Source organism: Chenopodium album, chromosome 3 (assembly GCF_948465745.1).
Source record: "Chenopodium album chromosome 3, dcCheAlbu1.1, whole genome shotgun sequence".
Lineage (NCBI taxonomy): Eukaryota > Viridiplantae > Streptophyta > Magnoliopsida > Caryophyllales > Amaranthaceae > Chenopodium > Chenopodium album.
In genome coordinates, this window is record NC_137836.1 from 44782439 (window position 1) to 44854527 (window position 72089).

Here is a 72089-nt window from a genome sequence, read left to right on the forward strand (position 1 = left end):
GGCAGTTGAATGACCAGGTCCTATCGCTGTCTACGGTTTATGGAGAGTCGTAGAGGTGCCGATCTTTCTTTTTCTTGTTTTGTTTTAACCTATTTAACTCATGTGCTTAGATATTAATTTTCATTGCAGCTGTGGCTCCACAAGTACTTTCCGGGATTAGCCCCTCGACAACGTCGCTGAGCGGTCCATGATTTCCCTATCGGAGCCAGCTGGCATGACCGAGGCGAGTCACGAGTGGAGTTCGTCTCAACGCTGCGCGGGCTGCTGCGCCGAGGCACCTCTTCCGTTGGTATAAGAATTGATTTTGCAGCATGTTATTCTCTACCTTGATGTTATTTTTCGGCATTCATTGCAACTTTTTATGGCTTTCAGGTTGCTGTTGAGATCCATTATCGGCCTTGGGCTTGGATGACTGAATCCCGAGGCCTTGCAGCTTTCGGCGTACCGTACTGTTTTTGTTGGTACTACACGCTTTGCTTGGTATCTTGGGGAATGCGTTGTTTGTCAGCATAGCGATGACCACTTTGTGGTGCCTTTGCCTCCATCGGAGTTGATGCTAGAATTACGTTTGCTTGGGGCGTTAATAAACAGGGGGGAGCGCTACAGTTTTCGTTGGCAGGAGCTTGTGCGTATGGAGGGAGATTATTCACTGGACTTGCTTCCTTCTTTAGCTCCTCCTCCCCGTCTTCCCGAGGTATGATTTCTTTTGAGAATTTTGTTGTTAGTCTCTGTTTAAATCGTCGAATAACCTGATTATTCGATCGTATTTTCAGATGGCTTCTCGTCATAGGGGGAAGATTGAGGTCCCGCCTCAATCTTCCGTTACCCAAGGCCGATTGGTATTACCGAGGATCATATCGCTGACGCACCAGAGGGTTTTAGATAGGCACAAGAGTCTCTGCCTGATGTGTTTGAGCCTGTAAACTTTTTGACACGTTATCCATCTTTTTGAATACTTGCTTGTTACTGATTTTTATTTGTTCTCAGCCTACGCACTCGGACTTGATGGGATTTATGTAGTTGGTTGACGCTTTGAAGTACTGCATCATCAACCTTTGACGTGGTGCGAGTTGTCGGGGCGACTCTGGCGATGTTCTCGAGGTATATTCACCTTTTTTTCCCATATTTACCATTTGTTCTATCTTGCAATATTGACATCTATTCATTTTTTGTCTTTTAGGAGCGACAGAGGTCTCGCTCGCGCTCGAGGCACAGAGACTCGGACGAGGGGGAGCCTAGTCGCGGTACACGATCTCTTGAGGTTCTTCGGCATTCTTAGTCTCAACGGCAGCCTCGGCCTTCGCAGGAGGCTCAGTGGCAGCAACCTCAGTCTTCTTAGCCATTCCAGCACTTTCACGGTCAGTGGCAGCGGCCTTCATCTTCCCAGCCTTCACAACCTGAGTTCAGGCAAGTCATTACTCCTGTGGACAAGGGTTTATATTCAGTTCCATTGTCTGGGGCGCTGCCTCCACCGGTACAGGGCTTATTTTCAGTTCCATTGCTGGGACGATGCCTCCACCAACGCTTCCTATCTCTTGGAGTCAGCCTACGTCGTTTCCCAGTTGGTCAGGTCTTGCTTGAGTTTGTCTGCTACTGGAGCTATAGGGACTAGTAGGGATACTACTCCTCGTACCCGGATGATCGAGGGACTCTTTGGTACGCCGTTCCTGTATTCGCAGGCTAGAGATGACACTGATCCTAACTCTTCTAGTGTTGTAGATTTTTGACCGAAGGTTTTTATTATGTACTTTGATTGATGACACTTGACACTGTTTATGCATCATGACTCACTTTGTATATTTTATTCATAGTTTATACATTTATTAGTGTGTATTAGTGTGTGCTTGAGACTCATTGTGTGTGATTGTGTATTTATTAATGACCCGAAAAAAAAATCGTAAGTGGAGGGTACCGACCTTCCCCAAAAGAAAAAGAAAATGAAAAATGGGACAAATTTTGCAATTTCCCCAAAAGAAAAAGAAATAAAAAAGAAAATAGGACAAGTTTTACAACTTCCCAAAAAAAAAGGGACAAATTTTGCAATTTCCCCAAACGAACAAGAAATAAAAATGAAAATGGGACAAGTTTTACAACTTCCCTAAAATAAAAAGAAAAATAAAATTAAAAAATAAAATATTAAAAAATAAAAAAATAAAATAAATGGCGAATTTTATTAGGAATGAAACTCTCGAAAAACAAGATTAAAAGGTGAACGGTGAAGACAAAACAATAAAAATTCGGATAAAAATAGGTAAAGGATAAAAATATGAAAACACGTGGGCACTGCAACACGGCAGTATATACCATGTCACGGGAAAACATGCCGTGTTGTGGCACAAATTCTTGTGACACGGTGGAATTTTCCGTGTCACGGTGCGCGCATAGAAAGATAGATTTTGAGTGTTTCCAAGCGTTTTGGCTATAAAATAGGACCAGTTTATTTGTGATATGCATAATTACGAAACAAAAAATAATTAGAATTTCTTATTTCAATAATAATGTCTCATAATTTTGATAATACATTGCGTGACTAGTCATATTCTTTGACCAATGCGGACAAAAGAGAGCTGGAATTGTTTCATGTCAGAGGCTTATTAGCCTTAAGGCATGTAGCAATTGAACATGATTTTCTTAGGGCAGCTTTAGATTATTGAAGTCCAGAAACGCATTGTTTCAAATTTGATTATGATGAAATATGTCCCCTGCCGAAGGAATTCGGTGCCATCTTTGGTTTTCCTGCTAGAAATCTCATTGCAATGCCTACCCTACGTGAGTATTATTACAAAGACTTTGAACGCCATCTGAATCTGACAGATCCAGATTTAAATAAAATTGTGTGTGGTAAGGAAGTACATCTAGAAAAACTTGCAAATTTGTATTTCAATCGTCCTGTCTTCGAGCCTTATCATTTATACCGTAAAAGGGCTTATATTTTTTTGCATGTTTAGCAAGCTTTTATTTGCAAACGGTAGGGTAGGACATGCTTGTTTAGCGTCTGTGCTTGAACATGTTGAATCTATGAGATCTCCTATGCCTACTTGCCTTAGAGAAACTTTGCGTGGCCCTGACGAAGCAAAAGCTGACCTGAAAGCCATCAGGAAGGGCTCTCTAGTACTATTGTAGGTAAAAACGCGCCTTGATTAGCTCCCGTGACACATAGCAGGTACCATGTCACGGTATATGGTTGCCGTTACACGGTGCATTCTGCCGTGACACGGTGGTTTTTTTTTTTGTTTTTTTTTTGCAGATTTGGTTGATGGAGCGGTTAGAACTCTTTGAAGTTCCCGACGATATTGAACAATATGGTCCCAACGATCTAGTCCGTAGGAAGAAGAATTACTCTGTAAACATGTCGTATGATGATTGGAAGGTGTTCTGTGCAAAGACAGAAATTTCCAATCGGTGGGTGGTGCCTTGGTGGAGACTTACTAGGATGATCGGCACGAATGATACTCCGTATTGACGCGTTCTTTGTATTTCAAAGTTGACTTTTTATTGTCCTTCTCGATTGATGCGACAATATGGACTTGAACAAGTAGTTCCACGCTATAACGATAGTCCTCATGAAGTATCGTTGCATGAAAGTAATGTTAACAAGTACGAGATTTATTGGATTGGAAGGCCTTTGCGGACCGTTTCTGCGAGTAACCAAGCTTCTCCTCCTTTATCTAGTGCATACAAGGCATGGTTCAATCCTAGGAGTAGATGGGATCGAGTCGGATCACGCAACTTTGATGTGAAGGGACATCTTGGAAGTAAGAATGTGCCTCCTAAAGATCATCTAGGTCAGAGAACACAAGGGATTGAGTTTAAGACTCCTATAATGCCTAAAAAGAAGAATTATGTGAAAGGAAAGGGTAAGGAAAAGATTGTTTATAGAGAGAAGCAACCTAAGAATTATAAGAAAGGTGAAAGTGGTGAAAGTTCAACTAGAGGTGTGATGGTTCGGGCTACAAAAGACACATTAATGGTGAAGGCCGACCTAGTTGAAAAAGAGAAGGAGGTTCCTAAAGTGAAGAAGGGTTAGATCGATATTGCTTTGCTTATATGATTTAAATTTTTAATTTTTAAATAAGGCGCATGATGCCAATAATTGTAGTCACATTTATTTCAATAATAATAGCATATTTATTTTCGCCTTAAATAAAAATTACAATGGCTTTTTTTTATATTATCCAAGTCAAGAAGTCGGACGTAATGGAAGAATAATAACAATCGTCAAATAAAATATCCGTAAAAAAAATAAATAACAGAATTTGCAAAGTCCAGAGTTTACCGCGCGTTGGAAAAATCTGCCGCATCACGCTGTTAAATATCGTGACACAGGGAATGTTTGCTGTACTTTTTGAGCTAGAAATTCCATCGTGCCACAGTGAAAATTGTCGTGACTCGGTAAAAATCCCCACGGCACGGTGGATGCTAACGTGGCACGTCACCCTTTTTCATTTTTTTTTGTTTTTTTTGCCGTGCCACGGGGTATTCTGTCGTGCCACAGTGGCTACTGCCGAGGCAAGACTGACTCTGACGTGGCGCGGTAGTTGCTACTGTAGGATTTTTTTGATTTTAGCTCCATTTTGCTGTCGTGTGCGTTACACTTGGTCGACGGAGGAAGGATTTTATTTTTTTTTTAACGGGCCGGGCCCCCTTGAGGGGTTGCCTACGTATCCTTAAAAAAAAGGAATCGGGCCAAACGTAGCTCTATCGGGTCCTGAACCCATGCAACTAGGCATAAAATTTCTTGAGTTGATCCAAGTTGGTTAAATTGTGAAAACTGTTGCCATCCATGTCTACCAATTCTGCCGTTTCTCCAGACAAAATGGATTTAACAATGTATGGACCCGACTAGTTTGGTCTAAATTTTCCCCTTGGATCTAACACATTTTTGAGATGTGCCTTAAGCACCAAATCACCTTCCTTGATGTTCCTAGCCTTGACTTTTTTATTGAAATGTCATGCCATACGCTGTTGGTAGGTTTGGACATGTTGCAAAGCTGCCAAGAAGTTTTCGTCAAGTAAGACTAGTTCATCATATCTTGCTCTAATCCAGTCGACTTCATCTAGTTGGCTTTCCAACGCGATTCGGAGAGAAGGGATTTCGAGCTCTATTTGTTGTACAGCTTCAACTCCATAGACCAAAGAGAAAGGGGTAGCCCCGTCGATGTAGGAATAGAGGTTCGATAACCCAAAAGGGCGAAATGTAGCTTACTTGGCCAATCTTTGTAATTTTCCATCATATTTTCGATGATACTTTTTACATTCTTGTTGGCCAATTAAACCACACCATTTGTTTGTAGCCTATAGGGTGATGATCTGTGATGCTTGTTATGCTATTTCTTTAATAATTCTGCGCACTCGGCTTGGAAATGCGTTCAATTATCACTGATCATCTCATGAGGCACCCCATAGCGGCATATGATATTTTTCTTTATGAATTGAGCTACATGCTTTGTTGTTAGCTTAGCATATGAGGTAGCTTCGACCCATACGGTGATGTAGTCAATTGCTACAAGGATAAACTCATGTCCCCCTTGTCCTGGTGGCGTTTTCTTTCCAATGATGTCGATACCCCAAGTAGAGAAAGGCCATCGAGAAGTATATGTGTAGAGAAGCAAAGGTGGAACGTGCTGCAAATTTGCGTAGACTTGACACTTCATACATTTCTTGACGTATTCGTGACAGTTTGTCTTTTGGACTTACATTTAGCATTCATATGCATTTCACATATTCCGGCGTGAATGTTTTTCATGGTTTTGCGTGTTTCAGTCTTCGCTATTGTACACACCCAATTGTGTCTCCCAAAAACCAAACCCGGTGATGAATGCATTTCACGTCGAATCATAATCGAATGAAGTGAAAGTGTGGAAAGTTTAGTGTTGCGGTTAGTTTTATTAAAATTCTCTTCTTTCTCTCTGTTTTTCGAAAACCTATTTTATAAAAATAGCCAATCTAGTTTAGTTTGGTCCATAGCAAGGGTCCAACAATAGTGTAGTTGGATCGGGCTCAAAAAGAGCTTTCCAACGATATATTATAGGACCAATTCCGATGCATAATGAGGAAGTTATGACCAAATTACTAAGCTGGGCCCCGTTTGATTCTTATATGCGGCCCAATGATCTAGAGGAGGGCTTATTATTAATTATCATTCGTAATGCAATTAGGATTGATTATAATCTTCTAGAATCTTCTAGAAGGTTCTTTTGAATCCTAATGTGATTAGCATTGATAATTGAGTTTTATGAGTTTTATTTAGAATAAAAGAAGTGTTTTAAATGAAATTACGATTTTACCTCTCGTACGGACTTTTACGCTTAATTTTTTCAAAAATAGAAAACGTGTGGAAAATTGCCTGTAGTGTCGCACAACATGCTGTCGCGCGGCGACAAGCCTGTCGCACGGCGATAGACCTTGTCGCGCGGCGATAGAGGCATTTGCGGCGCCAGCGTCGTGTTTTATTCTTCTTGAAACTCCGATTTTTTTTTTATCATATTCTGGCTTATTTTCGTTATAAATAGCCTTCTTAAACCTTCGTTTTTACCTACCAACTCTCATCAAGAAATTCTTGATACTCTCTCTCTCTCTCTTTTTCTAAACCAACTTAAACAAAATTCCGCATTCACAAGATCTAGACACACCTAGCCCAATTCTAAATTGCCTTCGCCCTAGACGTGAAAGGTTTGGTATTTCTGAGGGTTTGGTCCCAAATCTCTATTTCAATTATTTAATTTAATTGTTTGTTTTATTATTTTCCATGAAGTTACTAATGTGTGTATTTTGTTATTAGAAAGAGGTACGAGGAATCCAAGTAAGTGCTTTAATTGTTTTATTGTGATTATGATATAGAAATCATGCTTAGATTGTTATTTTGATTCTTAGTATCATGTTAGGATGCTTTTTTTAGTATGATGTTTAGGGTAAGGAATATAATATCAATTATGATTTCTATGATGCTTCCTATTTTCTTTCCTAATATCATGTTAGTATCATGTTAGGGCTAAAGCTTTGATTTTTATTGTTTAGTGACATGTTAGGGTTTGTTATTGATTTTGTTAGTATCATGCCTAGGATCTTGCTATTATTATGATTTATTTTTAACATGATCGTTATTTTGATTATAATTGTTATAATTTATTTTATTATTGTGTTGCTTGATTATTTTTATTTTTATTGCTTGATCACGCCTTTTATGCATGTTTAAAGGGAATTGGTACTTGTAATCAAGCTTAATAAGATAATTAATAATCTTGTTAGGCTAATTTGATTATAATTCAAGTGATCGCCAATAATATTTTTTTTTTGCATTAATATTCAACTAACATAGATTAAACAAGTTTAGGGCTAAACCTATTGGTTGCATGTTAGTCAGAAAGCGCACATGAATACGAGAAGAATAAAGTAGAGGCCTATTATTAGAGCAGGTTCAGTGTCTTTTAGATTGAATTTGTACCTTCATCCCCGAACTTCCAGTCTTGGTTCCACACCTTTTGGAGTTAACGATCTCCTAGATCATTAAGGGGTGTAATCTTCACCCTGTTAACGGTTTACAAGTTCCTAAAACTTGTTGGCGACTCTTTTGCTCTAGCTTCCTTCCCTTTGGACGCCACCATGCTAAAGTGTATGATCACAGTGGGGTTCAAGTTTGGGGTAATGCTTGAAATATTCCCTACAGTTTTTGGCGACTCCACTAGGGAGGATTTCTATTTTAATTCCTGAAATTTATTTCAGCAATGATTTAGAATGAGCGGATGAGACTCGAAAAGTTCTAAGTATTTCATGTGCTTAATTTTGGTTAACATTATTGCCATATGCATAAAAAAAGGTTCTCATTGGAAAGACAATCTCTAATAAGTAAAAAATATAGGATTTTTACACGTAGGAAATTTGAGGAATATCTTTCACAACTAGGATCGAAAAAATGCTGCGAAAAACTAGAAAATTTAAGAATACTGAAAGCTGCTGAGGCCTGTAGGAACTAGCATATAGAGCCTGTCGCTGAAGATATGGCTCTGTCGCCGAGCGACAATTCTGTCGCCAGGCGACATGGCTATATCGCGGCTAATGTCCCTGTTGGATGACGCTGCGTTCTTCCAATGCCGAGCAAGAAATATGAGTTCTTATTTCGACCAGTTCTAGCACTGTTGGCTCGATTCTACTTCATGATTGAGTTTTTTTCACTTTTCGGAAAACCATATGTGTTTTACATGTGGACATAACCCTCTGGGAATTCACGCTCCATCTACCTGATTGAACGCTCTGAGCAACAAAAGGTACATCCGAGAATGTTGAATTCACCAAACCATGGAAGTGAGTTTAACACGCGGGGTCCCATCCACTCGCGCCAACCCTTCCAAAGGTAAGGCTTCCGCGCGGTGCATCTAGACTCATAACCATGGACCCTTTTTGACTAACCCATATCCCGAACTTTAGAGAACTAGAGCCATGGTAAGGTTGCAAACTCATTACATCATATTGTGCCTACTTGACTATTTGTGCATTATTTGTCGTGCATACTCTATGTGTTTTCCTAACCATTTGTTTGACTTGTGTTAAAGCCTTAAATAAACTAATTAATGACTAAAAGGACTTTGCCTAATTAAGTAATTAAAATTTAATAAATTAATCAGAACTGACTTAGTACGACTTTAGGCCTGTCCCGTAATGTAAAAATACAGGAAGCAGTCCCAGATTAATGCTCCAGCAATGGCGCAAAAATTTGGGCTGCATCGCCAAACGTTATTGTGCAACGTCGAGCGACAACTTTGTCGTCTGGCGCTGCACTACAGTGTGCGGCGACAGTTCAGGATTTTGCTCGAGTCACCACAACAAGTCTAATTAAACAGGTTATTAATCAGTTCGATTATTTTGTTAATGACAGTAACCTTGTTTAGTCCATAATTGAGTCTAAGCACTTAGTCCCATGGTCTTACATAAGAGTCAAAGCATGTTACCTACACTCACAAATAAAGCACACACTAATAATATGTATGTACACTTTGACCATGTCTAGAGAGTCTTGTATGCGCGTGTTTTCCGTCATTTTTTTAGGGGGGTAAGTCGGATATTAATCCTCCAATTAAACCACTTGCTTGAACCATATACTTGATTCCCAAAAATATACACCCTATTTTTTCTTTTTTCTTTTTATTTATAAATTCGTAAAGTCAAAGTCGATTTGAGTCAAGTCATTAAAATAAAACATTGTTTAATTTACAGCGTGTGGTCAAGAAAGGAAGGGGCGTTTGATCAGAGACAACCTTTTCGTTCAAGTATAACTTTTTCAAAAGCCAATCGGTAGGAAAAGGAAAGCTAAGAAGATAATGGCAAGTCAAGAAGAAGTCAATGAGCTCAAGAAACAAATGGCTGGTGTTAATGAGTTGCTAGACCTTAACCCTCCAAATCAATTACCTTATGAAGCAACAACAAATGGAGCTCATGCAAGAGAGCTTGAGCAAAATATCTAATGATTACAGGTTCCAGGGCATAAGCTCGCAAGGGATCTCGGTGGACAAGGAGCTTCTTCCGCAGAAGTTCAATGCCAACGACATCCCAAAGTTTAAGGCAATTGATAACCCTTATTTTCATTTAAGAGCCTTTGAGACTATAATGAATATTAAGGGTATTGATAGAAAAGTATTTCATTCTTTATTTTCCTTATCCCTTGAAACCATTTTCCAACAATGGTTCTTTTCCCTTGACAAGGAGAAAACCTATACTTGGGAGTCTATTGTAAACGCTTTCATTGATAGATATAAATGCAATATTCAAGTTGAAACTGATCATAGAGAACTTGAAATATTTAAATAGAAAGAGAATGAAGGTTTCACTTCTTTATTTAATAAATGGAGAGAAACTTCTACTAGGATGATTGAAGTACAAAGTTAAAAGGAATCTGTGAGGATGTTCATTAAGAACCTCTAAGAAAAGTACTCCAAACATCTTAAGTACCAGAACAACTTGCATACTTTCAAGGCCGTCTATGATATTGGAATTAGCATTGAAGACGACTTTTCTAAACAAAAAGCTGCTAATAATAACAACCCCAACAGTGGCTGGAAAGGTAAGAAGAATGACAATCCTTCTTCTTCCAAAACCGCCCACTCAAATAATGTTAGCACCTTTAATTTGAGTGAAGTACTTGATATGAACAACCAAGGACAAAAGAAACCATTTAGGAGGAACTTTACTCCTATTGGTATGAGTTATGACACCGCATTCGACCGACTGAATGCAAAAGATCTTATAACTTCTATTTGACCATTCGGGGACCCACCTGTTGAAAAGAGAACAGCTAACTGGAACCCCAATGCACATTGCAAATATCACCAAGGTAGGGGCCATCTCACAGAGAACTGTTGGAAGCTTAAGGAAGCTATCCACACTACTAGAAATAGGCTTAATACCGACGGATAGGTTCCGACGGACTTATTTTTCCGTTGCAAATTTCAAAAATTACGACGGAATATATTTCGTCGGAATTTATCGACGGATTTATGATGTTACGACGAATAATCCGTCGTATTATTTACGACGGAACTATCCTTTTTCCGACGGAATTTTTCGTCGAAAATAATTTTGCGACGGAAAATTCCGTCGGAAAAAAGAATTACGACGGAAATTATTTCCGTCGGAAATAATATGTTTTTTTTTTTAATTAGGCACTTTCAATTTTAACCTAAAAACAAAGGGGGGGGGAATTTTTGGAGTCGTTGCACAGAAGAAAGAGAAGGAGAGAGAAAGAGAGAGGCAAAGAGAAAAAGGGGACTGTGGACCGCCGCACGTATCTGCCGCCGCCGGTGACCCAAACCTCAGCCCTCCGTCCCCGCCGTCGGTGACCCAAACGGAGCTGACATTGTAAGAGAGAAAGAGGACGAGTAGGAGAAAGAAAAAGAGGTCGAGAAGGAGAAAGAAAAAGCGGACGAGAAGGTGAAAGAGGGCGGCTGAAGGGGCGACTTGTATCCGTCGTCGAGCCTCCGGCGCCACCTTACCAGGTTAGTGTACACCTTTTTTTTTGGTTTTTTTTTTTTTTTTTTTTTTTTTTTTCATTCGAATCTGACTGTTTTTGCTTTGACCACCACAACCGCATCCTCCGACCTCCGGCCTCCTCCCTTCCCTCGCCGTGGCTGGTTGTTGTTGCCGGCGCCGCGCCAAGGTCAGTTTCCCCCACTTTTTTTTTTTATTTTTTTATTTGTTAAATAATAAACCCTTATTTATTTAATTTATTTTTTTAAATATTTTGTAGGATTTGTACAATTTGATTGTTTAATTGTCAAAAAGAAGTGCAGATCTAAAGGTTAGTCACATTACAAACTCTAATATTTTGTATGTATGTTACTTTGGTTTGGTTTTGTTTAACATAACTTAGTTAAGTTAAGTGTTTTCTAATATAATGTGTTTTAGTTTAGTTTAGTTTACTTTTTTTTTTTGTAAGTATGTTAGTTTAGTTTAGTTTACTTTTTTGTAAGTATGTTAGTTTAGTTAAGTTTTTTTTTTTTTTTTTTTTTTTTTTTTTTTTTTTTTTTTTAATATAATTTGGTTTAATTTAGTTTAGTTTTACTAAAGTATATTAGATTAGTTTAAAATTATGAAACTTTAGTTTAGTTTATTTTAATATAATGTGGTTTAATTTAGTTTAGTTTTACTAAAGTATATTAGATTAGTTTAATATTATGAAACTTTAGGTACGTTTTGTTCGTTTTGTTTAATATGATGTATGTTAGATTACTTTAGTTCATTATAATCTAGTTTAGTTTTGTTTTATTTAATATAATGTTTCTTACTTAAGTTTAATTTTATGATACTATATTTAATATTATGATATGTTAGTTTAGTTTGGTTTGATTTGTTTATATTAATGTTATGGTTTTATGATATGTTTGTTTATGTTAAGTTTAATTATGATATATTTGTATAATTTTTTGTATGTTAGTTTAGTTTTAATATTTTTAAATAAATCATTTGCATAATCATATGCCTAGATACCTGTTCAAGGCATACACATTAGGAGTATGTCTTGAATAGTCCCCGGTTGGGACTGTCCTTGTACGTTTAATCTCACTTAGGTGGTGAATGTATTCCTTTTTTTTAATTCTAAGGAAGATCCTTGCTTGTCATTTCTCTACAATGTTCTCTAGGTACATATATAGGTGTTACTAATAGCCTATATCGTGTACTTGGAGAACTGTAGGGAAATGCTGCCGGATTTTCCATAGAATTGAAATCCTGGCATACATTCACTAGTGAGATTGAACGTCCAAGAATGGGTTAGGTTGGAGTGATAAGGACCCTTGGAAATCGTTTCTCTTCTCATTTGCATTTCCATAACACTTTGATCTGTTATGAATATATATTGTGCTTTGTGACTAATGTGATTAATGGCATATGTGTTAGTTGTGTAGAACTTGTAATCATGAAACGAAAAGAACGTAGCTGGATGTACGAAAGAAAGGTTGGGAATTCTATTAATCCTGAGTTCTTGAAGGGGGTAGATGAATTCCTTAAATATGTGGAAGATCATCCCGAGAGTAGCAACTAGAATGAAGTTAGGTGTCCATGTTTTAAATGAAAAAACAAACGTCTTTGGGATCCGGATACGGTTAAACTTCATTTGTATCGCAGCGGTTTTTTACCTAATTACTATGAGTGGATGTGTCATGGGGAAGGGTTTCCAGGAACTCGTAGAAGGCAGTCAAATGAATATCGTGAAATGGTTTTGGATGCCTTTGGTCAGTCTCAAGATCAAGGCCATTCCGAAGAGGCACCTGTTTCATTAGAGGAGGAGCCTAATGCACAAGCCAAGCCATTTTTTGATTTGTTAAGGGCTTCTAAACAACCGTTATATGAAGGGAGTTCATTGTCTGTGTTAGAGATGGCTTCTAGAATCACTAGTCTAAAGTGTAAGTATAATTTGCCGCACAGATGTGTTGATGGATTTGCTTCTTTGGTTAATGAAGCGATTCCTAACAACAACCACATGGCCGAGACATTCAATGAGGTCAAGAAAATTGTTAAGTGGTTAGAGCTGCCCCATGAAAAGATTCATGCATGACCGAAAGGATGTATGTTGTTTTGGAAAGATGATGCTCAATTATCTACATGTAGGGTGTGTGGCAGCGACCGATACAAGAAGACTTCTAAAGGTAGCTTAATGCCTTTGAATGTTCTATTTTATTTCCTTATCATACCTAGGTTGCAAAGGCTTTTTGCAACTAAAAACATTTCTGAGGAAATGACATGGCATGCTAAAAATCCTCGAGTTCAAGGCACAATGGCACACCCTAGCGATAGTGAAGCGTGGAAACACCTAGATAGTTGCTTTCCTGAGTTTGCCTCTGAACCTCGTAATGTTCGACTTGGCCTATGTACGGATGGATTTGCTCCACATGGTCAGTTTGGGGGAAAATATTCTTGTTGGCCTGTCATTTTGACCCCTTATAACTTGCCTCCGTCAATGTGTATGAAAAGACAGTTCATGTTTCTTTCGTTACTCGTTCCTTGTCCTAAAAACCCTAAGGGCAACTTGGATGTTTACATGCAACCGCTCATACACGAGTTGAAACAGTTGTAGGAAGTTGGGGCAAATACTTATGATATTTCGAGAAAACAAAATTTCAATCTTCGAGCAGCCATCCTATGGACCGTTAGTGACTTCCCGGCTTATGGTATGTTATCTGGTTGGACCACAGCCGGTAAAAAGGCTTGTCCATATTGCATGGAGAAAATCAAAGCATTTTGGCTCGAAAATGGTGGTAAGGTTTCTTGGTTTGATTGCCATCGTCAATTCCTTCCGACAAATCATCCTTTTCGAAATAGTAAAAATGCATTTTGTAAAAACAAGGTCGAAAAAGGTTCACCACCTCACATCATGTCAGGAGAGGAACTTTGGGAATGTGTGAAAAACCTCCCGAAAGCAACAGATGGCCCCGAGGCACTGAAACGTCTCAAGAATGCAAAAAAAGGGTGGTTCAAGCAAAGCACTCTATGGGACCTTCCATATTGGAAACATCTGCTTGTTCGTCACAACTTAGATGTCATGCGAGTTGAAAAAAACTTTTTTGATCAGTTGATTCACACTATAATGGACGTGAAAAAGCTATCTCGTGACACGCCATCAGCTCGGAATGACATTGTAAATACTGTAAACGGCCCCAGCTACATCTTCAAGAGGATGATAGAGGAAAAGAATTCATGCCAAAGGCTCCATTTGCTCTTGACAAGGCTCAGAGAAAGGTTTTGTGTGAGTGGGTCAAACAGCTGCGGTTTCCTGACGGTTACGCTTCCAATTTGAGCCGATGCGTTGATTTGCAATCAGGTAAGTTACATGGAATGAAAAGCCATGATTGTCACGTGTTCATGGAGAGGTTGTTGCCCACTGCTTTGAGAGAATTTCTCCCTACCCATATATGGAATGCAATTACAGAGATAAGCCAATTCTTTCGCGATTTATGTTGCTACACAATTACAGTTAGCGACATGGAGCGATTGGAAAAAAACATAGCTGAGATCCTGTGCAAGCTTGAGAAGGTTTTCCCCCCATCTTTCTTCAACTCCATGGAGCATTTACCAATTCATTTTCCATATGAGGGCAAGTTATGTGGACCTGTTCAATATCGGTGGATATATCCTTTCGAAAGGTAAATCAAAGGCCCTTTCTCAACTCTTACTTTCATCTCTTTCATTGCTTTTCGTTACTTATACTTCTACGGCTATATAAAAATAATTACAGGTTCCTCAATCACCTGAAACGAAAAATTGGTAATAAGGCTCGTGTTGAAGGTTCCATATGCAACGCTTATCTCACTGAAGAGATATCAAACTTCTACTCCAATTACTTTCAGCCCTCAGTTGACACAAAAACACGAGATCTAGGTCGAAATGTGAATGCTGATGTTGAATCCCCGGCTGACAACGATGAAATCCCAGAGCTGTTCACGGTGGATAAGGGTCGTGTGTCAAATTTGGGTAAAACTCGGTATTTAGATGACAAGGAACTCGAACGTGCTCATTTGTTCGTTTTAAGAAATACCGGCATTCTTGGCGAATACGAAAGGTATATATGTTTAGGATAAACTTTTGAAAATCCACTAAATTTAATATAATTGATGCAATGATTAACCATGTGTCATTAATCTATTAGGCAGTTTGAGGACCACATTCTTAGTACTCGAACTTATTTGCGTCGAGAAGATGTCATGGAGAAATGCGAAAGTGAATGCCTTGATTGGTTTCATCACAAGGTGATAATACTTTTCGAACATTGCTTATCGATTAACTTGTGATAATACAATATATTTCATTTCAATTAGTGTGACATCTGTATTTGTAACGGTTATAGGTGAGAGAACAGAAACCAAGTTCCGATGTGTTGCGAGCATTGTCTATGAGGCCTTTCAAGCGTGTTCGAACTTAGAACCAGATATTTGTCGGTGGCTTTAATTTCCACACAAAGTCCTATGGCAAACACAAATCTACGATGAATTACGGGGTGTGTGTCTCAAGTGAGGACGGTGGAGAGTACTTTGGCATTTTAAACGACATAATTGAACTTGTCTACACCGGTCCCAAAAAAGAGCACAAGACTATTTTGTTTAGTTGTAGTTGGATGGATTGTGGTAAAGGAATGAACATTCATGAACAATACAAGCTTGTCGAAGTAAATCATACTAAGAAGTATCCCAAGTATGATCCATTTGTCTTATCTTACCAAGTGTCTCAAGTGTATTATGCATCTTACCCTAGCCTTAAACGTGATCGGGTTCAATGGTGGGCTGTATTTAGAACTCAAGCAAGGTCGGTGATTGATGCTCCGGTGGATTTAGAGTTTTTGCAGGGTCCTTCACCACAAGTACATGCAACGCTTTGTCCACCAAATGACATTCCAGACTATGAACTTGATAGTGATGATGATGATGACAATGGCTTTATTATCTCAAGCGATGAAGAAGAAGAAGAAAGCATTGGCTCCAGTGATAGTGACGAAGAAGAGGACATCGATGTATTTTTAGATGACACTAGTGATAGTAATAATGATAGTGATAATGACAGTGGTAGTAGTGATAAGAGTAATGAAGAGGAGAATATGTAGTTACTCCTTTAACTATTGTCTTCGAATGTTTAGTTTTTAATGACTACTCGGACTTGTAATATTGAATTACATTTTTGGTCTCATTTTATTATTTTAATGTCTTATGGATCTAATTTATGAATTTACAATGTGCGATCATGGTACTAACAACTTTTTCAGGTGGTCATCATGGGAGGAGGAAATAAAGGAGAAATGTCCAAGAGGAGAAAGACTAAGGGGAAATCTCAGGTTGTACGTGTTGACGAGGATGAGTCAATGGAGGAAGAGGAGGAACATGATTTGGGGGCCTCTCAAGAAATCGTCAATCGGAGACAGATTCCTAGGCATGTACAAGGGCAACAGGAGCAACAGGAACAGGAGCTACATGACCCGCATCCTAATGACTTGCTAGAGTTGGACCCTTCCACACTTTGGTGCGTATGTATTTGTATAATGAAATATCCTTAAATTCGTATTTACTTTGATAAAGTGAATTTGTATTACTTTAACCATATTTTGTTCACTTTTTGTTGATTATTTACTTACATGAATGTCTATCCTTTATTATAGGTTTGATGATATCTCGGTGAAGAATGTGCTCTCCGACTCGCTAAGCGGCTACTATGTTGAGCCTTGGAGGAATTATAGAGAGGTTGATGAAAATTCGAGAGAGCACTTTTGGAACTTGTTCAGCGTATGATACCTTTAACCTAACATAATACATGTTTTATAAAGTATATTGATGGAGTTGAATTTTGTAATAAAGACATTTTCTTGATTTGCAGAAAAAATTCAAGTGGGCACCTGAGTTAAACAACCAAGTGAAGGACACTTTCGAAGAAAAGTTTGCAATTCGCCTACGTGACACGTTCTACAACATCACACACAAGCTGAATGGTCGCAGACCAAGATGGCTTAATAAGGATGTCCACGAACGCATGATGCAAATTGTTGCCACCGATCCAGATTATAAGAAGCGGTTGGAACAAAACAAGAAGAACCGAAGAGGCGGATCCATGGAAAATGTCGTTGAACCGACCCACTTTCAAGGTTCAATGTCATCTGTACAACATGCTAAAAGGATGGTAAGGTTCCTACAATATGTCCAGTAACAATTAAGTCATTTGTCTATTAATGAATTTTGGTGGGCTAACATGTTTTCATTGATTTTCTGCATGTATATATAAAGGCTGCAAAAAACCAAGGCCAATTACCAAATGCCCATGATCTTTTCTTGAAGACACACTTCAAGGAAGTGCCTGGAAAAGGCCAAGTGGCTGCCAACAACAAAGCAAAAAGGATTACGGTAAACACTTATTATACGAGTTGGTATATGGCAAATTAGCAAAGTAGAAGTCATTATATACTTATTTGGATGATTTTGGATGAGTTAGGGTCGAAAATTGACTTATGTGCTTATTTTTCTTGGAACCAGATACTTAAAAGCCTAAAATTATGTGATATTGGAATGTTAGAAGAAAGAAACCTTCCATTTGCTTGAAAACATAGAAATTAGGCATGGTTTTAGCCATATATGCCAAATTTGGATGATTTTGGATGAGTTAGGGTCGATATTTGACATATGTGCTTATTTCTCTTAATTTTTGTCCTTAGGCACCTATACGTATGTGATATTGGAATGTTAGAAGAAAGAAACCTTCCATTTGATTGAAAACATAGAAAATAGGCATGGTTTTAGCCATATAGGCCAAATTTGGATGATTTTGGATGAGTTAGGGCTGAAAATTGACTTATGTGATTATTTTTCTTTATTTCTATCCTTAGAAACCTAAAAGTATGTGATATTGGAATGTTAGAAGAAAGAAACCTTCCATTTGCTTGAAAACAAAGAAATTAGGCATGGTTTTAGCCATATAGGCCAAATTTGGATGATTTTGGATGAGTTAGGGTTGAAAATTGACTTATGTGCTTATTTCTCTTAATTTCTATCCTTAGGCACCTATAAGTATGTGATATTGGAATGTTAGAAGAAAGAAACCTTCCATTTGATTGAAAACATAGAAAATAGGCATGATTTTAGCCATATAGGCCAAATTTGGATGATTTTGGATGAGTTAGGGTTGAAAATTGACTTATGTGCTTATTTATCTTAATTTCTATCCTTAGGAACCTATAATTATGTGATATTGGAATGTTAGAAGAAAGAAACCTTCCATTTGATTGAAAACGTAGAAAATAGGAATGGTTTTAGCCATATAGGCCAAATTTGGATGATTTTGGATGAGTTAGGGTCGATATTTGACATATGTGCTTATTTCTCTTTATTTCTACCCTTAGGAACCTATAAGTATGTGATATTGGAATGTTAGAAGAAAGAAACCTTCGATCCGATTGAAAACATAGAAAATGGGCATGGTTTTAGCCATATAGGCAAAATTTGGATGATTTTGGATGAGTTAAGGTTGAAAATCGACTTATGTGCTTATTTAACTTTATTTCTATCCTTAGAAACCTAAAAGTATGTGACATAAGAATGTTAGAATAAATAAAGCTTCCATTTGCTTGAAAACATAGAAATTAGGCATGGTTTTAGCCATATAGGCCAAATTTGGATGATTTTTGATGAGTTAGGGTCGATATTTGACTTATGTGCTTATTTCTCTTAATTTCTATCCTTAGGTACCTATAAGTATGTGATATTGGAATGTTAGAAGAAAGAAACCTTCCATTTGATTGAAAACGTAGAAAATAGGCATGGTTTTAGCCATATAGGCCAAATTTGGATGATTTTGGATGAGTTAGGGTGAAAATTGACTTATGTGCTTATTTATCTTAATTTATATCCTTAGGAACCTATAAGTATGTGATATTGGAATGTTAGAAGAAAGAAACCTTCCATTTGCTTGAAAACATAGAAAATAGGCATGGTTTTAGCCATATAGGCCAAATTTGGATGATTTTGGATGAGTTAGGGTTGAAAATTGACTTATGTGCTTATTTTTCTTTATTTTTATCCTTAGAAACCTAAAATTATGTGATATTGGAATGTTAGAAAAAAGAAACCTTCCATTTGCTTAAAAACATAGAAATTAGGCATGGTTTTAGCCATATAGGCCAAATTTGGATATTTTGGATGAGTTTGGGTCGATATTTTACTTATGTGCTTATTTATCTTAATTTCTATCCTTAGGCACCTATAAGTATGTGATATTGGAATGTTAGAAGAAAGAAACCTTCCATTTAATTGAAAATGTAGAAAATAGACATGGTTTTAGCCATATAGGCCAAATTTGGATTATTTTGGATGAGTTAGGGTTGAAAATTGACTTATGTGCTTATTTCTCTAAATTTGTATCCTTAGGCACCTATAAGTATGTGATATTGGAATGTTAGAAGAAAGAAACCTTCCATTTGCTTGAAAACATAGAAAATAGGCATGGTTTTAGCCATATAGGCCAAATTTGGATGATTTTGGATGAGTTAGGGTTGAAAATTGACTTATGTGCTTATTTTTCTTTATTTTTATCCTTATAAACCTAAAATTATGTGATATTGGAATGTTAGAAAAAAGAAACCTTCCATTTGCTTAAAAACATAGAAATTAGGCATGGTTTTAGCCATATAGGCCAAATTTGGATGATTTTGGATGAGTTTGGGTCGATATTTGACTTATGTGCTTATTTATCTTAATTTCTATCCTTAGTCACCTATATGTATGTGATATTGGAATGTTAGAAGAAAGAAACCTTCCATTTGATTGAAATCGTAGAAAATAGGCATGGTTTTAGCCATATAGGCCAAATTTGGATGATATTGGATGAGTTAGGGTTGAAAATTGACTTATGTTCTTATTTCTCTTAATTTGTATCCTCAGGCACCTATAAATATGTGATATTGGAATATTAGAAGAAAGAACCCTTCCATTTGCTTGAAAACATAAAAAATAGGCATGGTTTTAGCCATATAGGCCAAATTTGGATGATTTTGGATGAGTTAGGGTTGAAAATTGACTTATGGGCTTATTTTTCTTTATTTTTATCCTTATAAACCTAAAATGATGTGATATTGGAATGTTAGAAAAAAGAAACCTTCCATTTCTTGAAAACATAGAAATTAGGCATGGTTTTAGCCATATAGGCCAAATTTTGATGATTTTGGATGAGTTAAGGTCGATATTTGACTTATGTGCTTATTTCTATTAATTTCTATCCTTAGGCACCTATAAGTATGTGATATTGGAATGTTAGAAGAAAGAAACCTTCCATTTGATTGAAAACGTAGAAAATAGGCATGATTTTAGCCATATAGGCCAAATTTGGATGATTTTGGATGAGTTAGGGTGAAAATTGACTTATGTGCTTATTTATCTTAATTTATATCCTTAGGAACCTATAAGTATGTGATATTGGAATGTTAGAAGAAAGAAACCTTCCATTTGATTGAAAATGTAGAAAATAGACATGGTTTTAGCCATATAGGCCAAATTTGGATTATTTTGGATGAGTTAGGGTTGAAAATTGACTTATGTGCTTGTTTCTCTAAATTTGTATCCTTAGGCACCTATAAGTATGTGATATTGGAATGTTAGAAGAAAGAAACCTTCCATTTGCTTGAAAACATAGAAAATAGGCATGGTTTTAGCCATATAGGCCAAATTTAGATGATTTTGGATGAGTTAGGGTTGAAAATTGACTTATGTGCTTATTTTTCTTTATTTTTATCCTTATAAACCTAAAATTATGTGATATTGGAATGTTAGAAAAAAGAAACCTTCCATTTGCTTAAAAACATAGAAATTAGGCATGGTTTTAGCCATATAGGCCAAATTTGGATGATTTTGGATGAGTTTGGGTCGATATTTGACTTATGTGCTTGTTTCTCTTAATTTCTATCCTTAGTCACCTATATGTATGTGATATTGGAATGTTAGAAGAAAGAAACCTTCCATTTGATTGAAATCGTAGAAAATAGGCATGGTTTTAGCCATATAGGCCAAATTTGGATGATATTGGATGAGTTAGGGTTGAAAATTGACTTATGTTCTTATTTCTCTTAATTTGTATCCTCAGACACCTATAAATATGTGATATTGGAATATTAGAAGAAAGAAACCTTCCATTTGCTTGAAAACATAGAAAATAGGCATGGTTTTAGCCATATAGGCCAAATTTGGATGATTTTGGATGAGTTAGGGTTGAAAATTTACTTATGGGCTTATTTTTCTTTATTTTTATCCTTATAAACCTAAAATGATGTGATATTGGAATGTTAGAAAAAAGAAACCTTCCATTTCTTGAAAACATAGAAATTAGGCATGGTTTTAGCCATATAGGCCAAATTTTGATGATTTTGGATGAGTTAAGGTCGATATTTAACTTATGTGCTTATTTCTTTTAATTTCTATCCTTAGGCACCTATAAGTATGTGATATTGGAATGTTAGAAGAAAGAAACCTTCCTTTTGATTGAAACCGAAGAAAATAGGCATTGTTTTAGCCATATAGGCCAAATTTGGATGATTTTGGATGAGTTAGGGTCGATATTTGACATATGTGCTTATTTCTCTTTATTTATATCCTTAGGAACCTATAAGTATGTGATATTGGAATGTTAGAAGAAAGAAACCTTCCATTTGATTGAAAACATAGAAAATAGGCATGGTTTTAGCCATATAGGCCAAATTTGGATGATTTTGGATGAGTTAGGGTTGAAAATTGACTTATGGGCTTATTTTTCTTTATTTTTATCCTTATAAACCTAAAATGATGTGATATTGGAATATTAGAAAAAAGAAACCTTCCATTTCTTGAAAACATAGAAATTAGGCATGGTTTTAGCCATATAGGCCAAATTTTGATGATTTTGGATGAGTTAAGGTCGATATTTGACTTATGTGCTTATTTCTATTAATTTCTATCCTTAGGCACCTATAAATATGTGATATTGGAATGTTAGAAGAAAGAAACCTTCCATTTGATTGAAAACGTAGAAAATAGGCATGGTTTTAGCCATATAGGCCAAATTTGGATGATTTTGGATGAGTTAGGGTGAAAATTGACTTATGTGCTTATTTCTCTTAATTTATATCCTTAGGAACCTATAAGTATGTGATATTGGAATGTTAGAAGAAAGAAACCTTCCATTTGCTTGAAAACATAGAAAATAGGCATGGTTTTAGCCATATAGGCCAAATTTGGATGATTTTGGATGAGTTAGGGTTGAAAATTGACTTATGTGCTTATTTTTCTTTATTTTTATCCTTAGAAACCTAAAATTATGTGATATTGGAATTTTAGAAAAAAGAAACCTTCCATTTGCTTAAAAACATAGAAATTAGGCATGGTTTTAGCCATATAGGCCAAATTTGGATATTTTGGATGAGTTTGGGTCGATATTTTACTTATGTGCTTATTTATCTTAATTTCTATCCTTAGGCACCTATAAGTATGTGATATTGGAATGTTAGAAGAAAGAAACCTTCCATTTGATTGAAAATGTAGAAAATAGACATGGTTTTAGCCATATAGGCCAAATTTGGATTATTTTGGATGAGTTAGGGTTGAAAATTGACTTATGTGCTTATTTCTCTAAATTTGTATCCTTAGGAACCTATAAGTATGTGATATTGGAATGTTAGAAGAAAGAAACCTTCCATTTGCTTGAAAACATAGAAATATAGGCATGGTTTTAGCCATATAGGCCAAATTTAGATGATTTTGGATGAGTTAGGGTTGAAAATTGACTTATGTGCTTATTTTTCTTTATTTTTATCCTTATAAACCTAAAATTATGTGATATTGGAATGTTAGAAAAAAGAAACCTTCCATTTGCTTAAAAACATTGAAATTAGGCATGGTTTTAGCCATATAGGCCAAATTTGGATGATTTTGGATGAGTTTGGGTCGATATTTGACTTATGTGCTTATTTCTCTTAATTTCTATCCTTAGTCACCTATATGTATGTGATATTGGAATGTTAGAAGAAAGAAACCTTCCATTTGATTGAAATCGTAGAAAATAGGCATGGTTTTAGCCATATAGGCAAAATTTGGATGATATTGGATGAGTTAGGGTTGAAAATTGACTTATGGGCTTATTTTTCTTTATTTTTATCCTTATAAACCTAAAATGATGTGATATTGGAATGTTAGAAAAAAGAAACCTTCCATTTCTTGAAAACATAGAAATTAGGCATGGTTTTAGCCATATAGGCCAAATTTTGATGATTTTGGATGAGTTAAGGTCGATATTTGACTTATGTGCTTATTTCTATTAATTTCTATCCTTAGGCACCTATAAGTATGTGATATTGGAATGTTAGAAGAAAGAAACCTTCCTTTTGATTGAAACCGAAGAAAATAGGCATTGTTTTAGCCATATAGGCCAAATTTGGATGATTTTGGATGAGTTAGGGTCGATATTTGACATATGTGCTTATTTCTCTTTATTTATATCCTTAGGAACCTATAAGTATGTGATATTGGAATGTTAGAAGAAAGAAACCTTCCATTTGATTGAAAACATAGAAAATAGGCATGGTTTTAGCCATATAGGCCAAATTTGGATGATTTTGGATGAGTTAGGGTCGATATTTGACTGATGTGCTTATTTCTCTTAATTTCTATTCTTAAGAACCTATAAGTATGTGATATTGGAATGTTAGAAGAAAGAACGAGTCCATTTGCTTGAAAACATAGAAAATAGGCATGGTTTTAGCCATATAGGCCAAATTTGGATGATTTTGGATGAGTTAGGGTCGATATTTGACATATGTGCTTATTTCTCTTTATTTATAACCTTAGGCACTTATAAGTATGTGATATTGGAATGTTAGAAGAAAGAAACCTTCCATTTGATTGAAAACATAGAAAATAGACATGGTTTTAGCCATATAAGCCAAATTTGGATGATTTTGGATGAGTTAGGGTTGAAAATTACTTATGTGCTTATTTTTCTTTATTTCTATCCTTAGAAACCGAAAAGTATGTGATATTGGAATGTTAGAAAAAAGAAACCTTCCATTTGCTTGAAAACATAGAAATTAGGCATGGTTTTAGCCATATAGGCCAAATTTGGATGATTTTGGATGAGTTAGGGTTGATATTTGACATATGTGCTTATTTCTCTTTATTTCTATCCTTAGGCACCTATAAGTTTGTGATATTGGAATGTTAGAAGAAAGAAACCTTCCATTTGATTGAAAACATAGAAAATAGGCATGGTTTTAGCCATATAGGCCAAATTTGGATGATTTTGGATGAGTTAGGGTCGATATTTGACATATGTGCTTATTTCTCTTTATTTATATCCTTAAGCACTTAAAAGAAATTGATATTGGAATGTTAGAAGAAAGAACGAGTCCATTTGCTCGAAAACATAGAAAATAGGCATGGTTTTAGCCATATAGGCCAAATTTGGATGTTTTTGGATGAGTTAGGGTTGAAAATTGACTTATGTGCTTATTTCTCTTAATTTCTATCCTTAGGCACCTATAAGTATGTGATATTGGAATTTTAGAAGAAAGAAACCTTCCATTTGATTGAAAACATAGAAAATAAGCATGGTTTTAGCCATATAGGCCAAATTTGGATGATTTTGGATGAGTTAGGGTTTAAAATTGACTTATGTGCTTATTTTTTTTTATTTCTATCTTTAGGCACTTAAAAGAAATTTATATTGGAATGTTAGAAGAAAGAACGAGTCCATTTGCTTGAAAACATAGAAAATAGGCATGGTTTTAGCCATATAGGCCAAATTTGGATGATTTTGGATGAGTTAGGGTTGAAAATTGACTTATGTGCTTATTTTTCTTTATTTCTATCCTTAGGCACTTAAAAGCATTTGATATTGGAATTTTAGAAGAAAGAACGAGTCCATTTGCTTGAAAACATAGAAAATTGGCATGGTTTTAGCCATATAGGCCAAATTTGGATGATTTTGGATGAGTTAGGGTCGAAAATTGACTTATGTGCTTATTTCTGTTTATTTCTATCTTTAGGCACCTAAAAGTATGTGATATTGGAATGTTAGGAGAAAGAAACTTTACCTTATATTGTTGGTTGTTTTTTAACAATATTTTTTATTATCTTCAATATTTTGTAGGAGACCTACCAGAAGAATCTCGAAGAAACAAGGAGTCAGGGGATTCAGAAGAGTCCCAATGAGTTGTACTGGGAGACGGTGGGTGGGCGCAATAAGAAGGGGCGTGTGAAGGGACTTGGCCAAAGTGCAGAGCTCTACTATGGCAAACAGATAGGTCGAGGTTCTCGTTCTTCACAGCAATACACGCCGTCTGTCATTTCTCAAATGCAAGACCAGATGAAACACAGGGTGCAAGATCTCCAAACTCAAATGGAAGCCGAGATGGAAAGGCAAATTGACTCCCGAATGGCTGAAATGGAGAGGAGATACAAGGAGAGTATGGATGAGATGATGAGTCGTCTCACCAACAACGACTCATGTTCCACCATTCATCCTCAGCATCGAGACCCAAGGGACGACCCGGGTAGTGGTGGAGCAGGCCAGGGTTTCCAGGCGATTGCGTAGCTTAGCTTTAGTCTAGCATAGAATCACTCTCACCTAGCTTTTGTTTGGTATAGATACCAAAATGTGGACTATCTTTTGTACTAGGACATAATTATTATATATATATGTAAATAAATATAATTTCGTAGGTTAGTAATTAATTTTTTTAAAACAACAATTTCAGGTTTTCAAATGCTTTTTTTCTATGTCGATTAATCATAAAAAAAATTCAGGTTTGGAAATGCATATTTTTGCAGGAATTTCTTATGGGCTGGAACTAAAAATTACGACGGAAAAAGCGTCGCAAAGTAAAAATAACGACGGAAAAATGTGTCGCAAAAAACAATTTACGACGGAAATACGCGTCGCAAATTACTATTTACGACGGAAAATTCCGTCGTAAATTGTTATTTGCGACGCTTTTTCCGTCGTAAATATTTTTTTGCGACGCTTTTTTCCGTCGTAAATATTACTTTGCGAGGCTTTCTTCCGTCGTAAATATATAATTTGCGACGGATCTATTTCCGTCGGAAACTTGCGACGGATCATCAATTAAGGCCAAAGACAAGTCCGACGACATTATTTCCGTCGTAAATTCCGTCGGAAGAAAGGTTTACGACGGAAATTCCGTCGTAATATGGCCATTTTCCTACAAAGGGTTTTTCGACGACCTATTACGACGGAATTCCGTCGGAACCCATCTTTGCGACGGATATGGCGTATGTTGCGACGAACTTTTCCGTCGCAATTTTGGTGTTTTCTTGTAGTGTCAAGACTTGATTGACAGCAATAAACTTCCATTGCCCCCCGCAAGCAAGAAGCCAAGCATTAACAATGCACCTCTCTCTGATTCTTTGGCTATCTCTGATGAGGAAGACCATGTTGATCAATCATCCCTCATCAAACCTATTGAAGAAATTCATGCTATCGAAGAAGAGGAGGAAACCTTTTTTGATGCCATGGATGATTTCCCTTCTGAACAAGAACCTGTAACTAAGGAAGGAGTATTGATTCTCATACAATCAATGTGGGAGGGAATAGACTCATTACGCAAAGCTATTGAATTAGCAAAGAATCAAAAGAAAAGAGCTTCAAAATAAGTGTGTTAAAGTTCCACCTATGGGGAAGAAACCATTCCCTCTCCAAGTAATTGACACACCCAAAAAGAGTAATAAACTCTACACACAAATTGGGACCTCCCACGCCAATATGTTCAAAATTCTCTCCGAGAGTGGTAAAGTCAAGCCTCTCGAACCGAGACCATTTGAATTATTGAAGAGGAGATATAGGTTCTGCTGTCCATACCATCAATCAAGGGGTCATACAATTGAAAATTGTTTTAAATTCAAAGATTAAATTCAGAAGATGATTGATAACAAGAAGCCAATTCAAATCCCACAAGAACAAGATATTAGCATCAATGGGGTTTGCGACAACGATGACGAAGACGTTTATCTTAAGGATATGGAAGAACCTCCACTTTCAGTCGTATATCCTGTAAGCGATTTTCGGGATGAAGAAGATTCACCCATAGACGTCCTCACAAGGCTTGGGAGAATGCGACCTCCCATCTCTACACAACCTATTCCTACTGTGTAACAAGTTCCCATACCAATTATAGAGGACAATGATAGTGTCAAACAATTCAAGAAAACCAAGGTCGAAATGAATGTATGGAAACTTCTAGCTACATCCCGAGAACATAGGTTGGCGGTAATGAACGCCTTGGATAAGATAGGGATAGACTCCGAAACCACTCCTGAGGGGTTGGTTAACTTCCTTACGAGTGATCTCCCAGTCCTGTGAACTTGATCACCTTTTCTGACAAGGATTTACCTCCGGAAGGTGACAAACATTACAAGGCTCTAAATCTCACAGTATTCTGCAAGAGGATGAATGTCACAATGACTCTTGTAGATAACGGATCGGCAATTATCAATGTCTGTCCACTTAGAACTGCGAGAATGCTAGGAATAAGGGATGAAGACTTAAGCCCGTCAACGCAAAGAATAAGAGCCTACCACAATACTTGTCTTCAAGCTCTTGGAAAAATCACTATGAATGTAACGACGGGAGAAATAGAACATGCCACTACCTTCCAAGTGGTAGATATTAAGGCTTCCTTCAACCTATTGTTGGGACGCCCTTGGCTATGACCTTAAGACTGTCCCTTCATCAACAAGTAAAGGCTATAGTTGGAGGGATTCCTATTACAATCGATGCTTCACCTATGAGGATTAAAGCCGTCGAAAATCCGATCATTAATGTGGAGCATGACGGGAATGATGAAGATTTGTGGGGCTTTAATGAAGAGGTCTCCTTAATCGAGGAGGATGAAAGGACCCCTCTTTGTCACGACCCCCACTCTAATATGACGGTAAATGCTATCCTCAAGAGACAAGGACACTTTCCCGGAATGACTCTAGGAAAGAAAAAGGAGATAGCAAAACAAATGGAATTACCTGGCCTCCCTAAGTTAGATACTTTCGGAATTGGTTTCGACCCGACTTGGGAAGATCTTAAGCGAGCCCAGGAAAGATCTAAGGCGCGTATGGACTCTCACACCCAATAGAAAGCAATCCCAATGGACCAGTATCCTCTTACTCTCAACGGACAGTTTATAAGAGAAGAAGAGGACTATCCATGCTATGAATTTCCCGAACCTTTGGTTGTATACGACATAAGGCAACCTGGGTTCGAAATCTTTCTGGATTGTTGCTTTCTAGATGAGGTCCCAACTCCTATTCACAAGGGGAAAGCACCCCCATGCTTTGACTTTAATGTCATGGGACTACTCTTTGGGCGCGAAAAGGATGAGCCAAAATATGTAGAGGATAATTCCTCGCTAATTCAAACGGTCCTACAATGCGAGAACTTTGACCCTTTGAAGCTTATCACTGCAACTGAGGGTTTAGTGCAAAGATGGCGCAAGACGGTCAAGGTGACTACTCCGAGTGGAAGAAAAATCTCGATAACAACAGGACAAGGACCAATGTTTGAAGAGTTGTCTGAGTATGAGTCTGAGTCTTTTCCTGTAGAGTCTTTAAGTCCTCAGCTACAACACCCCTGTTTCTAATTCTTCTATTTCAACTCCTAGGATAGTTAGCAATCAAGTCCATGAGGACATTTGTTTATTCGATGTAATGATTTCAGAATTCAATAATATGTCTTCTTCCTCTTACTCCTCGTGTTTATCATTAACCCAAGATGACGATCATTGCTTAACTAACAATGAAAATGACAAAGAAATTAGTAAATCAATGGAAACACTTGAAAAGAAAACACCGGTAATTGAGGATACTGAAACGGTTGATATCTCAAATGATTAAACCGTTAAAAAAGAAGTTAAAATCGGATTCACACTTAATAAAAAAGAAAGAACCGATTTAATTAATCTACTCAAAGAATTTATTGATGTATTTGCTTGGTCATATGAAGATATGCCAGGCATTAATAGAGAAATAACTCAACACACTATACCACTAATTCCGGTAATGAAACCTGTAAAACAAAAGTTGCGTCGAATGAAACCCAACGTGGCTCTTAAAATAAAAGAAGAAGTTCAAAAGCAAATAACTACGGGTTTTATCAGGGTATCCAAATACACCGAATGGGTAGCAAATGTGGTCCCAGTTCCGAAGAAGGATAGAAGGGTAAGAACGTGTGTCGGCTATCGAGATTTAAATAAGGCACAGTCCAAAGGACGACTTCCCTTTACCACACATCGATATTTTAGTAGATAATACAGCAAATCAGGCGCTTCTCTCATTTATGGATGCATACGCAGGGTACAACCAAATTCTCATGGCAGAAGAAGACATGGAGAAAACAACATTCATAACACCTTGGGGTACTTACTGTTACACGGTAATGCCATTCGGGTTGAAAAACGCGGGTGCTAATTACCAACGAGCAGCAACTACCCCACTCCATGACATGATGCACAAAGAGGTCGAAGTGTATGTAGACGATATGATTGTGAAGTCAAAAGATCGCCCAGGACATCAAGTAGCCCTAAGAAATTTTTTCGAAAGGCTAAGAAAATATAACACGAGGTTGAATCCATCTATGTGTGCTTTTGGAGTCACCTCCGGCAAGCTCTTGGGGTATGTCATAAGTTCCAAAGGAATAGAGATAGACCCAACCAAAATCAAGGCGATCATGTCAATGCCACTGCCCAAAACCGAGAAACAAATTCGAGGATTTATAGGCCAGTTGCAATATATAAGTAGGTTCATATCGAAACTGTAACACCCTAGAAATTCTTTTCCTTTAAATACCCATTCTTCTTTAAAATACGATTTAGGAATATCTAAGACATTACCGCCACCGTGAAAACGACTAAGGCAATTATCAAAGATACACAGCAGAAGACTCAAAATTAAAAACCGTTTAAACAAGTCAACTCAAAAGTCAACCAAACAAAAGTAAAGTTTAAAACCAAACAAACAAAGTCAAATAAAATCAAACTACAACTTGGAACCATTAAAGGCCCTTATTCAAAACCGTTCAAAAACCAAACCTTTGTGTTAGTCCACATAAAATATGTCATAAATAAATAAAGCATAAAACACATCGTAACCTAATGAAAGCTAGCAAGATTCACTCTTCTCTCATGCCCCATCATGATTATGCTTCAATACTTTAAAAGTTTATCTCTACTTGTTTCCACTACTCTCCATTAAAAATGGGTCATCATAGGGCCAAGGTAAAGACATGGCCAAACACACAAACACACACAATCAGCAAAGCTGAGTACATAAGCGTAAATTAAACACACTAACATGCTTTCACCTATCAACACACTTACCTCATTGCACCTGTTTACAAGCACACACATCAATCAACAAAACACAATGACTAGACACTAAATAATTTATTTAGCGTTAATTACACATCGAACGGGTTTCCAACTATCCTCCCCCAATAAATTGAGATTAACTGACACGGGAGCTAACCGTGCCTGCGACAAAACCACTCAAAGGTGGCGGAATTCCTGCGCATAATAATAAATAAAAAGGAATGTACATCATCCTGTACTCCATTAGAAGTTATGGTTAAATATAAAACCCCATAACTCCCACCATTGTTCATACTCAAGGTATATACGTTCCAAGAGTTTTGGTGCGTAATCTCTTTCACTTTACGTTATTTACATTTTATTGGACTTGGTGATGACTCTCAAAGCATAATAAAACAATCAACAATAATTATTCAATCAACCGAACATACCAAATTAATTCTTGAATAATTAGTGACCACATATTATTTAATGTTGAACCCTTTTTAATTCTACCTCAGTGTCAAAGACACCTTAAACGCAAAATGCGCTAAAAATCATATCCCTCGGTATTAAAAATACCTTAAGTGCACAAAGGCACCAACATACAATTTATTCCTTGTGTACATAGACACTTATATAGCTCTTTCCTCATTCTTACAACATCAATAAAAATTATTTAAACCATAATACAATTAATTTCAATATTACTAACATAATTAAACATGTAGTTTAATTGATCATGCATTCTAACATGCCATAAATAAAAGTGTGGTTCAAACACAACATGCCAAACATTAATTTTCCAACCATTAATCCATCTCAAATAAATCATACTTTCTAATTTAATCACCAATATAAAAAATCCACGATTCCAATCATAAATCTTAGCATGATGCTAATTAGGATTAATTGAGTCCAGTCTAGTATGATACTACATCACCAAAAATATGCTAAGTACGCGTACGTACCTTGAGTGCGATTTTAAAATTGCCAGGACTAGTAGAAATTGCTTACTTCAAAGTCTCCTACACATTAAATTCATAATAGAGTATTAATATCCACTAAAAAAAAAATTCCAGCAATATACACTATTTTAAAACATCTCATAATTTAATTAAAGTAAGCTGAAATTATATTTAAAACACCATAATTAAGTCCCAATTAATGGGTAATTAAAATTTCTTCAAGAAATATAATATTAAATGTTCTACACAAAATTCTAGCACTTTATTATAATTAAAACTTGTTGTAATTAAGCTTTAAAATACTTAAAACAAAGGTCTAGCACATTATACATCATAATCCTTCAATAACTCATGAATCAAGAACCTAGGGTTTCAAAAATTGGGGCTTTTTAATTAAAAACCAAATCTGAATATTAATTAACATAATTACAATAACCAAACATCAAAATTAAATCTCCAAACTTATAATTTACAATTAGATTAAAGCCTAGATTAGATTTGGGTAAGAAAGATTTGATTTTTAAAACTTTTTTTCGAAGGATTTGACTGCCGACAGTAGGCCGGCGCCACTGCCGGCTGCTGCCAGCGCCGGTGGTCGCCGCTGCTGCCAGCTGGTGCTGGTGGTCGGCGGCCCACCGGTGGTGGTGGTTGCCGGTGGTGGTGGTTGCCGGTGGTGGTGGTGCGCAACAAGAAGGGGAAGGGAAGGAGAGAGAAAAAGAAAAAGAAAGAAAAAAATAAAGAGAAAAGGGAGAAAAGTTTACCTTGGTTTTTCTCCACTCTGGGTAAAGTTGAATTGCCTCATAAGAGGGATATTTATACCCCTTCTCTATCACCCCTTTTACCCTAAACTTTCCTCCTTTAGTTTTTCCTAATCCCTTCCCTACTAAAACTTGTTAAAAATCATAATTTCTTAAAATAAAACCCCAACTTTATTAAATAATTAATTAAACAAACTTTCCTTTAGTAAAATATTCCCAACTTACATGGGATAAATAATTAAAAAATCATAATTAAAATACTAAAATTATTTAAATGCCCTTATAAAATACATATTTTAAATAAAATACGTATAAAAATACGGGGTATTACAGTTTACCCCCCTTAAAACAAGTTTCGTCCCGAAACTTGGGAAACGAAATTCAAAACTTTTCCTTTTTATGTATAGTATTGCTGTACTTTTTGTCATTATTTTACTCCTTTGTGTCTCCTTGAATGCATGATGAGTGTCATTTATGGCACTCATAGGGTAGTTTTTTAGGGTTATTTCTTTCCCCTTTTCATGCTTTCTTCTCTTATTTTTGGTCCTTTTTCCTTTAGTTTCTCTTTTTCCTCTTTTCTTTATGATTCTCGTGTTTTTATCGTGTTTTCCTTTATTTGTCTCTTTTTCCCTTTTATTTCCTTTCTTTGTGTACTTGTGTAGGTTTTGTGAGAATCACTTTGGCAAAGGATTCAATTTGGGACTTTAATGATCAAGCAAGGAAGAAGCATTTGGCTAGAGAGGGCTTAGAGAGGGCTTGGTGAGGCCTCGGAGAGGTTTCCAAGGCAAATCAAGCAGGCCGCGGGCGCGGGTCATCTTGTCGCGGGCGCGGGCCCATGTTACTCAAAATTTCCAAAACTTGGCAGGAACTTGCCGCGGTTGCCCCGCGGGCTCTCCGCGGGCGCGGGTAAAATGGAGAGGCCGCTCCATTCAGAGAGACCGGGGCCCCCTGATCAGGCTTTGGGAGCAGGGGATTAGCCGCGGGCGCGGGTTTCACTGCCGCGGGCGAGGATCTCTGTTGCCGCGGGCGCGAGGTCTGCCCTGATAGCCCGCGGAGGGTTCCGTACCCATTTTTCCGCGGGCGCGGGAGCTGCTTATTTCTTCTTTGCTTATAAATAGAATTGTATTTCCTTTTTGAAAGGGGACTTTTGATAATTTTCATTAGCTTAGTTTTAGAGAGAGAATCTAGAGAAAAGTTAGAGAGAAGTTCTTGGTTTTGGATTTGTAACTCAACATTTGATCAATCAAGTTTGGATTTCTTCATTTTCAATCATCAATATTAGTGAGAATCTCTTCCTTCTTTCATCTTTTACTTACTTGCTATTTGATTTTTTGCTTGTTACTTGTTCTTCTTTGGATTTGAATTTGATATTGTTGATTATTTTTTATTTCTCTTAGATTTTGATATAGAAATGAAGATTAAAGCACTTTCTAGTTATTTGTTCTTGAATTTCACCATGATTAGTGAGTAGATTAGTTGTTAGGGAAAGGGGGAAGCATGTTTGATTAATGAAATTGCTAGTTGATGCTCTTTGATTGATTGATTTCTTGCAATTAAATTGGTTGACATAGTTTTGCATGTGATTGATTAGACTAGGAGTGATCAACCTATAAGATTAATCTAGGTTGCATTGCAACTCTTAATGACATGAACAATCGAATTGAAAGTTGCTCTAATTGATTGGGTTTGCTTGTGATTCTTCTTGATTTGCCTTTCATAGTGACACCTAGATTGGCCTATAGGAGATAGCATTTGAACTCTCTTGATTGCTACTATTGTTTGTCCATTGCAAAACTTTAATTAATTGATTGAGCTCTAAACTAGCATTATCATTGAACTTGCATGTGGAACCCATATCCCTAGTGTTTAGACCTTTGTTTTACTTGATTAGACTTGATTTATTTTACCATAGTGCCAACCATAATATCAACTCCATCTTCGAGGTAGCTTGACTTAGACTCTAGTTTTCATCATTGCATTCCCTAGGGATCGACCCTTAACTTGCCCTATATTCATATAAGGTTGGTTAGGTGTTTACAAATTTTGTTTGACTTGGGGAAAGGGTAGATAACGACATACATTTTTCCCCTCGTCAAAATGGCGCCGTTGCCGGGGAGTGCTATTGGTGCTTAGCTTTTGTTGTTGAGTCTACTTCATTTTAATTGAAAAAATATATATATATATATATATATATACAAAAAGATTTTGTTTCTTTAGGCTACACTTGTAGCCGTGCTACTAATATTTTCTTTGAAGTTTTGCATGCATAGAGCTCGTGATCGATCCATTGTGCCTTTTGACCCGGAAATTGAGAGGACTCTCTCAAGAAGAAGAATAGCTAATCGATTCTCCTTGGGGTATAGTTCTTCAAGTGAAGAAGAGATTGAAGAGCAAGGCATGGGAGAAAATCCGAGAGTGGCCTTGAAGGAGCTAGGAATACCCGGTGCTTACAGGTTTGAGAGCGGCATAGCTCCGCCTACAACACCGGCAAATGATTTCGAGATTCGGCCGGCCATGATCACCTTAATTGAGAGGAGGCAATATAGTGGGGCTAAGAATGAGAGCCCGTTGAACCATCTTAAAGAATTTGAAAAATATTGCAACACCATCAAAGTCAACGGAGTTTCTCAAGAGTTCATACGCCTCAAGTTGTTCCCCTTCTCTCTCATAGGAAGATCCTTAGAGTGGTTAGATAAAGAGGTGAAGCCCAATTCCTTGAGAACATGGGATGATGTTACAAAGGCCTTCTTGTCCTGTTTTTACCCTCAAAAGAAGACGGCGGAGGCAAGAGCCTTGATTCAAGGGTTCAAGCAAAGGCCAAATGAAAGCCTTTACGAAGCATGGGAGAGATACAAAGAGTATCAAAGGGAGTGCCCTCACCACGGAATCCCAACATACCAAGTGGTCCAAATCTTCTATGGCGGTTTAAGTCCCCAAGGCAAGTCATGCCTTGATGGGGGGGCCGGGGGTCCTATCATGAACAAGACCGAAGAAGAAGTGGTGGAAATCATTGAGGACGTGGTGACGTACTATAGAGATTGGCAAGATGGGGAGAGAGACTCTTCAAGCAAGCAATCTTCATTGTACTCGGTAGACCATCTAAATGCAATCAACAACCTTTCCTCCCAAATGACAAACTTGGGAAAGGAGATGACCGCAATCAAAGCCAAGTTGGAGAGCACTTCTACTTCATCCCAAGCTACGAATCTTCCCTCCCAATTTAAAGGGAGAGGTACTCCTTCTAACTCTCAACCCCCTCCCTCTTCACATAATATGCCTATGGGTTGTTTGTTTTGTGATGCATGTGGATCGTATGATCATGACTCTAGTAATTGTCCTAATGAATGTGTTGATGAGTTTGATAACAATGAGAGTGAGCGTGTGAATTATGTGTCAAATAATAATTCTCAAAGGTTTGATAATCAAAGAGGTCAATGGAATAGGAATTACCAAAACCAAGGCAATTTTGACAACTATAATCAAGGTGGTGGTTATAGAAACCAAGGGAACCAAGGTTTTCGTGGTAGCTATAATAATCAAGGTTATAGTGGCCAAAATCAAAGCCAAAATTATGGTAATCAAAACCATGGTTATGGAAATCACAACCAAGGTAGTGGTAACCATAATCACTGTGGTGGTAACCATAATCAAGGTTATGGACAAAATCAAAATAGGGGTACTTGGAACAATCAAGGGAAGGGCAATTTTCAAAATAATGCTCAAAGAGGTCCCCCACCCGGATTTGTTCCAAGGACTCAAGGAGAAAATTCCTATTCCCAACCTTCTTCACCTAGGACCAGTTTGGAAGAAATAATTGAGAATCAAACCAAGTTGTTGAACACATACATGGCCGTTAGTGATAAGAAGTTCAATGAAATGATGACCCACAATAAAATGCTTGAAAATCAAATTTCTCAACTTGCTAATGCCTTGAAAGATCATGCAAGCCCTTCTTCTTTACCTTCCCAAGGTCTTGATCCCAAGAAACACGTGAATGCTATTGTTACTAGGAGCGGTAAGGTTCTTGAGGAGAGATTGCCTAGGAAGGGTGAGGATAAGGAGATTCCTAAGAAAGCCTTGGTTGAGAATGAGGGGGATAGGGCATCATTGGATGATGTTGTGGTTGAGACACCTAGAGAGGTGAGAGTAGAGAAAGAAATTGTGAAACCCAAGCTCCCTTACCCACAAAAATTCATGAGACACAAATTGGATGAGCAATTTGGGAGATTCATTGATATGCTAAAACAACTTCATCTTTCTCTACCTTTTACCGATGTGATCAACCAAATGCCAAATTATGCCAAATTCCTCAAGGACATTTTGAGTGGGAAAAGGACTTGTGAGGTTGTGGAAACTATCAATTTGACCAAAAATTGTAGTGCTATCATCATGAACAAAATGCCACCCAAATTGAAAGACCCCGGAAACTTCTCCATCCCATGTGCCATTAACAAGATGCAAATTGATAATGCCTTATGTGACTTGGGAGCTAGTGTTAGCATAATGCCATATTCGGTTTATCAAAGGTAGAAGATGTTCCATTGAGGGTTGGGAGGTTTGTGTTCCCGGTGGATTTTATTGTGCTTGAAATGGATGAAGATGCTACCATTCCAATCATTTTAGGTAGACCCTTTCTTGCTACCTCGGGTGCTATGATTGATGTGAGGAGTGCAAAGATTTCCCTTAAGGTAGGAGATGAGGTCATTGAATTTAATTTGAATGAAAGCATGAAATATCCATCTTCTTCTTTAGAAAATTGCATGATGATTGATTCACTTGATCATGTTGTGTCTTCCATGCATGAGCACTTGCTCACCTCTAACGATGCTCTTGAGAATGTTTTGTTGAACAAGGACAAAGTAGGTACACCATGCAAGGAAGTGGCATTCTATGAAGAATTGCTTAATGGAAGCATGGAAGAAGTGGATGAGCAAATGTGCTTGAAAATCTCAAGCCAAGAGGCTTTGCAAGCGGCCACATCAAAGGAAGGTAATGGTGTGCCTATGGTAGAGCTCAAACCTCTACCATCACACCTTAGGTATGAGTTCTTGGGCCCTCATTCCACTTATCCCGTGATAGTTAGTGCATCCTTGAGCGTGAGCCAAGCTCAAGCGTTATGTGGTGTTTTGAGAAAGCACCAAGGTGCTTTGGGGTACACAATTGATGATCTTAAAGGTATAAGCCCCGCCTTGTGCCAACACCATATAACACTTGAGGAAGGCGCCCTTCCTTCTATCGAACGACAAAGAAAACTACATCCCCAAATGGGAAAGGTAGTTAAGAAGGAGATCACCAAGCTATTGAATGCGGGAATCATATTCCCCATCTCTAGCTCAAGGTGGGTCTCCCCCATGCATGTCGTTCCAAAGAAGGGGGGCATGACCGTGGTTGAGAATGAGAAGGGTGAGCTCATTCCAACTAGGACGGTCACGGGTTGGCGGATGTGTATAGACTATAGACGTCTAAACACATCCACCAAGAAGGATCATTTCCCTCTTCCATTTATTGATCAAATGCTTGAAAGACTAACAAGGCACAAGTTCTATTGTTTCCTCGATGGATATTCGGGATTCTTCCAAATCCCCATTCACCCCGATGACCAAGAGAAAACTACCTTCACATGTCCTTATGGGACCTTTGCCTATCGAAGAATGCCCTTTGGGTTATGCAATGCTCCCGCTACATTCCAAAGGTGCATGATGAGTATCTTTGGGGATATGTTGGAGGAGGAAATGGAGGTTTTCATGGATGACTTTTCAGTGGGGGGTGTCTCATTTGAGGAGTGCCTTGTGAACCTTGAGAAGTGTTTGGAAAGATGTGTTAAGGTTAATCTTGTTTTGAATTAGGAGAAATGCCACTTCATGGTGGAAGAAGGTATAGTGCTTGGGCACAAAATTTCAAATAGAGGCATTGAGGTGGATAAGGCAAAAATAGAAGTTATTGAGAAACTTCCACCTCCGGTCAATGTCAAGGGTGTGAGATCGTTCCTTGGTCATGCGGGTTTCTATAGAAGATTCATCAAGGATTTTTCACTTATTGCTAAGCCCCTAAATGACCTTCTTCAAAAGGATGTTGAGTTCATTTTTGATGACAAATGCTTGAAGGCATTTGATAAATTGAAGAAGGCCCTTATCTCCACTCCTATTGTTCAAGCCCCAAGGTGGGATCTTCCTTTTGAATTGATGTGTGATGCAAGTGATTGGGCTATTGGAGGTGTTTTGGGACAACGTGTAGAAAAGAAGCTTCATGTGATCTATTATATGTCCAAGACACTCAATGGGGCTCAAAAGAACTATACAACAACGGCAAAAGAATTTTTAGCAATTGTGCACTCTTTTGAGAAATTCCGTTGTTACTTGTTGGGTTCCAAGACCATAGTCTTCACGGACCACGCGGCCCTCAAGTATCTCTTTGCCAAGAAAGAGTCCAAGCCTAGGTTGATTCGATGGGTGCTTGAATTGCAAACTTTTGAGATTAAGATTAGGGATAAGAAGGGTGCGGAGAATGTTGTGGCGGACCATCTTTCTCGCCTTGAGGGTGATCATATTCATGATGATGGTTCACTAATTGAGGATAGAATGCTTGATGACTTCTTATATGCCATAGAGGTGAAGGAACTCCCATGGTATGCCGACTTGGTGAATTTTCTAGCATGTGGGGAGTTTCCACCCTCTTTCTCAAAGAACCAAAGGAAGAAAATCAAAAGGGAGGCAAGACATTACTTGTGGGATGATCCCATCCTATACAAACGAGGGGTTGATGGCTTACTTAGGCGTTGTGTTCCGAATGAAGAGGTGCCTAGTGTTTTAAGGATGTGCCACTCGGACCCTAGTGGTGGGAATATGGGTGTTTCCAAGACCGCTACCAAGGTTCTTCAATGTGGTTTGTGGTGGCCGCATCTCTTCAAGGACTCATGGGGCTTTGTAAAGTCATGTGACCGATGTCAAAGGGTTGGGAATATCTCCAAGAGGAATGAGATGCCTCAACAACCCATTCTTGAGTTAGAGGTGTTCGATGTTTGGGGGATTGACTTCATGGGACCGTTCCCATCTTCATATGGTAATCAATTCATACTTGTGGCTGTGGACTATGTTTCTAAATGGGTTGAGGCCATTGCCTCCCCTACTAATGACCACAAAGTAGTGCTGAAGTTGTTCAACAAAATCATCTTCTCAAGGTTTGGCGTGCCTAAGGCTGTGATAAGCGATAACGGATCTCATTTTGTTCACAATGCTTTCCAAAAGATGTTGAGGAAACATGGAGTTCATCAACGGTTCGGCCTTCCATATCATCCTCAATCGAGTGGCCAAGTCGAGGTCTCCAATCGTCAAATAAAGCTCATTCTTGAGAAGACGGTTGCAAGGAATAGAAAGGATTGGTCGAACAAGTTAGATGATGCTCTTTGGGCTTATAGAACGGCTTTTAAGACGCCTATTGGTACCACTCCATATCGCCTTATCTATGGCAAATCGTGCCATCTCCCGGTAGAGCTTGAACATCGTGCCTTATGGGCTATCAAGAAGATAAATTTTGACTTAGCAAGTGCGAGGGAGAAGAGGTGGTTGGATCTTCATGAGCTAGAGGAACTTCGACTTGATGCTTACGATTGTGCTAGCACCTACAAGGCTCGCTCCAAAGAGGTTCATGACAAGTTGATTGAGAAAAAGGAGTTTTGTGTAGGTGACAAAGTCCTCCTCTACAATTCAAGGATGAAGTTGTTTCCCGGAAAGCTCATGTCAAGATGGAGTGGACCATTCTTGGTGAAAGATGTTTTTAATAATGGTGCCGTGGAGATTTCTCCTTTGAACTCCTCATCTTCATTCAAAGTTAATGGTCATCGGCTCAAGAAGTACTATGAGGGAGTGTTTGTTGGACTTGTTCACAAGATGATTCTTTTCAAGCCACCTTGAGATGGTGGTGCACGTCAAGCTAACGACGTTAACCAAAAGCGCTTACGGGAGGCAACCCGGATTCTCATCTCATTTCTTTTTCTTTTCTTTTCTTTTATTTTTCCTTGATTGGTTTTTGATTTTATTTTTGAGTTAGTTTTGTGTTTGTCTTGTAGGTCGGGCATTATCATCGCTTGTTGAAAAAAAAAAAAAAAAAAAAGGGGTTTGAAGAAAAGTTAAGAGTGCTGGGGAGAGGGCTCCCCGAGGGCAAGGAGAGACCTCGGGGGCAATTTCTCCTCTTGAGGCAAATTTATAATGTCATTTCCAAGAACTTCCCGCGGTTGCCCCGCGGTCTCTCCGCGGGCGCGGGAGATTCTTGAGAGGGCGCGGGCCTCAATTCGACCAAATTTGAAGCTTCATTCCAAGATGTCCCCGCGGTTGCCCCGCGGTCTCTCCGTGGGCGCGGAAGGTTTGGGAGCGGGCGCTCCATGTTTGAAGAGGGCGCAGCCTAAATTCAAGCAAATTTGGAACCCAATTCCAGGGACTTCCCGTGGTTGCCCCGCGGTCTCTCCACGGGCGCGGGAGGTTTTGGAGAGGGCGCGGCCCCCCATTAGGTACTAAAATTCTGAAATTCCAGGAAGTCCCTGCGGTTGCCCCGCGGTCTTTCCGCGGGCGCGGCATTTTCGGGAGAGGGCGCGGCGAACTGGATTTTAACCTGGGGCATGCCTCTCTTCTCCCTCTCTCCTCTCTTATTTTCTCCTCTTCTCCTTATTTTTCCCCTTTCTCTCTCTACCTCCTCACAAACCCTAACCCCAAAACATCAATTTCCCACAAATTTCTTCACCTTTTGCCCAAATTTTTCACAATTTCGTCCATTTTCCTCCATTTTCAACACTCCTCCTCTTCTTTCTCGTGCTTCTTCGGGAAATTTCGGGTCTTTGAAGTGCTTTGAGTTTAATTTGAGTCTCCAATCTTGGTATACTTCTAACCTTTGTAATATTTTTGTCAATTTCAATTGATTTCTTTACATTGGTTTGTTTACCTTGACTTTGAGCATGATTTTTGTGTTTTATGGTTGATTTATGGGAAAATTGGTATATTTGGGTGATTGTTACTTTTTCTTGTTGATTCATGATTATATTGTTGAATGATTGTTGATATTGTAGTTTGTTGTTGGATTTTGGTTGTTGTGTTGATTGGAACAGGTACCTTGTAGTTTGTGGTGGTTTGGTTGGATTTGTAAGGAGGTTTGTGAGTAATTTTTGGAGGAAGTTGATTTGTTTGAGGGAGTTTGTTGTGTTCTTGTGACTTGTGTGAATTTTGTTAAAATGGATTTGATAAGAAGAGTCAAAAGTAGCAAGAAGCGCTCAAACCAATCCCCCGGCCAATTTTCTCAAGGCCACTCCTCAAACCCTCAACCCCAACCGCATTCCACAACTCAAGATGATGCTCCTCCTCCTCCTTTACCCCCTCTCAAATTTTGGAACCGGTCTAAACAAACCCTCATCTATAACAAAATGAAAGACCGGAAGTTTAGACCCTCCCGGCATTACTTTCGTGAGGATATGGCCAAGTTAGGAATTGAAAATTACCATGACATCCTCCTAGATAACCTTAGCTTGGGTGAGTTTCTAAAATCGGCCCCTAGAACCTATTTGGAGCCTTCCATTGAATTTTTCTCCACATTTGAGTTCAATAAGGTGGGGGAAACCGATTTTATTATTTCCTTCCAACTCTTCAATGTCAAACACACCATGAACCTAGCCGAGTTCAATGTAGCCCTTGGTTTCAACCCCAATGGTGATATCTTCGAGCCCCTTATCTCCCTTGTCCAATCTGAGTATAATGAGGTTTCTTGGTGGAGAACCATAGCCAACAAGAGGGAGTTTGATTCGAAAAAGTCTCTTGCTAGTGAGATTATCCATCCGGCCCTTAGGATCCTTCATAGAATTCTTGGGTATTCGGTTTTTAATAAGCAAGATTTGGGGAAGTTGTCTAGGGAGGAGATTATGGTGTTATGGATGGCTTCCAAGCCGAAGTTAGGGTCAAGGATTAATTTTGGCTATATCTTCATGAATTGTTGCAAGGATATAATGCATGGGGTCAAAACGGGGGAAATTCATTGTGGGGGCATGGTGACACGTCTTGTGTCGTATTTTAAGCAAGAGGGGTTCTTGAAGTCTTGCACTCCGGTTGGAAGGAGTGAAGACGTGTGGATTAGTTTGAAGCAAGTTAACACTTTACGTTTCATAACTAGCACTAGGAGAACCGGCACCTACTCTTGGCTAGTGAGAAATACCCACCATTGCCTTCTCCCTAACCCGGCCGCCACCTCCATCCTTCGTGAGGCTAGGAACATTTGGATGGTCCCTAGGGACAATGGGAGGATTGAGGATGAGATGGAGGAGGATGATGAGATTGATGGGGGTGATGAGAATGATGAAGAAGAGGAGGAAGGAGGAGGAAATGAATATGATGAAGAACAACAACAACCGCCACTACAACAACAACATGAGCATTTTCATGATGATGCTCAAGGAAGAAGAAGAGAAAGAAGACGATAACAACAACAACAAGGTTTCCAAGGGGATGCTTATCTCCGAGAGATGGAAGCCATGAGAGACCAAATGGAGCGCATGCAATTGAGCATGCAAGGTATGTACTCGGACCACCAAACTTTGTCTTATCAAACTAGCGCATTGTATGACGCTAGTGTGCGTAGGGGGGAGGTCACACCTCCGGTCAACTACCCTTATATGCCGCCCCAACAAGGGCCGGTACCTTCATGGGGTGGTGACAACCTCCCTACGTACCCATATTGGCCCGGGGTGGAGGACCTTGATGTGCCAAGGAACGATTTCCCACCTTATGATTATTGGGTCTCGGGGGGGAGTGATTATCGGGGTGATCCCGCATATTACTATGTTCACCCCCATCACCCCGAGCCCCTTGTTCAGCCTGAGCCCTATGACCAATTAACCCGATCCCAACTTGACCTATTCCAGGGTCACTATGGTTTTCCTCCCGGTAACACCGGAGGTTGGGATACGGGTGATGATGGTGCCGACCCTAGTGGCCAATAGTCCCCTTATGCATGTTTGTTCCCCTTTTTGTTCTCCCCTTTCCCTATTTTGCATGATTATAGGCATCGTGGTCGATGCCTTCCTTTTGTGAGGGGGGAGGGTCAAAAAGGATGTTTTATGTTGGTTTGGGGAAGCACCTGGGGCTCGGTGGGAAGTCTTTGATAAGGCTTTTGGTGGATTTTTGCTAATCTCGTTGGTCTGTTGCTTGTTGTTTTGGTTCATTTCTTGATGTTTTTGGGAGTTTCTTGAAAAAAAAAAAAAAAAAAAACAACAAATAAATAGAAATTTTGATGATGATGGTTTCTCTAGGTCTTTGTATAAAATTTGTATCTAAGTGTTTAATTGGTTGCTTTTGTTTGGAAGTTACTAACAATTTCATTTTGTATATATAGCCTTTTTCTTTAACTCACCTTGCTCGTAGCCTATGCTTTGGATTGCGGAACCTTTTGGAGATGCACATTCCTACTCCTTGGGTACTTTAATTTAGAGCGGATGCTTGGTGAGGCCTTTCTTATTTTACCTTTTTATTTTCACTTCTTCATTTTCTTGGTTGCTTAGATTAAGATTAGATTTAGGAGAAGTTGAACGGTTCGAGGATGTATGATTTTAACACCTAGTGTGTTTGGGGTCTTTGGCGATGTGGCCATTAGACCGCTTGTATGTCGATTGGGATAACGTGTTATGATTGCATCTTTGCTCTTTTCCTCTTTCCATTTTCTTGTCCTTGTCTAAGTTTCCCATTCTTTTCTTTTCTTTTCTTTCCTTTTCTTTTAATCTTGTTTGTGTGCATAACTTTTTGAGGCTTTATTTTCACTCTTTCTCTTTTTGAAAATTGGACTTGTATGCACTGGACTTTTGCTTTTGAATAATGGTCTTCTTAGGTAATAATGGTATGCACGGTTTGAGATTACGTTTGGTGGATTCTAGGATAAAGCATGCTAAGATAGTTGTCTAGAACTAGGGGGATCATGAAACCGGATTCTACTCGTTTGTGGCATGTTGGTAGTTGCTCCCTATCTTTGATTTGACACCCTTAGTGAGTCTTTGCTACAACCATGTGAGATTTATATTTGTTCAAGCTTTCATCATACTCTTGCATGAGCGGCATGGATCCTTGATTTTCGCAAACCTAATCTAGAATCTTAGCGTATGATTCCTAAGACCGTGACCGAACTACCTAGGGAGGACAAAGGCAAGTTTTTCGGGGAGGTAATTTTGTCTTTCTAGGATAGTCACTTTTTGGTTTGGGATACATTTGCCTACTTGTTACCCCTTTGAACCCTTTTCCCTCTTTTCAAGCCGCATAATTAGATATCTTGAGCCTTTTGTTTCGTTCTCCTTCTTTTTGGTTTTTGTGAAGCAAGGGTCAATGTTTGGTGATTGTGGTCTATGAAGTTGGGGTTTGGTTCGAATTGGTACACATAATTGAGTTGTTTATATTTGGTAAATAATGGCAAATGCTTATGTAAAACCCGTCCTTAGTAAAAAAAGGGCAAGGACTAATGCTTTTAAGGAGTTTAAGGAAATTCAAACAATTTTATTAATGAGAAAATTCAAAAAAAAAAAAAAATAAAAAAAAAAAATTCAAAAAAAAAGTTGAAGTGTCTTTCTCCTCTCTATGCATTGAGGACAATGTTTCTTTTAGCTTGGGGGGAAAGCGCTTGCGCTTTTTGTTCTAATGATTGTAGATTGTTGCTTTGAATAAGCTTGGGGGTGTTAATACGTTTTTGTTTGGTGATTACTTAAGTTTGGTGTTGAGATTTGGTCGGTCTTTGCTTCACAATTTAGGATAACCACCAAATTTTATTTTTTTTAAGCCTACCTTAACCCTTCTTGCCTTACGTTACAACCTTGGGGAAGACCTTTGGACCTAGGAGTTGAGTCTTTCATCGGTGGAGGGAATCATAGGTTGTAGACTAAGGAAAGGGGATGCGAAATCAAGATGTCGAGTAGCCCAAAAATTTGATCTTTTTCTGGTTCCTTCGCGGAATCTATGAGATGCTCACTTTGGGGAGATATGAGATTAGTAGGGGGAACGCGGTAAGACCGTTTGGGATGAAAGTGGAGTGTGATAACTAGTTCCTATGCTTAGCATATTTATGTTTCAATCAACCTTAGGTATCTTATAACGTGCATACCATAATTCTCTTTAGAAAGGTTGTTATTCATTTGAATTATAGTCTCTTTGTAAAGTCCATTTCATAAAGATTTTGTTTCCTTTTTCCTCTTTCTTTTCCTTCTCTGGTTTGCCTCTTGGGGGTTTGGTGGAGAGTTATGGGTAAACTCTTAGGATACCTTTACGAGAGCATCACTCGTCCTCTAGAGCGATCTAGGGGTTTAAATGGCTTGTTGTAGCTAAAAACAACTGTGATTCCTACGACAGTGAGTCTTAGTGTAAATTCTCGCCCCTCTTTTTCTTTTTGCTTCGAATAAGCCCTTCTTATTCCTTTTAGCCTTTGTTTTGCTCGGGACGAGCAAAAGTCTAGCTTGGGGGAATTTGATGAGTGTCATTTATGGCACTCATAGGGTAGTTTTTTAGGGTTATTTCTTTCCCCTTTTCATGCTTTCTTCTCTTATTTTTGGTCCTTTTTCCTTTAGTTTCTCTTTTTCCTCTTTTCTTTATGATTCTCGTGTTTTTATCGTGTTTTCCTTTATTTGTCTCTTTTTCCCTTTTATTTCCTTTCTTTGTGTACTTGTGTAGGTTTTGTGAGAATCACTTTGGCAAAGGATTCAATTTGGGACTTTAATGATCAAGCAAGGAAGAAGCATTTGGCTAGAGAGGGCTTAGAGAGGGCTTGGAGAGGCCTCGGAGAGGTTTCCAAGGCAAATCCAGCAGGCCGCGGGCGCGGGTCATCTTGCCGCGGGCGCGGGTTTCACTGCCGCGGGCGAGGATCTCTGTTGCCGCGGGCGCGGGGTCTGCCCAGATAGCCCGCGGAGGGTTCCGTACCCATTTTTCCGCGGGCGCGGGAGCTGCCAATTTCTTCTTTGCTTATAAATAGAATTGTATTTCCTTTTTGAAAGGGGACTTTTGATAATTTTCATTAGCTTAGTTTTAGAGAGAGAATCTAGAGAAAAGTTAGAGAGAAGTTCTTGGTTTTGGATTTGTAACTCAATATTTGATCAATCAAGTTTTGATTTCTTCATTTTCAATCATCAATATTAGTGAGAATCTCTTCCTTCTTTCATCTTTTACTTACTTGCTATTTGATTTTTGCTTGTTACTTGTTCTTCTTTGGATTTGAATTTGATATTGTTGATTATTTTTTATTTCTCTTAAATTTTGATATAGAAATGAAGATTAAAGCACTTTCTAGTTATTTGTTCTTGAATTTCACCATGATTAGTGAGTAGATTAGTTGCTAGGGAAAGGGGGAAGCATGTTTGATTAATGAAATTGCTAGTTGATGCTCTTTGATTGATTGATTTCTTGCAATTAAATTTGTTGACATAGTTTTGCATGTGATTGATTAGACTAGGAGTGATCAACCTATAAGATTAATCTAGGTTGCATTGCAACTCTTAATGACATGAACAATCGAATTGAAAGTTGCTCTAATTAATTGGGTTTGCTTGTGATTCTTCTTGATTTGCCTTTCATAGTGACACCTAGATTGGCCTATAGGAGATAGCATTTGAACTCTCTTGATTGCTACTATTGTTTGTCCATTGCAAAACTTTAATTAATTGATTGAGCTCTAAACTAGCATTATCATTGAACTTGCATGTGGAACCCATATCCCTAGTGTTTATACCTTTGTTTTACTTGATTAGACTTGATTTATTTTACCATAGTGCCAACCATAATATCAACTCCATCTTCGAGGTAGCTTGACTTAGACTCTAGTTTTCATCATTGCATTCCCTAGGGATCGACCCTTAACTTGCCCTATATTCATATAAGGTTGGTTAGGTGTTTACAAATTTTGTTTGACTTGGGGAAAGGGTAGATAACGACATACATTTTTCCCCTCGTCAATGCACTAATACTCAAAATACTTAATAGAATTTGTGCAAAAAGCACCAAAAATATGTAAAATATAGGGAAAAAGCGCAAAATTTTATCGCATTCTACCCCCCTTAAAGAAACAAGTTACGCCCCCCGTAACTCAACATACCTGAAACAGCTTCGGGTATTTCTTTTTCATTTCATCTTCTGCCTCCCAAGTGGCTTCCTCATATTCTTGGTTAGACCAAAGTACTTCCACAATGTTAACGTTCTTATTGCGTGTACTATGCACTTTACTGTCAAGAATCTTGACAGGTCTCTCTTCAAAAGTTAAGCTTTGATCTAACTCAATGGTTTCGGGTTGTAGCACATGGGATTTATCAGGAATATACCTTTGCAATTGGGACACATGAAATACATCATGTACTTTACTAAGCTCCATAGGTAAGGCTAACCTATAAGCTACTTTGCCTATTCTTTGTAGTATTTCATATGGACCAATGTATTTTGGACTGAGCTTTCCTTTCTTTCAAAATCTCATCACTCCTTTCATTGGTGACACCTTCAACAACACTTTATCACCAATTTCGAACTTTTCTTCCCTTCACTTCGAGTATGAATAGCTCTTTTGGCGATCTTGAGCTGCTTGAATTTTAGCTTGAATTTCCCTTACTTGTTTAACTGTATCTTCAATGATTTGAGGCCCTAGGATCATAGTTTCACTAATGTCGTTCCAACAAATTGGACTACGACATTTCCTCCCATACAAAGCCTCAAATGGTGCCATTCCTATGCTCGCATGGTAACTGGTAACTATTATTGTAGGAAAATTCAATTAAATCCAAACTATCTTCCCATCCTCCCTGGAAGTCTATTACACAAGCTCTCAACATGTCCTCCAAGGTTTGAATGGTTCTCTCAGTTTGCCCATCTGTGGCAGGGTGAAATTCCGTACTCATCTTAAGTATTGTACCAAAATTTTCTTGTACACTTTTCCAGAATTTTGAGAGAAACCTGGAATCTCTGTCAGATACAATATCTTTTGGAACCCCATGTAACCTCACAACATGTTTGATGTAAGCTGTTGCAAGTTGCTCCATCTTCCAAGTTTCTTGCATTGGTATAAACACTGCTGATTTCGTAAGTCTATCCACCACTACCCAAATGGTATCATTTCCACTCTTTGACTTAGGTAGGCAAGTCACAAAATCCATTGAAATGCAATCCCACTTCCATCCTGGAATTTCTAATGACTGCACCTTCCCTTGTGGCCTCTTGTGCTCTATCTTCACATTTTTACAGGTTAAACACTTTGCCACAAACTCAGCAACCTCATTTTTCATTCTAGGCCACCAAAACATCTTCTTCAAATAGCTTGTCTCCTTCCGGGTGTACAGAGTAAGGTGTATTGTGGCCTTCTTCCATCAACGTTCTCTTCACTTCCTCACATTTCTTTGGTACGCACCATCGATCTTTGTACCTCAAACTCCCATCTTCGTGAATCTTGAAGTCTGTAGTCTTTCCCTGCTTAATTTTCTCGCGTATCCTATCCAACTTTACATCTCCCTGTTGGTTGGCTCGAATCTCGTCAAATATTGTTGGTTGGATGCTTAGACTCGCAAGAATACCCGCTGGTACTCCCCATTCTACAACCCCTAGATTCAATTTCATCATTTCTCTACATAATTCATTAGCCACTACTAACGAGTTGATTCCATGACTAGTTTTACGACTTAGAGCGTCCGCAACCACATTCGCTTTCCCTTCATGGTATTGTATGTCTAAATAATAATCTGTCGTACACTCTAACCATCTTCGTTGACGAGAGTTCAAGTCCTTTTGGGTGAAAATGTACTTTAAGCTTTTATGGTCTGTGTAAATTCTACATTTCACTCCATACAGATAATGGCGCCAAATTTTTAGTGCAAAAATGATTGCAGCTAATTCCAAATCATGTGTTGGATAGTTTACTTCGTGGGTCTTGAACTGCCTCGATGCATATGCAATCACCTTCCCATTTTGCATAAGCACGCACCCTAAACCATTCTTTGATGCATCACTGTACACATCATACAGTCCACTGTCATCCGGAAGTGTAACTACTGGTGCTGTAATTAGTTTTTGTTTCAAGAGTTGGAACGCTTCTTCACATTTATCATCCCACTCAAACTTCTTGTCCTTCTTTATCAAGGTGGTCATAGGTTTAGCAATCTTGGAAAAATCTTTGACAAAACGCCTATTATACCCTGCTAAACCTAAGAAACTTCGCACATGAGATACTGTCTTAGGTGTAGGCCAACTCTTAACAGCTTCTAGTTTAGCTGGATCTACCTTTACTCCGTCTTTGGACACGAAATGTCCCAAGAAGGCTACCTTTTCCAACCAAAACTCACACTTAGAGAATTTTGCGTAGAGGTGGTTTTCTCTTAGTGTTTGCAGAATTGCCCTTAGGTGTTATGCGTGCTCTTCCTTACTCTTTGAGTACACCAGTATGTCATCTATGAACACAATTACAAACTTATCCATAAATGGATTAAATACCCTATTCATAAAATCCATAAAGATTGCTGGAGCATTAGTCAATCCAAAAGGCATAACTGTAAACTCGTAGTGTCCATATCTTGTCCTAAATGCGGTTTTTGGAATGTCTTCGTCGAAAATCCTCAATTGGTGATACCCAGATCTCAAGTCGATCTTTGAAAACACTGTGGCACCCTTTAGTTGGTCAAACAAATCATCGATTCTTGGTAAGGGCTACTTATTCTTTATGGTTACTTTATTTAGTTCCCTGTAGTCAATGCACAACCTCATACTTCCATCCTTCTTTTTCACGAATAGAACTGGTGCTCCCCAAGGAGAAGCACTTGGTCTAATGTATCCCTTGTCCAATAAATCTTGCAATTGCTCCTTTAATTCACTCATTTCTGCAGGTGCCATTTGATATGGTGCCTTGGATATTGGAGCTGTTCTGGGAACTAAATCTATGGTAAAGTCGATTGCCCTCTTAGGTGGCATTCCAAGGATCTCCTCCGAAAATACATCCAGGAATTCGTTGACTACTTCTATATTTTCTGGATTTGTCACTTGTTCATGGTTCATATTCCTAACACTACAGGAATATACTTGATGTCCCTTCTTCATGTATTTTGCTAATTTTAGCACTGATATTACCCTTGGGCCCTTGGTTTTACCATTCATCCAGTAAGTCACTGATTCATTTCCGCTTGTGACCATCTTCACTTTTTGTGATCTACAACTAATCTCAGCATTATTCTTACTTAACTAGTCCAATCCCAGAATAAGATCAAAGTCGCTCAGCCCAAACTCAATAAGTTCAGACGGGAATATCTTTCCTTCTATTTCTAAAGGCACATTTCTAAAGGTTTTGGTAAATTTCACTACCCCACCTGTCGGAATGGTTATGGGTAAATCTACTACTTCTACTATCTTTAAACAGTCTTTAAGTTTTGAAACAATACCCTTAGAAACAAAAGAAAAGGTTGCACCAGAATCAAACAATACTTTAACAGATATAGAGTTAATAGAAAAAGTACCAGTGATAACATCTTTCGTGGCATCCGCCTCATGTTTACTTAGAACATTCAGTTTCCCTGCAGTTCTACCTTTCTGTTGGCTATTCCCACTGATGGTGTTACTGTTCTTTTCCCCATTCTGTTGTACTCCCTTGTTCCCAGTAAAGTTGTTGCTGTTCCCTTGGAAATTCCTCTGGTTTCATCCTGAATTATTGTTGTTTTGCCTATTCCCATTGCTATTCTTGGAGAAACACTCATATTCCCTATGCCCAAGTTTATTACAAACACGACAAGCGGCCAAATTGCCCTCGCAATCCTTTACCTTTTGGAAAAATAAATTCTCCCATTCTTGTTATTCCCCTGGTTATTGTTTCTAGCCCCTCCATTGTTGTTACGGTTTCCTTGACGGTTATTACCCTGGAAGTTATTATTGTTGTGAAAGTTATTGTTATGGTGGTACTTCTGCTTCTTAAAACCATTCTGGTTTCCTTGTTGGTTTCTAGAAACCTGCCCCACTTCCTTCCTCTTCTCTTTTCCTTCTATTTCAGCTAACTCCTTCTTCTTCTATTCTTCCAAAGCATAAAGGTGTGCGGCCCTTCCATATACTTCATCCAGGGTCTCAAATACTTGCCCGCATAGCTTTAACTGCAAATCAGTAGTTAAGCCACTCTCAAACTTCCGAGCTTTTGCTTTCTCCGTAGAGACTGACCCTTCAGCAAAACAGGACAACTCAATAAACTTGGTGTAGTATTCCGTAACTGACATCCTGTCCATCTTAAGGTTTGAGAATTCCTCAGCTTTCTGCTTCTGCAAAAAGCTAGGATAAAACTTGTCTCTCACTTTCTCTTGGACTTTGGTCTAGTTGAACCCAGGTAGCGCTCTAATGGTAGTCTCGTTTTGTTGCCACCAAAGGTCAGCTTCACCCCTTAGATAGTAAGTAGCACAACTCACTTTTGAGTTTTCAGGGCATCCTACAGCTCCAAATAATTTCTCAAATGCCCTCAACCAGTTTTCCAATATAATAGCGTCAGGCTCGCCTTGATATGTTGGTGGCTTAATTTGTGCCACCTTCTTAAAGAGCTCTCCTTGAGCATCCCCATTACCAGTTGAGTTTCTTGCCAATTGTTGGGCAATTGCTTCCAATTGCCTTACTACTTCATTCAAATCGTTTCCACGATTACCAGAACCTCTTCCCCCTACCATTTTGCTTCTCCTGAATTGAGGACAAGGGTTTATATTAGAAATAGCTATGTTTAGCTCTCAAGACATACACTCATCTACTACTTAGCACTTTTTAAACATTCACAGTAAAATTTGAAGCTAACAATTTGGGATAGCGAAGCTAAGAATTCCCTTAATTTGTAGCTTTATCAATCAATTATTGATTGCTAACCAACCATACATTTAATAAAGCATCACATAGATAAAAAAAAATAATTCCCATAGATGCCCCTAGCTTAGAAATATTCGTTGGAATTAAGTTGCTTGGAATTTTGGTTATTGGAATAGTGATGTGAAATGGGAGATTTGGAAAACAAATGAATTTATTTATTTAAATTAAAAAAATTGACAAGGAATGGTATTATTAATTAAAATAGACTGAAATTACTAAAATAAAAATTGTTTTTTAGAAACTTGTGTGGTCATACCACTTATTGATGTAAAACTGAAATAACAATAACTAAAATAAAGACTATGAATTCGTGACGAGGAAAGTTATAAAATCTAATCCTTTCGAACGTTGTCCCTTTTGTCAGTGGATTGTTTATAGCTAGAAAGATCAAAATCAGAATCATTTGACTCTTCCATTGGTTCAGGTGACTCAGGTTCAGGTTCTACTTGTACAAACTCCCCTTCTTCCTCCTCATCCGATGAAATGTCTATTATTATTGGAGTTGGAGGTGGATTAGGATCAGAAATCTCCATAAGTGAACTATCTCCCTCTTGTTGTTCTTCATTTTCTGCCTGACCACCCCCTGACGAAGAAGAAGAAGAATTTCATGATTGTTGATTAGGAGGAGGATTGTTCCCTATTGGGTTATCGTAGTAGTAGTCAGAGTAGGGAAGATTTAAGTGCTGACAATGAGCTTTCTCCACTCTTATGAGGTATTTAGTTAAGAAAATATAATCCGGATACCACTGGCCATAATAGTCTTTGTATTTATGGTAATTCGGAACGTCTCTTGGAAGGTAAAAATCAGAAAATCTCTATTTGACAGCAATGTAAAGGGGCTCCTCTGGAAGACAATGGAAAATCATAGCCGAAATACGATCAGGGGTGTCATAAACTCTGTCTCGTAAGACATTGCTCATGTAGGAACAAAAGTATCTGATCTTTTCTACAAAGTCGTAGGGGTGTTCATTATGTTTCTTTACAAGAGATTCCATTTGTGTAAATTTGTTAGGAAAGATTGGCATCCTGTAGAGAAAAGGCTTAGAAAAGAATTCCCTTCCCCAAAAGAAATAAAATAAAATAAATAATATTGTCTTGTAGGAGATTAAGTTCGGTGTTCAATCATACAATCTCGAAGGATCACATAGAATAATACACATATTTAATGCTTTCATCAACAAACATCTAGTCAAACAACATGCTTGAACACTCAAAATAAAATTATGCACATAGGGAATAAATTAAATTCTAGCCTATATGCCCTTTCTTTTTCCTACCCAAGCTCACCAACATGTTAATAAAATCTTTTAACACATAATTCTTACCTCAATCCTTGCTTCCTGTAATACATTAAAAAAAAATATATTTACCCCTTAAAAAAATTTGAATTTAATGAGAAGAGGGCCAAAATTTTGGCCCTAAAAAAAATAAATTTCCGACACTAAAAAAATTCGAGTGTCCCCTAAAAAAAATCGGACCAAAATAAAATAAATAAAAAAAATATTTCGGCCCCTTATTTATTTATTTATTTTTACTTAAAAAAAATGTATATGTGTATAAAAAAAATAAAATCGGAACAATTAACGTTACATAATTAAATTAACACTTAGCCAAGTTTACATCACAGTAAGAAAAACGTTTTCGGGTTAGTAGTAATTTAAAATCTCAACCTAAGCTCCCAGATACCACTTTGTAACACCCTAGAAATTCCTTTCCTTTAAATACCCATTCCACTCTTTAAAATACGATTTAGCAATATCTAAGACATTACCGCCACCGTGAAAACGGCTAAGGCAATTATCATAGATACACAGCGGAAGACTCAAAATTAAAAACCGTTTAAACAAGTCAACTCAAAAGTCAACCAAACGAAAGTAAAGTTTAAAACCAAACAAACAAAGTCAAATAAAATCAAACTACAACTTGTGACCATTAAAGGCCCTTATTCAAAACCGTTCCAAAACCAAACCTTTGTGTTAGTCCACATAAAATATGTCATAAATAAATAAAGCATAAAACACATCGTAACCTAATGAAAGCTCGCAAGATTCACTCTTCTCTCACGCCCCATCATGATTATGCTTCAATAACTGAAAAGTTTATATATACTTGTTTCCACTACTCTCCATTAAAAATGGGTCATCACAGGGGAAAGGTAAATACATGGCCAAACACACAAACACACACAATCAGCAAAGCTGAGTACATAAGCGTAAATTTAACACACTAACATGCTTTCACCTATCAACACACTTACCTCATTGCACCTATTTACAAGCACACACATCAATCAACAAAACACAATGACTAGACACTAAATAATTCATTTAGCGTTGATTACGCATCAAACGGGTTTCCAACTATCCTCCCCCAATAAATTGAGGTTAACTGACACGGGAGCTAACCGTTCCATCGACAAAACCACTCAAAGGTGGCGGAATTCCTGCGCATAATAATAAATAAAAAGGAATGTACATCGTCCTGTACTCCATTAGAAGTTATGGTTAAATATAAAACCCCATAACTCCCGCCATTGTTCATACTCAAGATATATACGTTCCAAGAGTTTTGGTGCGTAATCTCTTTCACTTTACATTATTTACATTTTATTGGACTTGGTGATGACTCTCAAAGCATAATAAAACAATCAACAATAATCATTCAATCAACCAAACATACCAAATTAATTCTTGAATAATTAGTGACCACATATTATTTAATGTTGAACCCTTTTTAATTCCACCTCAGTGTCAAAGACACCTTAAACGCGAAATGCGCCAAAAATCCTATCCCTCGGTGTTAAAAACACCTTAGGTGCACAAAGGCACCAACATACAATTTATTCCTTGTGTACATAGACACTTATATAGCTCCTTTCTCATGCTTACAACATCAATAAAAATTATTTGAACCATAATAAAATTCCTTTTCAATATTACTAACATAATTAAACATGTAGTTTAATTTATCATGCATTCTAACATGCCATAAATAAAAGTGTGGTTCAAACACAACATGTCAAACATTAATTAATTTTCCAACCATTAATCCAACTCAAATAAATCATACTTTCTAATTTAATCACCAACATAAAAAATCCACGATTCCAATCATAAATCTTAGCATGATACTAATTAGGATTAATTGAGTCAAGTCTAGCATGAAACTACATCACCAAAAATATGCTAAGTACGCGTACGTACGTACCTTGAGTACGATTTTAAAATTGCCACGACTAGTAGAAATTGCTTACTTCAAAGTCTCCTACACATTAAATTCATAATAGAGTATTAATATCCATTCTAAACAAATTTCAAGCAATATATAGTATTTTAAACCCCTCATAGTATGCTGAAATTATATTTATAACACCATAATTAAGTCCCAATTAATGAGTATTTAAAATTTCTTCAAGAAACATAATATTAAGTGTTCTACATAAAATTCCAGCACTTTATTATAATTAAAACTTGCTATAATTAAGCTTTAAAACACTTAAAACAAAGGTCTACCCCATTATACATCATAATCCTTCAATAACTCATGAATCGAGAACCTAGGGTTTCAAAAATTGGGGCTTTTTAATTAAAACCCAAATCTGAAAATTAATCAACATAATTACAATAACCAAACATCAAAATTAAATCTCCAAACTCATAATTTACAATTAGAATAAAGCCTAGATTAGATCTAGGTAAGAAAGATTTGATTTTTAAAACTTTTTTTTTTTCGAAGGATGTGACTGTCGACAGCAGGCCGGCGCCACTGCGGGCTGCTCCCAGCGCCGGTGGTCGCCGCTGCTACCGGCTGGTGCTGGTGGTCGGCGGCCCACCAGTGGTGGCGGTTTTTGGTGGTGGTGGTGCGCAACAAGAAGGGGAAGGGAAGGAGAGAGAAAAAGAAAAAGAGAGAAAAAAATAAAGAGAAAAGGAAGAGAAGTTTACCTTGGGTTTTCTCCACTCTGGGCAAAGTTGAATTGCCTCATAAGATGGATATTTATACCCATTCTCTATCACCCCTTTTACCCTAAACTTTCCTCGTTTAGTTTTTCCTAACCCTTCCCTACTAAAACTTGTTAAAAATCATAATTTCTTAAAATAAAACCCCAACTTCTATTAAATAATTAATTAAACAAACTTTCCTTTAGTAAAATATTCCCAACTTACATGGGATAAATAATTAAAACATCATAATTAAAATACTAAAATTATTTAAATACCCTTATAAAATACATATTTTAAATAAAATACATATAAAAATACGGGGTATTACAGAAACTAACAACGATATGCGAACCAATATTCAAGAACCTAAAAAAGAATGTGCCGGTAATATGGGACGACGAGTGTCAAAAAGCTTTGAAAAGATCAAAGCCTATCTCGCAAATCCTCCCGTATTAGCACCAGCGCTTCCAGGGATCCCTCTTAGGTTGTACTTAACAGTCACCATGGAGACAATAGGGGCTATGCTTGCACAAGAAGTAGAAGGAAAAGAAAATGCAATCTACTATCTAAGCAAGAAAATGCTCGAGTATGAAGTACGCTACACACCGCTTGAGAAATTGTGCCTCACATTGGTGTGGGCCACAACCAAGCTAAGACATTACATGCTCGTGCATACAGTCTCTGTAGTTTCTCGAATGGATCCGCTTAAATATCTGTTCAAAAAGTCTACACTCAATGGGCGCATATCAAGGTGGATAGTTAATTTAGCCCAGTTCGATGGAAGATACATGCTTCATAAGGCTATCAAAGGATCCGTGGTCTCATACTTCCTAGCGGATTTCCCAATAGAAGATTCGACGCCAATATATGACAACAAATTTCCATATGAAGACTTGATGGTCACAGAAGATGATACTTGGACCTTATACTTCGACGGAGCCTCAAATCAAAATGGATGTAGCGTTGGTGTACTATTAGTATCACCTAAAGAAGAGCATGTTCCAATCTCTATAAAGCTAGATTTCGACGTTACCAACAACGCTACCGAATACAAAGCATGCGTGTTAGGCCTTGAAACAGCTTTGGCATTGGGAGTGAAGAAATTGCGAATTTTCGGAGACTCTTCGTTGATCATCAACCATATTTCCAAAAGATGGAAAGTAAAGAGTGAAAGTCTCTTACCAAACCTATCTGGAAACTCTCACAAACCAATTGGAAAAGGTAGAATACACTTATCTACCTAGAGAAGAAAACCAATTTGCCGATGTCTTAGCAAGACTAGCCTCAATGGTTAGGATTCTTACGGAAATCGAGCAAATGCCTCTAATCATAGTGAAAGGGCATAAGCCGGCTTACATTCAAGCTATAGAAGATGATGAAGTGGTTCAAGATGAAGAAGAAGAAGAACCGTGGTATACGGATATACTCAATTACGTCACGAAAGGAGAATATCCTCCTCATGCTAACAAAAGAGAAAAATGAGCAATAAGACTCTTGGCTTCCCAATACGTACTCATAGACAACGAGTTACACAAAAGGGTACCTAAGGGTCGAGCTCTCTTATGTGTAGGGAAAAGGGAAGCCAAAAGAGCTATAAGGATAGTCCACGAAGGCATTGTGGAACCCTTGTTAATGGCAAAATGCTAGTCCAAAAGATAATGCGAGAAGGGTAATATTGGACTACCATGAATAGGGATTGTCATCAATATGTAAAAAGATGCCCTAAGTGCCAAATTTACGCCAACTTACAACATGGTCCTCCGTCTCTACTCTACACCTACACTTCACCATGGCCATTCTCTACATAGGGAATTGATATTATTGGTAAAATCACCCCTCCTGGGACAGGAGGTCACGAATACATCTTAGTAGCAATTGATTACTTCACAAAGTGGGTTGAAGCACAATCATATGCTAAATTCATTGCAAAATATGTAGCACTCTTTATCGAAAGGAATATTATTTGTCGATACGGAGTCCCACATGAGATGATAAGTGACAATGGAACTCACTTTCAAGTAGAATGTGAAGAATAGTTACAAAAATATGTCATTCAACACCATCATTCTTCCCCTTATAGACCTCAAGAAAATGGAGCAGTTGAGGCGGCTAACAAAAATCTAAAGAATATTATCGAGAAAATGGCAGAAAATTACAAGGATTGGCCTTACAAACTCCATTTCGCACTTTGGGGTTATCGCACGTCACTTCGCACATCAACAGGAAATACGTCATTCTTCTTTGTTTATGGAATGGATGTCGTACAACCTATAGAGCTAAAGATACTGTCTCTACGCATTGTACTAGAAAGTAAATTTGATGAGGTTGAATGGATTAGAGTAAGATATGAAGAGCTAATTCTACTCGTTGAAAAGCAACTGGAAGCTCTACATCATACCCAATGTTATCAAACCCGTATGGCTAGACACTTGAACAAGAAGGTCAAGAAAAGAAACATCAAAGTAGGACACTTGGTGTTAAAAGCTCTAAGGAAAAATGTTTTGGATCCAAGAGGCAAATTTAGGCCTAATTAGTCCGGACCATATATCGTCAAAACCATTCTGTCAGGAGGTGCAGCAAAACTAACTGATATGGATGGAAATGAATTCTCAAACATGACTAACCTTAACCCAACTTAAAAAGTACTACCCATAAATACTTGAGTAGGAAACTCAAGAGAGCTATGTTTGGCCTGATTCCTTAGGAAAGGATACGTAGGCAACCCTTTACAGGGTGCGGCCACTTTAATTTTCATAAACCTCGCATCCCAGAAGCAATAACAACTCAACGCAATAGCAGCGCCATAAAAAAGAGTCTGTCGCCGGACGACAGACTGCAGCGCAAAGCGACAGAGCCTGTCGCTTGGCGACAAGCAGCAACGTCTGGCAACAGACGCAAAACAGCGACGCTGATTTTCTGAGAATATCTAGGCAAATTTCGGTGTATTTCGGAAAATTTTCGACTTCCGTACTCGAGAAAATTTATGGAAAATAATTAAAGTTGTTTTCATTACTTTAATAAATTAAATAAAAAAGTTGATTTAATTAAAAAAGCTAAAATTTCATTAATAAAATAAAGTAAAAATTACATTATTGATGGAATTTAAATAAAACCTTAAATAAAATAAAATTAACTTTAAATTTAAACTAGTCTAATAAATTAGAAGTTAAGCAATGCTTCAATCTTTCTTCTCTTTCTTTGCCCTCTTCCAATTTTTATCTGCATCTTCTTCATCATCCATGACTTTAGCTAGTAGGCATCCTTTAGAGGACCTACATTCAATTTTAGAGTAAATGGTTTCGCCCATAGCTAGGACTCCGTGTTTCTTTTTTACCCAAACTTTCTTTTCTGAGGTGTCAGCTTTTCTTGTCCCTTTATCCTTTGTAGTGTCTTTCTTCTTAGGTGTCACAGGTGTTTTAAATTCAACTTTTTCACCAAAGCGTTCCTTAATATGATTCACTTTGTCACCTAGACGGTTCTTCACATTGGTTCTACTCTGATTTTTCTTCATGTCCTTTGTAGGCTTATTAAAAAGCCATCTCTTACATCATTGGGCAAGGAAGGAGGAACCTTTTGGGTAATCACTTCCCATAAAGGCCTAGCACTCCAATATGTGTCAAATTTCTCTACTTCTTGTGAAACAGAGAATTCATAGGGACGACGGAGATCCCCTGAAGGAATTGTTTGAAGTAGACCGTACTTTCTTTTTAACCTGTAAGGATAATAAAAAGTCATATTGGTTAAGCTTGGAAGACGACAGAAGGGTTGGTTGTTGACACCAACCATCTTCTCAATTTTCCACTATGGGACGACCCACTTGATAGCACAGTTGCAAGAGGCAAATACTTTATTCCACTCAAGGCGACCCATCTTTGAAAAACGCTGCTTTCGCCTTACGAAGCAATTTGGAGTGTATTTTTCAATGTTGTCAAGAGGACTAATTAACTCTAGTCTCTCCATTAGCCGTATCTGCAAAAAATTCAATACAAATAATTAGTATTACTATACAAAAATATGTTTTTGATTTCTGTAGTTAAAAATATTATTTTTTTACCTGTAATAAAATTGGAGAGCCCCGAAAAGGTGCTTTTGGATTTTTCTTTAATTCATCAAGACTAAGCACAGTCTCTCCACAATTAATGGCATTGGGTTTCTTCCAGATTAAATTTGCTCTAATACAGTTAATATAATTGCTTGATCCTTATTAGTTTTGCCACTAGTCAGAAGATATTGGTTAAGCATGCAAAAGAGAAAAGCCCTTCTTCTATAAACATAAAAAGATTCAGAATAAGGTCTATCAAAGTAATGACGTGCAAATTCTTTTAAATTGACTACGCTACCATCTACAATATTTGTTAGATCTCTGTATTTTAAATTGAAGAAGCTCTCAAAATCTTTATAATAATTATTCATCCACTCTAGGGATTACCGCAAGATCTAATAATGGGAAGCCTAGGATGGCACCATATTCTCCCGGTAAATGGCTAATTTCATCACACCCTAATCTAAAGCAATGTGTATCTGTGTCCCAATATGCTAAGGCAGTATGAATCAAATCTATGTGAAGATCTACCCCCTTAATACCATAAATACCTCAAATGTGAAAAAATCGATTTTTTTTCTCTCTTTAGCAGTTCAAGACCGACACCATTCGCGAGTAAAATTGCTAAAACTCTTAGTGACTAAATACATGATTATTTGTTGAGAAGCTAAGACTATGATTAATCTGTTCGAATTATACAGAAAATTGGCATATTTAGGGGCTATTTATTTACAAAATTGATGCAGTTTGACTCCAGAAAGGATTCGGAGGCAGCGCACTGCAGCGCCTGATGACAAGCTTGTCGCCTTGCGACCGAGGCTGTCGCCTGGCGAGAGCAGCAGCGCTCGGCGACAACGTAAAGCGCGTGGCGACAAGCGGCGCTGCAGCGCTTCTTCTACGCCGTGCTATGCAAACCACATTTTTCAGACTATGATTCGAATTTGTACAATGACTTTACAATTTCGCCCCTTGTGCAATTACCCCATACATATTAATATATTTCCTTTTACTTTTGGATTTATTCAAGCTTAATTAAATTTAGGTTTGTTTTAAGTCCAATTTATTTTTCACTTATTTCTTTTTGGGAGAGAAAGTCGGATACCCTCCATTAGTAATAAAATGACGGAAATTTTTGCGCAAAATTAATCACAAATGTTTTTGCACACTCACATATGAACATAAAAATAAAAAAATAAAGGCAAATATAGAACTGTCATAATAGATGACAGTTTGTATATACAAATATGTCTAATAAAGGAGTCAGTCGGCAAAGTCTTACAAAAAGTAAAAATAAAATAAATGCAGGTATAGCTACGGTGCCGGAGGACGGAGATGATGAGGAATGTTCATCATATCAAAGAACTGCGCAGATCGAGGAGTATGCTCCCCACCAGCTCCGGTCTCACCAAGAGTAGGGAAACTCAACTCAAGACCAGTCCACCAAGGGTCACCCTGGTGATGAATCAGCAAAGGCTGAGGCTGCGGAGGCTGCTGCAACGACGAGCTGACCTCGTATGTTCCACCACCTACCAGAGCCGATGTCGCCTCTCCTTGGCCCATCGGTCCAGTCCGTGCACCCTCAGATGAAGAACCCAGCCCTCCACTGCCTCGGTCCGAGGAGCTTCGGATCGGCCACCAGAAGCAGTGCGGCGACGCCTCGTGCCAGACCTGGCCGGCTCTCTCCTCGCCTCAGGTCTCGTCCGAGTACGTGAAGGAATAGGTTGTCCCTGCAAATGTAAATTAAGTCAGATGCAAAGAAAATATAAAAACAAACAATGTAAAAATGAAGAGGGAAAAGTTACCTCCTGAACAGCGTCGTCACGACGACAGGAAGCTACATTCCTCATCCGCACTAGCTGGCTCCAAAAGGCGTCTATGCACCTCGCCATCGCCGACACCACCTCGCACGAGAACTGCCAAGAAACAAAGTTAGTAACAATACAAGACAGATATAAACAAATAGCAAGTGAATAACTCACCCGAGTCTGGTGACGAGGGATGGATCGATCTACGAAGCGCTGATCCTCAGGAGCCGGGGGGATCATCTCCTCAATAGGGTCACACATCCCTTGATAGGTGATGAAAATCCAGGGAGGAACGAACTTAGTAGGCTCAGTCTGGAAAAAAAACAAACCAAAGTGAATAAAATGCCACTTGGGGGCTACTTAGCAATGAAATAAAAGACCAAAATCATACCGCCGCCTCCTCAAAAAAATCACGGGCTGAAGCTAACAACGGCAACAATTCCTCCTCATAACATCGCCCCGAGCTACCATAAGATCGCCAAGGAATACCAACAGGCGACCTCTCCGCCAAGTTGAATAGCATTGCGTCATGGAACATGTAGCGAAGCGAAGGAGCAGGGACGACGAAGATCTCCGAAGAGTGTTGAATAAGAAATCTCTCTCCTAAGTACACCGCCACCTCATACGTCCCCTGAAAGTAGCGACGCTCAGCAGTGTACTGTGCAGCCAGCGCAGGAATAACCAGACCGTCCCAAGGCCAGTACAATACCTTAGGCCCCTGCAAAATATGACTGTAAGATGAAGCTCTATCGAAAACAATACAAAGGACGACAACTATTCAAACAGAACATACTTAGAGGATCAGCTCTCGGAAATTTGCAGTAGCCGCCTAGTCACTGAAACGACCTTCCCAATAGGCGCCAATAGGGATCTCGCGAGGAGATGGTCTCGCCGGCGCAAGCAAAGGAAAGTATTCGTAGAACCAAATCAACAAAGGCAGAAAGAAATCAACAGATGCTAATGAGAGTCTAGAGCTAACTTTTAAAGAGATAAAGTGTACCTCTACGACTCTCTAGAAGCTAGAGAAAGCAATGTTTCCTGTGTAAGACTGGTGGCGACAAGAATCTCGCAAGCCCCGCAAAAAGTCAGCATAGGCTAAGTTGGCCCAATCGTAAGTCCCGATCAGCTGAAGATCGTGGAGAACAGGAAGGTAGTAAAGCAGCACTCGACTACCCTTGTCAGGGGAAAAGGCCCCTGACAACAAAATAAGTGCAAAGATGCGCACCCGCTAGTCTTAGGTGATTGCATCCTCCTCAAAAGCCATCGCCAGAGTCGATCGGCGAATGCACCTGGAGCTAAGTCGTGATGGCTCCACCTCGGCACGGGCCCGAACAACGATCGGACCCAACCACTCCTCGACTATCAGAGAGAAAGCACCGATAGAGATGTCGAATGGCAGTGCAATTGAGCGAAAACTCTAGTCCCAAGATGAGATTGAAGTCGGTTGGGGTGACAGTCATCTTACCCCAAGGAAAGTGAAAAGTGTTGGTGGTGTCCCTGAAGAACTCCACCAAAGCACGAACCACGTGGTGGCCCGCGTCGAACGAATTCATGGCCTGGGTAGCCTGGAACAGGGCAGTCAGCCCACAGGACTCTGGAAGCAGTCGCAGCCCCTCATCGCTACGAAAATACTTTTTGTACAGCTTGCCTATGGTCTCGTTGCCCGAGCTATGGATGCGTGTCCTACCACTAACAATCCCACGACGCACCCTCTCAGAAATGTGGTGCTCGGGGGCAAAGAACAATGTCAGCTCGTCCCACTTAGGGAGAGGACCGAGAGAAGGGGACGGATCCGCGTCCTCCGTTACGGGCTCGTGCTCCCTTCGCGTGTCTTGGAACCGGGAACCAGAACCTTGCTATCTAGCCATACTACATTGTGAAAATTTGACAAAAATTAAGGCTCTATGGTATCTAAGGTTCACCTAGCTGCATGATACTATGTTTGCAAGAAACATAGTACATAAACTAAAACAGAGCAAAATTTCAATTCAAGCATATACGACATTTTTCAAGCAATCAAACCCACACTGTTCTCACGACCTTAAGAGGTTCAAAAATGGTGAATCGCTCATTTCTCCACCAAATTGAGTCAAAAAATTCTCAAAATACTCCCAAGGCAATATATAAACGTAATCAAGCAATTTCATGACATAAAATTTAACGAACAAAGCAAATTGAGCAACATAAGTTTCGAATTTTCCAGAAATTCGTGAATAAACATGTGCAAAATTCAGCAAAAATCGAGTGAGTTTGGAAAAAACTTACATAGATCAACAAACTAGATGAACAAAGCTTCGATTTGCAACAAATTCTATCGAATTTGGTTGAGAAACGAGCAAGAATGGACGATTTGAAGTTTTCGTAGCGAAACTCGAATGAAAGCAGCATCAACAACGAAATGATGAAGAAAGGGCTTTTATTTGGAAAACCCGAGTGCAGCGTCGCACAACAACTTTGTCGCCGCGCGACAGAGTGTAGTGACGGGCGACAAGAAGAAATTTTGGCGACAACAATCTCTGGCGGACGTTGCAACGGCGACAGAACGTGAGGCCTCTCAAAAAGATAATTTGGACCTCTTACAGCAGTTTGGGTTCCTTGGTACACCAGTTAGCCCCTATATGCAATTTGACATGAATTATTAATCAGCTCGATTACACTCACATTAAGTGACCGACCTGATAATGATCGTCTCACTTAGCTTAAAGCGCCTAAACATTGGCTCATTACAAAAGCACCGACATAACGGTTCAGAAACAGCAAAGGCACCAACGCAATGGTTTACAAACAATAGAAGCACCGACATACTGGTTCACAAGCAGCAAAAGCGTCGACGCACTGGCATAGCAAAAGCAAGTTCAAGCAAACTTTATAGGATTGACAAGTGTTGGTCTTCGGTGATATTCTTCAAAATATTATTGCAACAAATGAAGATTGTTTCAAGCGAAGCAGTCTTTGATCGGATTCTCTAGCTTGCAGAAGACTATCACAGCCGAAATTGGAGGCAGTTACAGGCGTAGTAGTTTTCAGGCGGTATCCCCTATCTTGAGGAAGATCGTCAAAGCTCTTTTTTCAGAGACGCGTGGACATATCAACATCAAAACTGCAAGATGACGTCATCTAGCTTGTGAAAGGTTGTCACAACGACAATGCAGTAACAAATCGGTTACTCCTAGAGACGTGTGCTTGATGGTGCAAGATACGCGTTTCTTAACCCTTTTATCTGTTTAACTAACGCTAGTTCGCAGGTATTGGCGTTACAAGAATGATTTAGTATCACAAAACGTTCTAAATCATTCTCCGTCCCTATCGATACTTTGACTTTTGTTTTCAAAACTCGCGTTTCTCCAAACTCAGTCAAAGTGGGGGCTTCTGTAGACACCCATTTGTGTCTTCCAAAACCAAACCCGGTGACGAATGCCTTTCACTTCGAATCATTATTGAATGAAGTGAAAGTGTGGAAAGTTTAGTGTTGCGGTTAGTTTTATTAAAATTCTCTTCTTTCTCTCTATTTTTCAAAAACCTATTTTATTAAAATAGTCAATCCAATTTATTTTGGTCCATGGAAAGGGTCCAAAAATAAATTAGTTGGATCGGGCTCGAAAAGAGCTTTCCAACGACATTTTATAGACCCAATTCCGATGAATAATGAGAAAGTTATGGCCAAATTACTAAGCTGGACGCGGTTTGATTCTTATATGCGGACCAATGATCTAGAGGATGGCCTATTATGAATTATCATTCCAAATGCAATTAGGATTGATTATAGTCTTCTAGAATATTCTAGATAGTTCTTTTTAATCCTAATATGATTAGCATTGATAATTGAGTTTTATGAGTTTTATATAGAATAAAAGAAGTGTTTTAAATGAAATTACGATTTTATCCCTCGTACGGACTTTTACGCTTAATTTTAACAAAAATAGAAAACGTATGGAAAATTGCCTGCAGCGCCGCACAACAAGTTGTCGCCTGGCGACAAGCCTGTCGCGCGGCGACAAAGGCATTTGCGGCGCCAGCGTCGTGTTTTATTCTTCTTGAAACTCCAATACTTTCTTTATCATATTCCCGCTTATTTTCGTTATAAATAGCCTCCTTAAACCTCCGTTTTTACCTACCAACTCTCATAAAGAAATTCTTGATACTCTCTCTCTCTTTTTTCTAAACCAACTTTTCACAAACAAAATTCCGCATTCACAAGATCTAGACACACCTAGCCTAATTCGACGTTGCCTCTACCGTAAAAGTGAAAGGTTTGGTATTTCCGAGGATTTGGTCCCAAATCTCTATTTCAATTATTTGATTTAATTGTTTGTTTTATTATTTTCCTTGAAGTTACTAATGTGTGTATTTTTTTATTAGAAAGAGGTGCGAGGCATCAAAGGAAGTGCTTTAATTGTTTTATTAAGATTATGATATAGAAATCATGCTTTAGATTGTTAATTTGATTCTTAGTATCATGTTAGGATGCTTTTCTGAGTATGATGTTTAGGGTAAAGAATATAATGTCAATTATGATTTCTATGATGCTTCCTATTTTCTTTCCTAATATCATGTTAGTATTATGTTAGGGCTAAAGCTTTGATTTTTATTGTTTAGTGACATGTTAGGGTTTGTTATTGATCTAGTTAGTATCATACCTAGGATCTTGCTATTATTATGCTTTATTTTTAACATGATCGTTATTATGATTATAATTGTTATAATTTATTTTATTAATGTGTTGCTTGATTATATTTATTGTTATTGCTTGATCACGCCTTTTATGCATGTTTAAAGGGAATTGGTACTTGTAATCACGCTTTATAAGATAGTTAATAATCTTGTTAAGATAATTTGATTATAATTCAAGTGATCGCCAATAATAGTTTTATTTGTGCATTAATATTCAACCAACATAGATTAAACAGGTTTAGGGCTAAACCTATTGATTGCATGTTAGTCAGAAAGCGCACATGAATACGAGAAGAATAAAGCAGAGGCCTATTATTAGGGCAGGTTCAGTCTCTTTTAGATTAAATTTATACCTTCATCCCCGAACTTCCAATCTTGGTTCCACACCTACTAGAGTTAACGATCTCCTGGGTCGTTAAGAGGTGTAACCTTCACCATGTGAACGGTTTACAAGTTCCTAAAACTTGTTGGCGACTCTTTTCCTCTAGCTTCATTCCCTTTGAACGCCACCATGCTTATGTGTATGATCACAGTGGGGTTCATATGAGTGTCAATTATGACACTCATTTGGTTTCTTTTTGGTTGATTTTCATGCTCTTTTATAGCTTTTTTCTTTAGTTTGCCTTAGTTTTGTTCTTTATTTCTTTAGTTTGTGCTTTCCTTAGTTAGTTTTCTTTCTTTGTGCATTTCTTTGTTTATTTGGTCTTTTTCTCTTTTATTTGCTTGTTTTCATGTATTTTCAGGTTATCATCGTGTTCCAAGGATTCCCGAGCCTTCCTCTCATATTTCACATCATTTTGGATGCCTCTTGCTTGTCATTTGGAGCTCAAGTTTGAAGGAATAGAAGGAGCAAGTTCATGAGATTGATGCATGCATGCGGTGGAGGCATCATCTTTGGTTTGAACCCACAAAAATAGCCATTTCAAGACTGCCTACCTTAGTATTCATCATCATCACCAAGACGAGCGCACGAGGATGAGCTATGACGAAGAAGAGGGAGCTCCCCTACTGCCAGGTGCGGGCGCGCACGAGGGTGTCGCGGTCGCGCACCTGGGTGGCGCGGGCGCGCCTGATGCGGTTGCGGGCGCCCCTGCCAGGGCCCCTGTTCCGTACCCATTTTCTCACAGCCGCCCCTCTTCCTTGTTGCGACCGCACATTCCGGGGTTTCTTTTGGACGATCTAACTAACTTTTCTCTTGTTAGTTTTACTATATATAGTTTTTCCTTCTATTTTTAGAGAGAGAATGATTAGAATAGAATTAGAATTAGTTTTAGATCAACTTAGAGAGATTTTTAGAGAGAGAAACTCTAGGTTTTAGTGAGAGAATTTCATGGTGGATTGTTGATAATTGAAGATTTCTCCATTTCCTTTGATCTTTTATCAAGTTTGTAAGGATTCCTTTTCTTTAATTCAATCTTTAGTTTGATCTTTAGTTTGATTTCAATTGTTTTGTTGAATGTTCAAGTTTGATTGAAGTTTGATTGATTTGTGTTTTGATTTTTGTTTGTTTAATTTGATCATGATGAATTTGTTGTTTAGCTTTGTTTTAATCTTGATTTCTATGGATTATAAGTAGTTTGATTGCTAGGGTAATGGTGAAGCATATGTGAGTAATAGATTGATGTTAATTTGGGGAAATTGATGGAGTTGATGATGTGATTAAATTGGTTAATTGATTATGTGCATGTGTGTGTTTGATTTAGGCTTGATCACCCTAGTTATTCACACTAGATTGAATTATAGGTTCACATTGATACGAACCATTGATTTGTGGCTTGCATTTAACGATTGAGGTGTCTTGTGACGTTCCTAGCTAGAGTTTATCGTAGTTGACGCTAGTTAGACCTTTAGGAAAATAGCTTGATATGCTCTTTTAGTTGCATGATTGGTTTTCCCTCGCATCGCTCGACTTATTCAACTCTTTCCCAATTAGCGGAATCCGTTACAAGTATATGTGGATCCCGAGTCCTAGTGTTTATTACATTTGTCCCAACCTAGCTTGTTTAGTTGTTTAGCATTCACACCCTTACCTAACCTTTTCGGAATAGCTTGACTTTACAATATAAGATCGCCCTCCATTCCTTAGTAGTTCACATCTCGACTTACTATTATACTTGTATAAGGGTGTGTTGAGAGATTACAAATTTTGTTTGGCCTTGGGTAGGGTTAGTTTCAACGACCTAGTCTTACCCTTGTCAAAATGGCGTCGTTGCCGGGGAATGGCGTTGTGATTGTATATTGTTGTTGAGTCTATTCCACCTTATTCAAAAACACAAAAAGATTTTCCTTTAGGCTACATTTGTAGCCGTGCTACTAATAATTTCGTTTGAGATTCTGTGTGCAAGAGAACATGGGAGAAGCTCAAAGGATCACATTGAAAGAGTTGGGCACTCCGGGTGCTTACACGTATGAGAGCGGGATTGCTTCTTTATTGATTCCGGATGGTGCTTTTGAAATCAAGCCGACATTGATCACCTTGATCGAAAGGAAACAATATGGTGGTACTACAAGTGAAAGCCCTCTCAACAATCTCAAAGATTTCGAGAAGTATTGCAATACAATTATGGAAGACGGAGTTGCTCAAGAGTTTATAAGGCTTAAGTTGTTTCCCTTTTCTCTCATAGGGAGAGCCTTAGAGTGGTTGGACAAGGAGGTAAAGCCAAGGTCCCTAAGGAAATGGGATGAAGTTACCAAGGCTTTCTTGTCCTGTTTCTACCCACAAAAGAAGACGACGGAGGCTAGAGCCTTAATCCAAAGTTTCAAGCAATTGCCTAGAGAGAACCTCTATGAAGCATGGGAGAGGTACAAGGATTACCAAAGGGAATTCCCTCACCACGGAATTCCATTAAATTAAGTCATACAAATTTTCTATGGTGGTTTGAGCTCTCAAGGTAGATCGAGCCTTGATACCGGAGCCGAAGGGCCGATTATGAACAAGACGGAAGAAAAGATTGTGGATGTAGTAGATGATGTAGTAAGGAACTAAATGAATTGGCATGATGTAGAGATGGAATCGACAAGCACAAGTGGCTCAATCGATCAACTTAATGTCGTCAACAATTTGTCCACATTGGTCTCGGAGTTAGGAAATGAGGTGATTTCTCTCAAGATCAAGCTTGAGAGTCCTTCACAAGCTTCTAGTCTTCCCTCCCATTTTATGGGGAGAGGTACATCTTCCTACTCTAACCCTCTTTTTGCTTCTTGTTGCATGATAAGAGAATGCTTGGTTTGTGATTTATGTGGAAAGAATGATCATGATGCTTCTAATTGCTCCAATGTTCCTTGTGATGGATATGATGGATATGAGAATGTGCATGTGAATTGTGTTGATAATTATGATTTTGGACCTAGATTTAATGCTCAAAAGTATGTTGGGAATAGGAATTATCACAATCATGGGAGCTATGATAATTATAACCAAAATAGTGGTTATGGTAACCATGTGACCCAAGAGTTTTGTGGCAACCATAACAACTTTGGTTGTAATAATGATCAAAGCCAAGGCTAAGAATATAGGGATCATAACCAAGGTTATGGTAACCTTAATTAAAATTCCGGCCAAAATCATGGTAGGGGTAATTGGAGTAATAAAAGTAGGGGAGATTTTCAAAATGATGTTCAAAGAGGTACCCTCCCCAAATTTACTACAAAGACTCTAAACCAAGGTGATGATTTCTATGATCAACAATCTCAAATGAATAGGCTAGAGAATTTCATGATGGCTTAATCCGAGAAGTTGAATGAATTCACATTATCTTGTAACAAAATGTTTAAGGTCCTATTTACTCATGGAAAGATGCTTGAGAACCAAATCATTCAACTAGCCAACCATTTGTGAGATTGTGCTAGTCCTCCTTCTTTACCATCACAAGAAGTTAACCCTAGGGATCCGATGTGTGCTATCCCCACTAGGAGTGGTAAGGTCCTTAAAGAGAGTGTTCCAAGGAAAAGTAAGGAGGGTGAAAAGGAGAGTGATTTGAGTGAATGGAATAAGCATGAAGAGTCTAGCAAGATGAGTGAGAATTCCAATGATAAGCCTAAGGAGAAAGAGTGGAAGCAAGATGAGGTTTACAAACCTATACTTCCTTACCCCCAAAAGCTCAATAGGCATAAATTAGTTGAGAAATTTGGACAATTCATCGAGATGCTTAAGAAGATTCATCTTAATATTCCTTTCACCGAAGTCTTGGAACAAATGCCAAACTATGCTAAGTTTCTTAAATAAATTTTGAGCGGTAAGAGAGGTTGCAATATGGTGGAACCGGTGAATTTGGGGGAGTGTTGTAGCGCCTTTATTCATAATGACTCACCCCAAAAGTTGAAAGATCCCGGAAATTTTTCCGTACCTTGCAAAATCAAAGGAAAATTGTTCCAAAATGCCCTTTGTGATCTTGGTGCTAGTGTTAGCATCATGCCTTATTCCGTTTTCAAGAAACTTAAGCTAGGTGAGCTCCTTCCATACAACATGACCCTTCAATTGATCGATCAGTCTATTAAGTTTCCAAGGGAAGAGTTGAGGATGTTCCCCTCAATATAGGAGAGTTCACCATTCCCGTTGATTTCATTGTGCTTGAGATTGCAGAAGATGACCATATCCCTATCATTTTAGGAAGACCTTTCTTAGCCACTTCGGGAGCCTTAATAGATGTCAAAGGAGGTCTTATTACCATGAGAGTTGGTAAGAATGAGGAAAGTTTTGAGCTAAAACCAATGCATGAGTCTTTGTCTCTTGTGAAAGGAATTATGTGTGTTAATTACCCTCACCCTATGGATAATGTATGCATGATTGATTCTTCAACTAACAATGTTCTTGAGAATTGTGATGATGTGCTTTTTGAGTTGTGTTTGCAAGAAGGTTAGTGAAGAGAAAACGAAGCTTCCCAAGCTTATGGACGAGGAGGAAATTGACATTCCTCATTGGTTTGAGCTCTACCCTCAACAGGAGGACGATAACCCTAAGAGTGTGGATGGTGTGAAACCATCTACAAAGAGGAACAAGGCAAAGAAAAGAGCACGAGCTTCTACGAAAAAGAGAAAGAGAATGAGATTATGGAAAGAGAAGATTGCTTTTGAGGAGTTATTGAATGAAGTCTCATCAAGCAACAATGAGAAGTTTCTAAAATTTTAAGAGGAATTTGCTCCTTCCGCCACTTTGAAGAAGGTGGTGTTCTTTGACCCTCCATGATTAGGAGGAAGGGTCGAGCTTAGCACCATAAGCAAGCGCTTCCTGAGAGGCAACCCGAAGATTTCTAACCCTTTTCTTTCTATTTTCACTTTTTCTTAATTTTCTTTCTTTTAGTTTCTTTTCTTTCTTTCACTTGTTTTTCTTTTGGATTTATAGGTTGGATTCTTGGAGTTGGATTTCATCAAGTGAGCAAGAGCAATGGGAAGGTGCTTGCGGCTTTTGATGTGATTGAGCTTCTTTTTCTTTCCTTATTCTCACATGGCTTTATGATGATGCTTATGATTTTGGAGCGCAACAAAGGTGGTTCTTTCTATCGCCTTTCTTTATTAGCTAAGCATGGATAGCCAGGTGAGACCTTTCTAATTTTTCTCTTTATTTTGTTTGGATGCATAGATTAGGTTTAGTTTAGGGGAAGTTAAACGGTTCGAGGATGATTGCTTGTTAACACTTAATATGTTTGGGATCGATGATGATGTTGTCATTTGATCAATTGTATGTCGATTGGGTTTAATGTGTTTAACTTGCTTTCTAGTTCCTTTCTCCCTTTTCCTAT

The 72089-nt window shown here is 38.3% G+C and overlaps 1 non-coding gene and 1 pseudogene across 1 annotated transcript; both read right to left on the reverse strand.

Moving 5' to 3' along the window:
• Nucleotides 1-34837: 34837 nt before the first annotated feature.
• LOC145626038 (small nucleolar RNA R71) lies at nucleotides 34838-34936 on the reverse strand (annotated as a pseudogene).
• A 34150-nt stretch (nucleotides 34937-69086) lies between these two features.
• Nucleotides 69087-69192, reverse strand: LOC145626011 (small nucleolar RNA R71). The gene has a single exon (XR_014110896.1). It is a non-coding gene; the product is annotated as a small nucleolar RNA R71 (small nucleolar RNA).
• Between the last annotated feature and the right edge of the window lie 2897 nt (nucleotides 69193-72089).